A 72,089-nucleotide genomic window follows, 5' to 3' on the forward strand; every position below is an offset into this window, starting at 1 on the left:
AACTGTTACTTGGGGCCACAGAAACGTTAATCAGGGACACAAAATTGTTACTGAGGGCCACAGAACTGTTACTTAGGGCCACAGAATTGTTACTCGCACAGACACAATTGTTACTCAGGGACACAGAACTGTTACTGAGGGCCACAGAACTGTTACTTAGGGCCACAGAATTGTTACTCGCACAGACACAGAATTCTTACTCGCACAGACACAGAATTGTTACTGAGGGCCACAGAACTGTTACTTGGGGCCACAGAAACGTTAATCAGGGACACAGGATTGTTACTGAGGGCCACAGAACTGTTACTTAGGGCCACAGAATTGTTACTCGCACAGACACAGAATTGTTACTCGCACAGACACAGAATTGTTACTGAGGGCCACAGAACTGTTACTTGGGGCCACAGAAACGTTAATCAGGGACACAGAATTGTTACTGAGGGCCACAGAACTGTTAGGGCCACAGAATTGTTACTCGCACAGACACAGAATTGTTACTCGCACAGACACAGAATTGTTACTGAGGGCCACAGAACTGTTACTTGGGGCCACAGAAACGTTAATCAGGGACACAGAATTGTTACTGAGGGCCACAGAACTGTTACTTAGGGCCACAGAATTGTTACTCGCACAGACACAGAATTGTTACACAGGGACACAGAACTGTTACTGAGGGCCACAGAACCGTTACTTAGGGCCACAGAATTGTTACTCGCACAGACACAGAATTGTTACTCGCACAGACACAGAATTGTTACTCAGGGACACAGAACTGTTACTTAGGGCCACAGAATTGTTACTCGCACAGACACAGAATTGTTACTCGCACAGACACAGAATTGTTACTGAGGGCCACAGAACTGTTACTTGGGGCCACAGGAACATTAATCAGGGACACAGAATTGTTACTGAGGGCCACAGAATTGTTACTCGCACAGACACAGAATTGTTACTCGCACAGACACAGAATTGTTACTGAGGGCCACAGAACTGTTACTTGGGGCCACAGAAATGTTAATCAGGGACACAGAATTGTTACTGAGGGCCACAGAACTGTTACTTAGGGCCACAGAGTTGTTACTCGCACAGACACAGAATTGTTACTCAGGGACACAGAATTGTTACTCAGGGACACATAATCGTTTAATTAAAGAGTATGTCAGACAACATGCAGAGGAGTGGCAGAGGAGGCAATGTTTTAGGAGCGAGCAGACGTGGCAGCAGAGGAAGGGGTCGAGGCAGCACTATTCGCAGCCAGAGGCCAGTGCTCCCGGTGTCATCCAGCGGTCGTGTCTCCACCGACAACCCTGCCGTCATCGATTGGTTGGCTCGGTCGTCTTCCTCTTCCCAGGTCACCTCTGACACCTACAGCCAACGGTCGGTGGGTACGTCAGACACAACCGTTAGTTGGCATGGCCCGGGACCAAGCCCACTGAAATCACGTGTCCTCTACCTGCCCCTGTCCTTTGGTGTTCCCTCACCAAGCGAAGTATCGCATGCTGTGGGCTCAGCCCCACTGTACAGTGAGGAAGAGCTAACAGAGGGCGGTCAGGAACGGGGGGAGACATCCGCCTTTTCAGCAGCCAGGCGAAGAAGTAGTGGCGAGGAGAGTGGCCCGGTAGCCGGTCTAGAGACAGGTCTGTCTCCTGACCCAGACGCAGCCGAGGGGGCTAGTAGTGAGGCGGAGACCCTACTTGATGATGAGGAGGTTGATCGCACTTGGCAGCCTCGTCGTCATCAGGCAATTTCTTCCGAATCATCAGGAGAAGAGGGTGGCAGCTTGGCAGTGAGCGAAACAGTCGGTGGGTTGCCCAGGAGACAGCAGCAGGGTCGCAGCAGTGTCAGTGGAAGCAGTGTCAGTGGAGCCAAACGGCCACGGAGTAGAGCACCAGCTCCACTGCAGCCTACCACCACGGCCAGTAGTGGTGCCGGTGTGCACGGAGGAAGCAGCAGTCAGCCAGTGAGGAGTATCGGGGGCAAAGTTTCCTACTCGGCGGTGTGGCAATTTTTCGTCAAGCCGCCCGAGGAAGTAAACGTAGCCGTATGTCGACTATGTGGCCAGAAAGTCAAGCGTGGCCAGGGGGCCCATGTTGGGACTACAGCGTTGCGGCAGCATATGCATATGCCATTTGGTGGCCTGGGAAAACCGTGATAAAGATACGGCGGTTCTGCCCGCCCCAGCCCCCGCTCCATCACCCGCTCCGTTACTTGCTCCGTCACCCGACGTCAATCGCCCTCCATCAGCCAGTCAAGGCTCCAACACCTCTGCTGAGGGGAGTTGTCGCTCGTTGGCATCTTCCGCTCGTTCAGATGCTCCTTCTCCTGCTACTCCTCTTCACGGATTCCGTCAGCAGTCTTTCTTGGAATCCGTTTCCAAGAGACAACAGTTTGCGAGCACGCACCCGACGGTGCAAAAGCTGAACGTCCTCCTGTCCAAGTTGCTGGTGCTGCAGTCCCTCCCTTTCCAAGTGGTGGACTCAGCACCTTTCAGAGAAATGATGGCTTGTGCCGCGCCGCGGTGGAGAGTGCCAAGCCGTCATTTCTTCGCCAAAAAGGCAGTGCCAGCCCTGCATTCACATGTAGAAGAGATGGTGGGCCAGTCTTTGAGCATGTCGGTCTCTGCCAAAGTGCACGGCAGCGCCGACGTGTGGAGCTGTAACTACGGTCAGGGACAGTACATGTCATTTACGGCCCACTGGGTGAACGTGGTGCCGTCACAGCCGCACCAGCAACTTGGACAGGTCACGCCGCTTTTGCCTCCACGTTTGCACGTCCTTGGTCCGGCAAAGATGTCCGCCTCTACCACCTCTTCTTCCGCCGTGTCCTCAGCCGCCACCCCCGTGCCAAGTCCCATTACCCGACCGGCATATCACATGTGCAGGGCGCAACGGTGTCACGCTGTTCTGCACCTGGTATGCCTTGGCGAACGTAGTCACACAGGGGAGGAACTTCTGAGTGTAATGAACAGAGAAATCGACAGATGGCTGTCTCCGCGCAAACTGAAAATCGGAACCATGTTGACCGACAACGGAAAGAACATGGTGTCTGCTCTGCGTCAAGGAAGGTTGTGCCATGCGCCATGCATGGCTCACGTGTTCAATCTGGTTGTCAAGCGGTTCCTAAAATCCACCATCCCACTGCAAGACATCCTTAAAATGTCACGTAAACTTTGCATGCATTTCAGCCATTCCTACACCGCAAAGCACACCCTCCTTGAGCTGCAGCGGCAGAACGGAATTCCACATCATCGCCTGATCTGCGACGTTGCAACAAGGTGGAATTCAACCCTACACATGTTAGACCGCCTTTACGAGCAGCGAAAGGCCATCACAGATTTCCTGATGTTACAAGCGGATAAAGGTACTCCCCTGTGTAACTTCGATGTCAGCCATTGGCAGCTCATGCGTGACACCTGCCGCTTGCTCAGGCCCTTTGAGGAGGCCACGCTATTCGTGAGTCGGCAGGACTATGGGATGAATGACGTCATTCCTCTGTTGCACGTCCTTGAACAAATGCTGTTAACAATGGCTGGTCAGGGTGCGGTAGACGTGGCGCACAGATTTCAACGCCACATGACCCCTGTGGGGGCAGGACAGGAAGAAGAGGAGGAGGTAGAGGAGGACATTTGTGCTCAGGAATTATTGAGTGAAATGGGTGGTTTTTCCACTCAGCGGACAGGAGTGGAGGAGCAGGAGCATCTGGTAGAGGAGGAGGAGGAGGAGACAGAGGACCCAGACGCACCGTGACAGTATGCTGTGGAGATGGAGGCAGGGAGTCCCTCGCATTCCTTGGCACAAATGGCCCATAGCATGCTCGGTTGCTTGCGTAGCGACAGCCGAATAATAACCATCAGACAGAGGGATGACTTTTGGCTGTCCACCTTGTTGGACCCTCGCTACCGTTCAAAAATGGTGGCCTTTTTCACACCTGCTGAGAGGGAGGCCAAAATAACGTACTATAAAAACCACCTATGTAGTCAGTTGGTCTCTGCCTTTGTGCGCCAACGTCCATCCTCAGACACTGTGGGCCCTGTGCGCTCGCGTTCCGCTGCCATGGCAGCAGGGGAGGGGTGGGGTGGTAGGAGCAGTGGCAGCTCCACCAGCAGCGGCTGCCTCAGTCTGCAGTCGATGATGAGTAGCTTTCTTCACCAGCGCAGTGAGGAAACTACTAACCAGCCGCAGCAGCAGCAGCAGAAGCATCAGGTGGACCTGGAGCAGGACCTCAAACAACAGGCTTGGGCCTACTTGGACAGCACCCTGCCAACCGAGGTAGACAATCCCCTTGACTACTGGTCAACGAAACTTGACCTTTGGCCCCAACTAGCTGAATTTGCCCTTGAAAGGCTGTCATGCCCGGCCAGTAGCGTGGCATCGGAGCGCGTGTTTAGTGCGGCAGGAGGTATTGTAACTCCGCGGAGGACACGACTGTCCACCCAAAGTGTGGAGAGACTCACGTTTGTGAAAATGAATCAGGCGTGGATTAGTCTGGATTTCAAACCACCAGTTCCTGACACAACTGACTAAATCTGCCATGAATCATGCCTCAAACATGTGCCACTTTGAGGTCTCCTCACACACTGCTGGTGTGTTGAATTTTTTGACAAAGGGTGCTGGCAGATTACGGGCCTCTTATAGCTGCTGCCAGGCCCCTAATCTGCCATGGGCCCCTATATACCGCCTCCTCATGCTGCTGCCAAGTCCAGAGTCTCTCATGGGTCCCTGTACGGCCTCCCATTGCTGCTGTCTCCATCGCCACACTCTGCCATGTGCCACTTTCAGGTCTCCTCACACACTGCTGGTGTGTAGAATTTTTTGACATAGGGTGCTGGCAGATTACGGGACTCCTATAGCTGCTGCCAGGCCCCTAATCTGCCATGGGCCCCTATATACCGCCTCCTCATGCTGCTGCCAAGTCCAGAGTCTCTCATGGGTCCCTGTACGGCCTCCCATTGCTGCTGTCTCCATCGCCACACTCTGCCATGTGCCACTTTCAGGTCTCCTCACACACTGCTGGTGTGTAGAATTTTTTGACATAGGGTGCTGGCAGATTATGGGCCTCCCATTGCTGCTGCCAGGCCCCTAATCTGCCATAGGCCCCTATATACCGCCTCCTCATGCTGCTGCCAAGTCCAGAGTCTCTCATGGGTCCCTGTACGGCCTCCCATTGCTGCTGTCTCCATCGCCACACTCTGCCATGTGCCACTTTCAGGTCTCCTCACACACTGCTGGTGTGTAGAATTTTTTGACATAGGGTGCTGGCAGATTACGGGCCTCCCATTGCTGCTGCCAGGCCCCTAATCTGCCATAGGCCCCTATATACCGCCTCCCCATGCTGCTGCCAGGTCCAGAGTCTCTCATGGGTCCCTGTACGGCCTCCCATTGCTGCTGTCTCCATCGCCACACTCTGCCATGTGCCACTTTCAGGTCTCCTCACACACTGCTGGTGTGTAGAATTTTTTGACATAGGGTGCTGGCAGATTACGGGCCTCCCATAGCTGCTGCCAGGCCCCTAATCTGCCATAGGCCCCTATATACCGCCTCCTCATGCTGCTGCCAGGTCCAGAGTCTCTCATGGGTCCCTGTACGGCCTCCCATTGCTGCTGTCTCCATCGCCACACTCTGCCATGTGCCACTTTCAGGTCTCCTCACACACTGCTGGTGTGTAGAATTTTTTGACATAGGGTGCTGGCAGATTACGGGCCTCCCATTGCTGCTGCCAGGCCCCTAATCTGCCATGGGCCCCTATACCGCCTCCTCATGCTGCTGCCAAGTCCAGAGTCTCTCATGGGTCCCTGTATGGCCTCCCATTGCTGCTGTCTCCATCGCCACACTCTGCCATGTGCCACTTTCAGGTCTCCTCACACACTGCTGGTGTGTAGAATTTTTTGACATAGGGTGCTGGCAGATTACGGGCCTCCCATTGCTGCTGCCAGGCCCCTAATCTGCCATGGGCCCCTATACCGCCTCCTCATGCTGCTGCCAAGTCCAGGGTCTCTCATGGGTCCCTGTACGGCCTCCCATTGCTGCTGTCTCCATCGCCACACTCTGCCATGTGCCACTTTCAGGTCTCCTCACACACTGCTGGTGTGTAGAATTTTTTGACATAGGGTGCTGGCAGATTACGGGCCTCCCATTGCTGCTGCCAGGCCCCTAATCTGCCATAGGCCCCTATATACCGCCTCCTCATGCTGCTGCCAGGTCCAGAGTCTCTCATGGGTCCCTGTACGGACTCCCATTGCTGCTGTCTCCATCGCCACACTCTGCCATGTGCCACTTTCAGGTCTCCTCACACTGCTGGTGTGTAGAATTTTTTGACATAGGGTGCTGGCAGATTACGGGCCTCCTATAGCTGCTGCCAGGCCCCTAATCTGCCATAGGCCCCTATATACCGCCTCCTCATGCTGCTGCCAGGTCCAGAGTCTCTCATGGGTCCCTGTACGGCCTCCCATTGCTGCTGTCTCCATCGCCACACTCTGCCATGTGCCACTTTCAGGTCTCCTCACACACTGCTGGTGTGTAGAATTTTTTGACATAGGGTGCTGGCAGATTACGGGCCTCCCATTGCTGCTGCCAGGCCCCTAATCTGCCATGGGCCCCTATACCGCCTCCTCATGCTGCTGCCAAGTCCAGAGTCTCTCATGGGTCCCTGTACGGCCTCCCATTGCTGCTGTCTCCATCGCCACACTCTGCCATGTGCCACTTTCAGGTCTCCTCACACACTGCTGGTGTGTAGAATTTTTTGACATAGGGTGCTGGCAGATTACGGGCCTCCCATAGCTGCTGCCAGGCCCCTAATCTGCCATAGGCCCCTATATACCGCCTCCTCATGCTGCTGCCAGGTCCAGAGTCTCTCATGGGTCCCTGTACGGCCTCCCATTGCTGCTGTCTCCATCACCACACTCTGCCATGTGCCACTTTCAGGTCTCCTCACACACTGCTGGTGTGTAGAATTTTTTGACATAGGGTGCTGGCAGATTACGGGCCTCCCATTGCTGCTGCCAGGCCCCTAATCTGCCATGGGCCCCTATACCGCCTCCTCATGCTGCTGCCAAGTCCAGAGTCTCTCATGGGTCCCTGTACGGCCTCCCATTGCTGCTGTCTCCATCGCCACACTCTGCCATGTGCCACTTTCAGGTCTCCTCACACACTGCTGGTGTGTAGAATTTTTTGACATAGGGTGCTGGCAGATTACGGGCCTCCCATAGCTGCTGCCAGGCCCCTAATCTGCCATAGGCCCCTATATACCGCCTCCTCATGCTGCTGCCAGGTCCACAGTCTCTCATGGGTCCCTGTACGGCCTCCCATTGCTGCTGTCTCCATCGCCACACTCTGCCATGTGCCACTTTCAGGTCTCCTCACACACTGCTGGTGTGTAGAATTTTTTGACATAGGGTGCTGGCAGATTACGGGCCTCCCATTGCTGCTGCCAGGCCCCTAATCTGCCATGGGCCCCTATACCGCCTCCTCATGCTGCTGCCAAGTCCAGAGTCTCTCATGGGTCCCTGTACGGCCTCCCATTGCTGCTGTCTCCATCGCCACACTCTGCCATGTGCCACTTTCAGGTCTCCTCACACACTGCTGGTGTGTAGAATTTTTTGACATAGGGTGCTGGCAGATTACGGGCCTCCCATAGCTGCTGCCAGGCCCCTAATCTGCCATGGGCCCCTATATACCGCCTCCTCATGCTGCTGCCAGGTCCACAGTGTCTCATGCCATGTGCCACTTTCAGGTCACCTCACACTGCTGGTGTGTTGAATTTTTTGACATAGGGTGCTGGCAGATTATGGGCCTCCTATAGCTGCTGCCAGGCCCCTAATCTGCCATAGGCCCCTATATACCGCCTCCTCATGCTGCTGCCAGGTCCAGAGTCTCTCATGGTTCCCTGTACGGCCTCCCATTGCTGCTGTCTCCATCGCCACACTCTGCCATGTGCCACTTTCAGGTCTCCTCACACTGCTGGTGTGTAGAATTTTTTGACATAGGGTGCTGGCAGATTACGGGCCTCCTATAGCTGCTGCCAGGCCCCTAATCTGCCATAGGCCCCTATATACCGCCTCCTCATGCTGCTACCAGGTCCAGAGTCTCTCATGGGTCCCTGTACGGCCTCCCATTGCTGCTGTCTCCATCGCCACACTCTGCCATGTGCCACTTTCAGGTCTCCTCACACACTGCTGGTGTGTAGAATTTTTTGACATAGGGTGCTGGCAGATTACGGGCCTCCCATTGCTGCTGCCAGGCCCCTAATCTGCCATGGGCCCCTATACCGCCTCCTCATGCTGCTGCCAAGTCCAGAGTCTCTCATGGGTCCCTGTACGGCCTCCCATTGCTGCTGTCTCCATCGCCACACTCTGCCATGTGCCACTTTCAGGTCTCCTCACACACTGCTGGTGTGTAGAATTTTTTGACATAGGGTGCTGGCAGATTACGGGCCTCCCATAGCTGCTGCCAGGCCCCTAATCTGCCATGGGCCCCTATATACCGCCTCCTCATGCTGCTGCCAGGTCCACAGTGTCTCATGCCATGTGCCACTTTCAGGTCTCCTCACACTGCTGGTGTGTTGAATTTTTTGACATAGGGTGCTGGCAGATTATGGGCCTCCTATAGCTGCTGCCAGGCCCCTAATCTGCCATAGACCCCTATATACCGCCTCCTCATGCTGCTGCCAGGTCCAGAGTCTCTCATGGTTCCCTGTACGGCCTCCCATTGCTGCTGTCTCCATCGCCACACTCTGCCATGTGCCACTTTCAGGTCTCCTCACACTGCTGGTGTGTAGAATTTTTTGACATAGGGTGCTGGCAGATTAGGGGCCTCCCATTGCTGCTGCCAGGCCCCTAATCTGCCATGGGCCCCTATATACCGCCTCCTCATGCTGCTGCCAGGTCCACAGTGTCTCATGCCATGTGCCACTTTCAGGTCTCCTCACACTGCTGGTGTGTAGAATTTTTTGACATAGGGTGCTGGCAGATTATGGGCCTCCTATAGCTGCTGCCAGGCCCCTAATCTGCCATAGGCCCCTATATACCGCCTCCTCATGCTGCTGCCAGGTCCAGAGTCTCTCATGGGTCCCTGTACGGCCTCCCATTGCTGCTGTCTCCATCGCCACACTCTGCCATGTGCCACTTTCAGGTCTCCTCACACTGCTGGTGTGTAGAATTTTTTGACATAGGGTGCTGGCAGATTACGGGCCTCCCATTGCTGCTGCCAGGCCCCTAATCTGCCATGGGCCCCTATACCGCCTCCTCATGCTGCTGCCAAGTCCAGGGTCTCTCATGGGTCCCTGTACGGCCTCCCATTGCTGCTGTCTCCATCGCCACACTCTGCCATGTGCCACTTTCAGGTCTCCTCACACACTGCTGGTGTGTAGAATTTTTTGACATAGGGTGCTGGCAGATTACGGGCCTCCCATAGCTGCTGCCAGGCCCCTAATCTGCCATGGGCCCCTATATACCGCCTCCTCATGCTGCTGCCAGGTCCACAGTGTCTCATGCCATGTGCCACTTTCAGGTCTCCTCACACTGCTGGTGTGTAGAATTTTTTGACATAGGGTGCTGGCAGATTACGGGCCTCCTATAGCTGCTGCCAGGCCCCTAATCTGCCATAGGCCCCTATATACCGCCTCCTCATGCTGCTGCCAGGTCCAGAGTCTCTCATGGGTCCCTGTACGGCCTCCCATTGCTGCTGTCTCCATCGCCACACTCTGCCATGTGCCACTTTCAGGTCTCCTCACACACTGCTGGTGTGTAGAATTTTTTGACATAGGGTGCTGGCAGATTACGGCCTCCCATTGCTGCTGCCAGGCCCCTAATCTGCCATGGGCCCCTATACCGCCTCCTCATGCTGCTGCCAAGTCCAGAGTCTCTCATGGGTCCCTGTACGGCCTCCCATTGCTGCTGTCTCCATCGCCACACTCTGCCATGTGCCACTTTCAGGTCTCCTCACACACTGTTGGTGTGTAGAATTTTTTGACATAGGGTGCTGGCAGATTACGGGCCTCCCATAGCTGCTGCCAGGCCCCTAATCTGCCATAGGCCCCTATATACCGCCTCCTCAGGCTGCTGCCAGGTCCAGAGTCTCTCATGGGTCCCTGTACGGCCTCCCATTGCTGCTGTCTCCATCGCCACACTCTGCCATGTGCAACTTTCAGGTCTCCTCACACTGCTGGTGTGTAGAATTTTTTGACATAGGGTGCTGGCAGATTACGGGCCTCCTATAGCTGCTGCCAGGCCCCTAATCTGCCATAGGCCCCTATATACCGCCTCCTCATGCTGCTGCCAGGTCCAGAGTCTCTCATGGGTCCCTGTACGGCCTCCCATTGCTGCTGTCTCCATCGCCACACTCTGCCATGTGCCACTTTCAGGTCTCCTCACACACTGCTGGTGTGTAGAATTTTTTGACATAGGGTGCTGGCAGATTACGGGCCTCCCATTGCTGCTGCCAGGCCCCTAATCTGCCATGGGCCCCTATACCGCCTCCTCATGCTGCTGCCAAGTCCAGGGTCTCTCATGCGTCCCTGTACGGCCTCCCATTGCTGCTGTCTCCATCGCCACACTCTGCCATGTGCCACTTTCAGGTCTCCTCACACACTGCTGGTGTGTAGAATTTTTTGACATAGGGTGCTGGCAGATTACGGGCCTCCCATAGCTGCTGCCAGGCCCCTAATCTGCCATAGGCCCCTATATACCGCCTCCTCATGCTGCCGCCAGGTCCAGAGCCTCTCATGGGTCCCTGTACGGCCTCCCATTGCTGCTGTCTCCATCGCCACACTCTGCCATGTGCCACTTTCAGGTCTCCTCACACACTGCTGGTGTGTAGAATTTTTTGACATAGGGTGCTGGCATATTACGGGCCTCCCATTGCTGCTGCCAGGCCCCTAATCTGCCATGGGCCCCTATACCGCCTCCTCATGCTGCTGCCAAGTCCAGGGTCTCTCATGGGTCCCTGTACGGCCTCCCATTGCTGCTGTCTCCATCGCCACACTCTGCCATGTGCCACTTTCAGGTCTCCTCACACTGCTGGTGTGTAGAATTTTTTGACATAGGGTGCTGGCAGATTACGGGCCTCCTATAGCTGCTGCCAGGCCCCTAATCTGCCATAGGCCCCTATATACCGCCTCCTCATGCTGCTGCCAGGTCCAGAGTCTCTCATGGGTCCCTGTACGGCCTCCCATTGCTGCTGTCTCCATCGCCACACTCTGCCATGTGCCACTTTCAGGTCTCCTCACACACTGCTGGTGTGTAGAATTTTTTGACATAGGGTGCTGGCAGATTACGGGCCTCCCATTGCTGCTGCCAGGCCCCTAATCTGCCATGGGCCCCTATACCGCCTCCTCATGCTACTGCCAAGTCCAGAGTCTCTCATGGGTCCCTGTACGGCCTCCCATTGCTGCTGTCTCCATCGCCACACTCTGCCATGTGCCACTTTCAGGTCTCCTCACACACTGCTGGTGTGTAGAATTTTTTGACATAGGGTGCTGGCAGATTACGGGCCTCCCATAGCTGCTGCCAGGCCCCTAATCTGCCATGGGCCCCTATATACCGCCTCCTCATGCTGCTGCCAGGTCCACAGTGTCTCATGCCATGTGCCACTTTCAGGTCTCCTCACACTGCTGGTGTGTTGAATTTTTAGACATAGGGTGCTGGCAGATTATGGGCCTCCTATAGCTGCTGCCAGGCCCCTAATCTGCCATAGGCCCCTATATACCGCCTCCTCATGCTGCTGCCAGGTCCAGAGTCTCTCATGGGTCCCTGTACGGCCTCCCATTGCTGCTGTCTCCATCGCCACACTCTGCCATGTGCCACTTTCAGGTCTCCTCACACACTGCTGGTGTGTAGAATTTTTTGACATAGGGTGCTGGCAGATTACGGGCCTCCCATAGCTGCTGCCAGGCCCCTAATCTGCCATGGGCCCCTATATACCGCCTCCTCATGCTGCTGCCAGGTCCACAGTGTCTCATGCCATGTGCAACTTTCAGGTCTCCTCACACTGCTGGTGTGTTGAATTTTTTGACATAGGGTGCTGGCAGATTATGGGCCTCCTATAGCTGCTGCCAGGCCCCTAATCTGCCATAGGCCCCTATATACCGCCTCCTCATGCTGCTGCCAGGTCCAGAGTCTCTCATGGGTCCCTGTACGGCCTCCCATTGCTGCTGTCTCCATCGCCACACTCTGCCATGTGCCACTTTCAGGTCTCCTCACACTGCTGGTGTGTTGAATTTTTTGACATAGGGTGCTGGCAGATTACGGGCCTCCCATTGCTGCTGCCAGGCCCCTAATCTGCCATGGGCCCCTATACCGCCTCCTCATGCTGCTGCCAAGTCCAGGGTCTCTCATGGGTCCCTGTACGGCCTCCCATTGCTGCTGTCTCCATCGCCACACTCTGCCATGTGCCACTTTCAGGTCTCCTCACACACTGCTGGTGTGTAGAATTTTTTGACATAGGGTGCTGGCAGATTACGGGCCTCCCATAGCTGCTGCCAGGCCCCTAATCTGCCATGGGCCCCTATATACCGCCTCCTCATGCTGCTGCCAGGTCCACAGTGTCTCATGCCATGTGCCACTTTCAGGTCTCCTCACACTGCTGGTGTGTAGAATTTTTTGACATAGGGTGCTGGCAGATTACGGGCCTCCTATAGCTGCTGCCAGGCCCCAAATCTGCCATAGGCCCCTATATACCGCCTCCTCATGCTGCTGCCAGGTCCAGAGTCTCTCATGGGTCCCTGTACGGCCTCCCATTGCTGCTGTCTCCATCGCCACACTCTGCCATGTGCCACTTTCAGGTCTCCTCACACACTGCTGGTGTGTAGAATTTTTTGACATAGGGTGCTGGCAGATTACGGGCCTCCCATTGCTGCTGCCAGGCCCCTAATCTGCCATGGGCCCCTATACCGCCTCCTCATGCTGCTGCCAAGTCCAGGGTCTCTCATGGGTCCCTGTACGGCCTCCCATTGCTGCTGTCTCCATCGCCACACTCTGCCATGTGCCACTTTCAGGTCTCCTCACACACTGCTGGTGTGTAGAATTTTTTGACATAGGGTGCTGGCAGATTACGGACCTCCCATAGCTGCTGCCAGGCCCCTAATCTGCCATAGGCCCCTATATACCGCCTCCTCATGCTGCTGCCAGGTCCAGAGTCTCGCATGGGTCCCTGTACGGCCTCCCATTGCTGCTGTCTCCATCGCCACACTCTGCCATGTGCCACTTTCAGGTCTCCTCACACATTGCTGGTGTGTAGAATTTTTTGACATAGGGTGCTGGCAGATTACGGGCCTCCCATTGCTGCTGCCAGGCCCCTAATCTGCCATGGGCCCCTATACCGCCTCCTCATGCTGCTGCCAAGTCCAGGGTCTCTCATGGGTCCCTGTACGGCCTCCCATTGCTGCTGTCTCCATCGCCACACTCTGCCATGTGCCACTTTCAGGTCTCCTCACACACTGCTGGTGTGTAGAATTTTTTGACATAGGGTGCTGGCAGATTACGGGCCTCCCATAGCTGCTGCCAGGCCCCTAATCTGCCATAGGCCCCTATATACCGCCTCCTCATGCTGCTGCCAGGTCCAGAGTCTCTCATGGGTCCCTGTACGGCCTCCCATTGCTGCTGTCTCCATCGCCACACTCTGCCATGTGCCACTTTCAGGTCTCCTAACACTGCTGGTGTGTAGAATTTTTTGACATAGGGTGCTGGCAGATTACGGGCCTCCTATAGCTGCTGCCAGGCCCCTAATCTGCCATAGGCCCCTATATACCGCCTCCTCATGCTGCTGCCAGGTCCAGAGTCTCTCATGGGTCCCTGTACGGCCTCCCATTGCTGCTGTCTCCATCGCCACACTCTGCCATGTGCCACTTTCAGGTCTCCTCACACACTGCTGGTGTGTAGAATTTTTTGACATAGGGTGCTGGCAGATTACGGGCCTCCCATTGCTGCTGCCAGGCCCCTAATCTGCCATGGGCCCCTATACCACCTCCTCATGCTGCTGCCAAGTCCAGGGTCTCTCATGGGTCCCTGTACAGCCTCCCATTGCTGCTGTCTCCATCGCCACACTCTGCCATGTGCCACTTTCAGGTCTCCTCACACACTGCTGGTGTGTAGAATTTTTTGACATAGGGTGCTGGCAGATTACGGGCCTCCCATAGCTGCTGCCAGGCCCCTAATCTGCCATAGGCCCCTATATACCGCCTCCTCATGCTGCTGCCAGGTCCAGAGTCTCTCATGGGTCCCTGTACAGCCTCCCATTGCTGCTGTCTCCATCGCCACACTCTGCCATGTGCCACTTTCAGGTCTCCTCACACACTGCTGGTGTGTAGAATTTTTTGACATAGGGTGCTGGCAGATTACGGGCCTCCCATTGCTGCTGCCAGGCCCCTAATCTGCCATGGGCCCCTATACCGCCTCCTCATGCTGCTGCCAAGTCCAGGGTCTCTCATGGGTCCCTGTACGGCCTCCCATTGCTGCTGTCTCCATCGCCACACTCTGCCATGTGCCACTTTCAGGTCTCCTCACACACTGCTGGTGTGTAGAATTTTTTGACATAGGGTGCTGGCAGATTACGGGCCTCCCATTGCTGCTGCCAGGCCCCTAATCTGCCATGGGCCCCTATACCGCCTCCTCATGCTGCTGCCAAGTCCAGGGTCTCTCATGGGTCCCTGTACGGCCTCCCATTGCTGCTGTCTCCATCGCCACACTCTGCCATGTGCCACTTTCAGGTCTCCTCACACACTGCTGGTGTGTAGAATTTTTTGACATAGGGTGCTGGCAGATTACGGGCCTCCCATAGCCGCTGCCAGGCCCCTAATCTGCCATGGGCCCCTATATACCGCCTCCTCATGCTGCTGCCAGGTCCAGAGTCTCTCATGGGTCCCTGTACGGCCTCCCATTGCTGCTGTCTCCATCTCCACACTCTGCCATGTGCCACTTTCAGGTCTCCTCACACACTGCTGGTGTGTAGAATTTTTTGACATAGGGTGCTGGCAGATTACGGGCCTCCCATTGCTGCTGCCAGGCCCCTAATCTGCCATAGGCCCCTATATACCGCCTCCCCATGCTGCTGCCAGGTCCAGAGTCTCTCATGGGTCCCTGTACGGCCTCCCATTGCTGCTGTCTCCATCTCCACACTCTGCCATGTGCCACTTTCAGGTCTCCTCACACACTGCTGGTGTGTAGAATTTTTTGACATAGGGTGCTGGCAGATTACGGGCCTCCCATTGCTGCTGCCAGGCCCCTAATCTGCCATGGGCCCCTATACCGCCTCCTCATGCTGCTGCCAAGTCCAGAGTCTCTCATGGGTCCCTGTACGGCCTCCCATTGCTGCTGTCTCCATCGCCACACTCTGCCATGTGCCACTTTCAGGTCTCCTCACACACTGCTGGTGTGTAGAATTTTTTGACATAGGGTGCTGGCAGATTACGGGCCTCCCATAGCTGCTGCCAGGCCCCTAATCTGCCATGGGCCCCTATATACCGCCTCCTCATGCTGCTGCCAGGTCCACAGTGTCTCATGCCATGTGCCACTTTCAGGTCTCCTCACACTGCTGGTGTGTTGAATTTTTTGACATAGGGTGCTGGCAGATTATGGGCCTCCTATAGCTGCTGCCAGGCCCCTAATCTGCCATAGGCCCCTATATACCGCCTCCTCATGCTGCTGCCAGGTCCAGAGTCTCTCATGGTTCCCTGTACGGCCTCCCATTGCTGCTGTCTCCATCGCCACACTCTGCCATGTGCCACTTTCAGGTCTCCTCACACTGCTGGTGTGTAGAATTTTTTGACATAGGGTGCTGGCAGATTACGGGCCTCCTATAGCTGCTGCCAGGCCCATAATCTGCCATAGGCCCCTATATACCGCCTCCTCATGCTGCTGCCAGGTCCAGAGTCTCTCATGGGTCCCTGTATGGCCTCCCATTGCTGCTGTCTCCATCGCCACACTCTGCCATGTGCCACTTTCAGGTCTCCTCACACACTGCTGGTGTGTAGAATTTTTTGACATAGGGTGCTGGCAGATTACGGGCCTCCCATAGCTGCTGCCAGGCCCCTAATCTGCCATGGGCCCCTATATACCGCCTCCTCATGCTGCTGCCAGGTCCACAGTGTCTCATGCCATGTGCCACTTTCAGGTCTCCTCACACTGCTGGTGTGTTGAATTTTTTGACATAGGGTGCTGGCAGATTATGGGCCTCCTATAGCTGCTGCCAGGCCCCTAATCTGCCATAGGCCCTATATACCGCCTCCTCATGCTGCTGCCAGGTCCAGAGTCTCTCATGGTTCCCTGTACGGCCTCCCATTGCTGCTGTCTCCATCGCCACACTCTGCCATGTGCCACTTTCAGGTCTCCTCACACTGCTGGTGTGTAGAATTTTTTGACATAGGGTGCTGGCAGATTACGGGCCTCCTATAGCTGCTGCCAGGCCCCTAATCTGCCATAGGCCCCTATATACCGCCTCCTCATGCTGCTGCCAGGTCCAGAGTCTCTCATGGGTCCCTGTACGGCCTCCCATTGCTGCTGTCTCCATCGCCACACTCTGCCATGTGCCACTTTCAGATCTCCTCACACACTGCTGGTGTGTAGAATTTTTTGACATAGGGTGCTGGCAGATTACGGGCCTCCCATTGCTGCTGCCAGGCCCCTAATCTGCCATGGGCCCCTATACCGCCTCCTCATGCTGCTGCCAAGTCCAGGGTCTCTCATGGGTCCCTGTACGGCCTCCCATTGCTGCTGTCTCCATCGCGACACTCTGCCATGTGCCACTTTCAGGTCTCCTCACACACTGCTGGTGTGTAGAATTTTTTGACATAGGGTGCTGGCAGATTACGGGCCTCCCATAGCTGCTGCCAGGCCCCTAATCTGCCATAGGCCCCTATATACCGCCTCCTCATGCTGCTGCCAGGTCCAGAGTCTCTCATGGGTCCCTGTACGGCCTCCCATTGCTGCTGTCTCCATCTCCACACTCTGCCATGTGCCACTTTCAGGTCTCCTCACACTGCTGGTGTGTAGAATTTTTTGACATAGGGTGCTGGCAGATTACGGGCCTCCCATTGCTGCTGCCAGGCACGTAATCTGCCATGGGCCCCCGTACCAACTCCTCATGCTGTGACGTTGCAACAAGGTGGAATTCAACCCTACATATGTTAGTCCGCCTTTACGAACAGCGAAAGGCCATCACAGATTTCCTGATGTTAAAAGCGGATAAAGGTACTCCCTGTGTAACTTAGATGTCAGCCATTGGCAGCTCATGCGTGACACCTGCGCTTGCTCAGGCCCTTTGAGGAGGCCACGCTATTCGTGAGTCGGCAGGACTATGGGATGAACGACGTCATTCCTCTGTTGCACGTCCTGGAACAAATGCTGTTAACAATGGCTGGTCAGGGTGCGGTAGACGTGGCGCACAGATCTCAACGCCACATGACCCCTGTGGGGGCAGGACAGGAAGAAGAGGAGGAGGTAGAGGAGGACATTGGTGCTCAGGAATTATTGAGTGAAATGGGTGGTTTTTCCACTCAGCGGACAGGAGTGGAGGAGCAGGAGCATCTGGTAGAGGAGGAGGAGGAGACAGAGGACCCAGACGCACCGTGGCAGTATGCTGTGGAGATGGAGGCAGGGAGTCCCTCGCATTCCTTGGCACAAATGGCCCATAGCATGCTCGGTTGCTTGCGTAGCGACAGCCGAATAATAACCATCAGACAGAGGGATGACTTTTGGCTGTCCACCTTGTTGGACCCTCGCTACCGTTCAAAAATGGTGGCCTTTTTCACACCTCCTGAGAGGGAGGCCAAAATAACGTACTATAAAAACCACCTATGTAGTCAGCTGGTCTCTGCCTGTCTGCGCCAACGTCCATCCTCAGACACTGTGGGCCCTGTGCGCTCGCGTTCCGCTGCCATGGCAGCAGGGGAGGGGTGGGGTGGTAGGAGCAGTGGCAGCTCCACCAGCAGCGGCTGCCTCAGTCTGCAGTCGATGATGAGTAGCTTTCTTCACCAGCGCAGTGAGGAAACTACTAACCAGCCGCAGCAGCAGCAGCATCAGGTGGACCTGGAGCAGGACCTCAAACAACAGGCTTAGGCCTACTTGGACAGCACCCTGCCAACCGAGGTAGACAATCCCCTTGACTACTGGGCAACGAAACTTGACCTTTGGCCCCAACTAGCTGAATTTGCCCTTGAAAGTCTGTCATGCCCGGCCAGTAGCGTGGCATCGGAGCGCGTGTTTAGTGCGGCAGGAGGTATTGCAACTCCGCGGATGACACGACTGTCCACCCAAAGTGTGGAGAGACTGACGTTTGTGAAAATGAATCAGGCGTGGATTAGTCTGGATTTCAAACCACCAGTTCCTGACACAACTGACTAAATCCGCCATGAATCATGCCCCAAACATGTGCCACTTTCAGGTCTCCTCACACTGCTGGTGTGTTACATTTTTTGTCATAGGGTGCTGGCAGATTACGGGCCTCCCATAGCTGCTGCCAGGCCCCTAATCTGCCATGGGCCCCTATACCGCCTCCTCATGCTGCTGCCAAGTCCAGAGTCTCTCATGGGTCCCTGTACGGCCTCCCATTGCTGCTGTCTCCATCGCCACACTCTGCCATGTGCCACTTTCAGGTCTCCTCACACTGCTGGTGTATTCCATTTTTTGTCATAGGGTGCTGGCAGATTACGGGCCTCCCATAGCTGCTGCCAGGCCCCTAATCTGCCATGGGCCCCTATACCGCCTCCTCATGCTGCTGCCAGGTCCAGAGTCTCTCATGGGTCCCTGTACGGCCTCCCATTGCTGCTGTCTCCATCGCCACACTCTGCCATGTGCCACTTTCAGGTCTCCTCACACTGCTGGTGGGTTCCATTTTTTGTCATAGGGTGCTGGCAGATTACGGGCCTCCCATAGCTGCTGCCAGGTCCCTAATCTGCCATGGGCCCCCGTACCGACTCCTCATGCTGCTGCCAGGCCCGTAATCTGTCATGGGCCCCTGTTGTCGCTTGTTGGCATATTCCGCTCGTTCAGATGCTCCTTCTCCTGCTACTCCTCTTCACGGATTCCGTCAGCAGTCTTTCTTGGAATCCGTTTCCAAGAGACAACAGTTTGCGAGCACGCACCAGACGGTGCAGAAGCTGAACGTCCTCCTGTCCAAGTTGCTGCTGCCAGGCTCGTAATCTGTCATGCGCCCCTGTACCGCCTCCTCATGCTGCTGCCAGGTCCAGAGTGTGTCATGGGCCCCCGTACCGACTCCTCATGCTGCTGCCAGGCCCGTAATCTGTCATGGGCCCCTGTACCGCCTCCCCATGCTGCTGCCAGGTCCAGAGTGTGTCATGGGTCCCTGTACGGCCTCCCATTGCTGCTGCCAGGCCCGTAATCTGCCATGGGCCCCCGTACCGACTCCTCATGCTGCTGCCAGGCCCGTAATCTGCCATGGGCCCCTGTACCACCTCCTCATGCTGCTGCCAGGTCCAGAGTGTGTCATGGGTCACTGTACGGCCTCCCATTGCTGCTGTCTCTATCGCCACACTCTGCCATGTGCCACTTTCAGGTCTCCTCACACTGCTGGTGGTTTCCATTTTTGTCATAGGGTGCTGTATGGCCTCCCATTGCTGCTGCCTCCACCGCCACACTGTGGCTCCACACTCTGGTTTTGGCCCCGTGACTGCCCAAATGAGTGAAGTGTGCGGTGATTCTAAGATCGACGGCACTCATCTGCATGTCATACTGACTGACAGTATTATTTCTCTTCCCCAGCAGACTCCAAGGGCATTTAAATTAAAGGTACAGTGTTCAGCACTAATATTAAGTCTCTCTGAAGCCTAGAAACACCCTTTTTTAAGTTAAATTCACAGCGAATATATTCGACTCGAATCAAAATTTTTCCACGAATTCGCCGAATCAGTCGAATCGAATTTTTGAATACTTCGCTCATCTCTAATTGTAAGCTCCTTGAGAGCAGGGACTGATGTGAATGCACAATATATGTAAAGTGCTGTGTAAAGGAAGAAAAATTAACTACCAAGATGCTGATAGATTACTGAACCTTTGTGAGACTGTATAGGACTTGTGTACATAGATAAATGCAGATATATTTCACCTGTGTCTGAACCCCTTCTAAACTGCATAGTAAAATATAGGTATAGTGTTGATTTTGCATTTCCAATTACTTGTATGGGGAGAAAATCAGTATTTATACATACACATATGTACAGTAGGTACTTACAATGTTGCTGGCTGAGGTATGGAAATCCTATTCTTTCATTCCACTGATCACTGTTTAAGTTACACTATACATATACCTATATTTTACTATGCAAATTTGACCTGTAACCTCGAAAAAATTCTTCACTCAGAAAACACTATTATTTCACTTCATAGAACGTGCCATTATACCTTGTATTTAAACTTGAAGAATATGTAAACCCAACATTTCATATTCCTGATATGTGCCTGCTGTACCATGTACTGTGAAAATATTTCTTGTTCTCTTTGTATTGCTTCATTTGTGTGATATCCTTGGTGTTCCTGCCAGTCACTCTGATTTCCTATTAAAAACTGATCACACTAAGCAGGAGAACATACCGTGGTCAGTTCTCTGGCTGTGCTGGGAACTCAGTCTGTTCTCCTCGAATGATCACACTTGTCCTGGCACGCCCCCCCTCACAGCCTTTCAATGGGAAGATCAGTGTACTTCTGTTTCTTCACCTCCAGTTCTCTATGCAGCTGAGAACAGAGGGAATGTGATCACTTATAAAAAAAAAAAGACAAAAAGGCATTTATATATTTTTTTAATAACTACTCACAAATGTTTTGCCATTCATTTCTGAGCTTTTTTACAAAGTGAGACTTACAATAAATGTTACAAGAATGTTTTTAATAGGACATGTAGGTACTACATCTATTTGGCCATATTGGATACAGCTACAGTGTTTCATTAAAAACATATAAAAACCTCATATATAAGATTACAGGCTGGTTTATTACTCCATGTAACATTGTTTCATAAATTCCTTTGTAACACCATCAAGCAATATTGTGCACATCATACTGATTGCACATGGATCCAACTTCCTTGAGGTTAATTGATGACAGAGTTATTCTCCATTCAATTTGTAGTTAAGTCCACTTCATCAGGGAAACCAATCTATAAACATATGAGCAACAATTACACTCATGTTGTAGCACAAGTTATTCATTTTCTAAAAACATCATTTCACTTACTTTTACATTAACAATTTACACTATATTGCCAAAAGTATTGGGACGCCTGCCTTTACACGCACATGAACTTTAATGGCATCCCAATCTTAGTCCATAGGGTTCAATATTGAGTTGTCCCACCCTTTGCAGCTATAACAGCTTCAACTCTTCTGCGAAGGCTGTCCACAAGGTTTAGGAGTGTGTCTATGGGAATGTTTGACCATTTTTTCCAAAAGCACATTTGTGAGGTCAGAAGACCTGGCTCACAATCTCCACTCTAATTCATTCCAAAGGTGTTTTATTGGGTTGAGATCAGGACTCAGATCAATCGAGTTCCTCCACCCCAAACTTGCTCATCCATGTCTTTATGGACCTTGCTTTGTGCACTGGTGCACAGTCATGTTGGAACAGGAAGGGAACATCCCCAAACTGTTCCCACAAAGTTGGGAGCATGAAATTGTCCAAAAAATATTGGCATGCTGACGCCTTAAGAGTTTCCTTCAATGGTTTTAAGGGGCCATGCCCAACCCGTGAAAAACATCCCCACACTAAAATCCCCCCTCCACCAAACTTTACATTTGGCACAATGCAGTCAGACAGGTACTGTTCTCCTGGCAACTGTCAAACCCAGACACATCCATCAGATTGCCAGACAGAGTAGTGCGATTTGTCATTCCAGAGAACACGTCTGCACTGCTCTAGAGTCCAGTGGCGGCGAGTTTTACACCATTGCATCTGAAGCTTTGCATTTCATTTGGTGATGTAAGGCTTGGATACAGCTGCTTGGCCATGGAAACCCATTCCATGAAGCTCTATATGCACTGTTGTGTTAATATGAAGGTCACATGAAGTTTGGATATCTTTAGCTATTGAATATGCAGACAGGTGGAGACTTCTGCGCACTGTATGCTTCAGAATGCGCTGACCCCGCTCTGTCATTTTACGTGGCCTAACACTTCGTGGCTGAGTTGCTGTTGTTCCTAGTTGCTTTCAATTTGTTATAATACCACTAACAGTTGACCATGAAATATTTAGTAGCAAGGAAATTTCACAGATGGACTTGCACAGGTGGCAGCCTATCACGGTACCATACTTGAATTCAGTGAGCTCTTGAGAGCGACCCATTCTTTTACAAATGTTTGTAGAAGCAGTCTGCATGCCTAGGAGCTTGATGTTTTACACCTGAGGCCATGGAGGTGATTGGAACACCCAAATCCACTGATTTGGAAGGGTGCCCCAATACTTTTGACAATATAGTGTACATGTTTGCTGTTTGTTTCAACTGTTTGCTGTTCAAGCCATGCTTTACCTTTATTTTCCTATGTAAATTTGGCCTGTAACTTCCAAAAAAAAATTTCTAATCCAAAAAACAGTAAAAGGAAGAAACATAGTGGCAATGAATCCCCATAAGAACAGCTAACAAGGCCAGCAGCATATGAGGAGGAAAACATAGCACTAAGAGGGTTAACAAGAATGACCTTCTCCCTTATCAGAGCTGGAATATTCCCAACATCTAAAATTGAAATCTAAATTATATTCTTTTTCTTCATTAGAGAGAGAGACTTATAAATTACAACAATTAAATGCTCTATATTTAAATGGCAGCATAAACTCTATTAAAATCGATATAAATATATATAGAATAAACCTATATTATTATAGATATGAAACAGGTTATGATGAAAACAATAAACAAAACGTCTTTTTTTTAAGGCATACCCCATTTATGTTAGATTTTAAACATAAGACTGAAGTGCTTTTGAAGTTTTTCATCCTCATTATGTTTATATGTATGGATTGTCCTTGGGCTGTATTTTAGACTACAGCTTCCAAAAAGCATTTAAGCCTTTATTAACTGGGCAGACTATACATTTAAAATAAAATAAATGCTGCGCTGCCAATCCTGCTCCTTTTTGAAAACCCCAATTGAGTGTCCATGTGAATGTGCTACAAAACACCTCCCCTCATGCTGAGAACTCTGCCTACATGCAACTGCAATTCAAATACCCCAAAAATGTGTATGACTATGGTGGATATGCTACAGTTCACCTCCCCCACCTGTAAATATATATGTGCTAAGTGAACCAATTTATATGCCAAACAACACATCAACTAAATAATGAATAAATATATATAAATTATATCCATGATATGTTGCTACAATGCACCTCCCCCTGTTGCAATGTGTACAAATGTCCATACATCCAAAAACAATGTTCATTGTGTGACAATCGCGGCGTCAGACCCCAGCCCTTCTCACCAAACTCGTGACCGAAGGACTAGCCAATCTAAAACCGAGCTGTCACGTGCGTAACAATGTCAAGCCCAGCTGCACCCTGCACAAAGATTTTCCAGCTAATGGACCACAATCTGTGTATCTGCAGCCTGGGAGCGATTGTTACTGGATCAGGTTAATTTCGCAATTAACCCTTCACACTGCCACCACCTCCTTTTTGTACAGAGAAAGAGGAAACTCAGCAATATCAGCAATAACACTATGATGTTTGCATAAGCATCGGTATACCACTGTCACCGCAGGCAGAGATATACCAAAGTTTAAAAAACACAGTAGCGCTCTTCAGAGGCAGGGGTTCTTAGTTTGCATTAAAGAGCTTTAGAAACAGTTCAACGCTTTCAGAAAGTAAGATTTATTACTAAAAGGTCAAAAGGGTGCAATAAAAATATTTACAGAAAAAGATGTAGCCAATATATATATAAATATACAGAGAGCAATAACACAGCAAACAGATAACAGAAAGGAATTTAGAGAGATAAAGTACTTTCCAAAAGTCTTGGGTTAAGCAGCTTTCAAGTTTCAGAGCAAAAGGGCAGTCTCCCAGAGTTGGTTCCGATGTTACAAGGGAAAATCTTCAACTTAGCTCGACTCAGCTTAGCTTAGCTTTCTGCTCCAAGCATAACAGCTTTTCTAGAAACTCAGCAGGGTGTCTCCTTGAAGCAGAGAACAAATCGCCTCATTTGGGGAGGGAGTTGTAGGTGGGGAGCTCAGGCTCTGACCAAAGCCTTCACAAATTATACTATGGCCAATAACTTTTCCTAGGTACATGTAACATTCCATCCACTGGGAAGATTTATACGCAGAATCATCTGCTGAACGTCTAGATATGAAATATGACAAACCTGCTTGGATGGTTAAGGAGATATCGTTTTCTGCTCTCCTGGATATGCCAGCTGATTTGGGAGTAGAAAATGATACAAGATGGAGGCTTTTGCCAAAATGGAGGTTCGCATCCATCTTTGTGTGCACAATTGCTACACATTGGTTTAACCAGTTCATTCCTTGTTATTGAATAAGCAATGTCCCCATGCTACAAAACACCTTCCACATCCTTAAGGAAAATAGGTGAATTGGTGATATAAGTAGTGCCACAATATGTTGACCCCTGTATGTAGGTAGGTCAAGCGCGTGTGATCAGGTGAGATCTCCCTGCTCCTCAGCCTTCCACTGTGATTATGGATCATGCGCTGCAATGGGATCCTCCCACTGATATATGTCCACTTTCTCCTCCACCCAAGATGTGCAATGGAAATAATCAAAGGGAAGCTTCCATAGTGTTATACTGTTTACTGCGGTTAAAATACACATAAAATTGCGCTTACAGGTATACCATGTGTGGGGGCTTTAAAACCAGACTATAAATTTACACAACTTCCCTTCTTTTATTTTAATGTGAAGACTTAGGTGGCTAGACAAAACCAAGAAATATAAGTAGAGGAAATGTAAAGGAAAACAATATTCATCAAATAGATTTAATTATTTGTTTCTGTTATGCTGCAATTCTATTTTTATTGCTTGTTGTGTTAAAATGTATCTGTTATTATTTATTTAAAATCTGAATTGGTAATTGATTTTCTTTTGGTTTTGTCATGCGGGTTTGGGGATAGTGTTGCTGTTGTTGCTTGTTCTATACAACTGCAGAGCTGAAACAATATCGTAAAGATTTTCATCCCCTTATACAGAACGAGCAAGCATTACCTAGAAAATACTGTACATAATTCTATTCTTAAATAAAACTTGTCGTGGGAGACATAAATATATAGGGTGCCATTGCTAACTTCTCCTTCAAGAATATTCTAGTTCTAGTTTGATATCTTGTTTTTATACCATTGAGCCATTTATTGAACTCAGGCTAGTGTAAAAATTACTCTCAGTAGCACACCTCAGTAGGGATTGTTTTATTTGTTGTTTGTTTATTATAAAAAGATGCTGTCGATTTTTTAGTAACGAGGTATTTGATTTTGTACTGAAATGCTTCCTGGAAACACTAATATGTATTTTAGACTTGTATATGGCTACTGTGCCCTTTCTCATTATATGCTCTCCCATCTAAGAGTACCAGAACGCTATTATTTGTTCCTTCTCTCATGTCAAAGCTAGCATGCAATCCAAAGATAGTAAAGTACCATTTTCAAAGTCTCTGTGTTCAGTCTGTCTGGATACAGCATCATCCCCTCTACCAATTGGCTGGAATTATTTACTACTGGCTATTACTCAGCCAATAGAAAAAATAACTGCAGCCACTGAGGAAAGGAGTGAAATAGTAAGCGAAAAAAGTTTTTACACAGAGTTTTAACAGCTGATTCCTAGAGATTGTTTAAGAGATATAACATAAGAGAGGGACCAATAAAGAGCTCACACCAGCCTCAATGCAGTTATTAATAGAATAGCAAAAGGATTATCAAAAGTCCAAATAAGAATAGTCACTATCCACTTGCCCTCCAGAGGATTTACCCCCCTTCCTGACCAGGTCATTTTTTGCCTTACGGCGCTGCGTTATTTTAACTGACCATTGCGCGGTCATGCAATGTTTCACCGAAATGAAATTCACATTCTTTTTTTTCTCATGAATTGAGCTTTCTTTCAGTGGTATTTGATCACCTGTGCGCTATAAAAAAAAGACAATTTTAAGAAAAAAACAATATTTTTTTACTTTTTGCTATTAAACATGTCCTGTAAAAAAATGTAAAAAATCAAATTTCCTCATAAATTTAGGGCAAAATGTATTCTGCTACATGTCTTTGTTAAAAAAAATCCCAATATGTGTAAATTAATTGGTTTATGTGAAAGTTATAGCGTTTACAAATGACGGTATAGATACTGGAATTTTTTTTTGTTATATTTTATTTTTACTAGTAATGGCTGTGATCAGCAACTTACAGTGGGACTGTAGCAGGCATTCTGACACTGGGGGGAACTAACATGGTGTCACTGATATCCCCAGTGACACCAATATAGTGATCAGTGCTAAACAAAAAGCACTGACAGTGTACTAATGGCACTGGGCAGGAGGGGGTTAACATGAGGGGCAATCAAAGGGTTAACTGTGTGCTGGGTGTGTTTTACTATGGGGCTGTGTGTTAGTGCTTCACTGTAATCACACTGCTTTGCATGACTGTGCTGTGCACAGCTATCCAAAGCAGGGTGCCTGAGCTGACAGGGAGGAGAACTGTTTTGTTTACAAACAGTTCTCCTCCCCGTCGGTCGGAGATGATTGGCAATCACCGGATACAGGCGAGTAATCACTATCCGGGACCCGGTGATTGACAGCTGCGGTCGCAAAGGGCGGGCGGGTAGGGCGCGCGTGCCCCCTACCCAGAGATGGGATTTTGTGCACCTGTGCCAGCCTGTAGCAGTATATCTGCTATAGGGCAGCTAGGAAGTGGCTAAAGGGAACTTTGTTTCCCACTAGATGCTAACAAAATTGTAAACATATTCTATTATAGTTAACAATATTGAGGTTTTGTAAGGGTTCCTGAAGGAGGTTCCCATCTCTAATTACACATTAAAAAAACATAACTATGAGGGAATAGTAGAAGTATCTGATCACCTCAGAATGTCAGAATAAATAAGTGATTCCAGATTGCAATAAAATTTGCCTTCCATATCTATCAAATTTAGAATTTGATATCTTTTAAGAAGTGGTTTCATTTGAAAAATACATGATTTGGTGAAAGGAGACAGGAATGACTTGAGGGATTCAATTCCAGGATGCTGAGAATATTAGTTTAAAATCAACCCTGATATGAATTTTTCTACAATAAGGGTAGGTCTAAACTGAATCACCAAATTATCTTATAAACTGTAACATGTCATTTTAAAAGCTGTGTTCAATCTTTTTAAATCTTTAACTTTCAATAAAAGATTATGTGTTGATTCTATCATAGATACCTTTGTTTGGGCGTGTCCTATAATTGAGTGACCAATGTCTCCCAATTGGACAATAATAGCAGCAATGCTTAACTTATATTAATATTTACCTATATTTATTACAGGTACTTATATACAGTAGCACCATCAAATTACGCAGTGCTTTACAGATATTGTACATTCAAATCAGTCCTCAAGCCTCAAGGAGCATACAGTCTAAGGTCCCTAACTCACATTCATACTAGGGCCAATTTAGACAGGAGCCTATTAAACTATAAGCATGTGTTTGGAGTGTGGGTGGAAACCCACACAGGCACAGGGAGAACATGCAAACTCCATGCAGGTAGTGCTGTGGTCGGGTTTTAACCAACAACCCCAGTGCTGCCAGGTGGAAGTGCTAAACACTTAACCATTTGGCTGCCTGTATACCCACTTGTGTTTTTGGTTTATATTCCAGCTCCATTGTTTTCTAAGGAGACAGAAACTCACTGATGTATCTTTTTTTAAAGAGAAAACAAGAAAAGACCTATACTCTTACCCTTCCTTTCATTCAAAGGATATTCTGATTTCCCTACTCAGATGTATCTACATTCAGGCCTCTGGTAAAAGTAGCCTGACAAATCCACAATGGCAAAGATGTAGTTGGAGAGAGCTCAGACAGAATTGTAAAATATGTGTGAATTGACAGTAATAGCACAAAAGAGCAGTGACAATCCAGATTGCATTATCTACTCTAAATGTAGAAATATCATACTGTATCTGGATTCCAGCAAAATACACCTGAGACGTAACAGTCGTGGACTCAATAGAATATTTATAGCTGGAGAATATTATCTGCTAAAGCATCATATCTGAATTCAGTTTGGAGGAAAGATGAGAAAAGATATTTTTGTGCACAAGCACAGCAGTATAGTAATGGGATTTTCTGCTTTTACCAACAAAATCAAAATAGGAAATCTCATTGTGGGATGACTTATGCTCTTTTGTGTGCCTGTTTGCTGATGAGCAGTCTGAGGGACACTAAGGAATGGCACTAAGGGCGCTGGATTTTTCCTGCAATATGCTGCTCTGGCCCCGGAAACCTATCAAAATCAATTGATGTCTGAGGACTATGTTGTACCATGCCAAAAAAAAAAAACTTTTAGGTTGCTCTAAAGTTCCCTGTAAATGACTTTAAATCAGTGGAAGTCCATGCTTATGTAGGCACCGGTATGCAAGCAACAGCAAATTAAAACAAGCCATTTAAACCTAGACAAACTGAGATACCTGATGGCTTTTTCAGAGTCAGTCACACTTATTGTTTGAACTCCAGCTCATCAAACATAATTCCTGGTCCATCATGGGCTGACTGAGAGCAGCAACCTCACAGATCGGATATATGTAATGTATAGACTTGGGGCTGAGAAGAAAGCAAGCTGCAATGTAGTACAAGCAGTCAACATTGGTTGCAATTACTTTTTTTCACTCAGTTTGGCCTCAAAATAAACTTTGGAATGTAAGTGGATTGTTTGACTATGTAGTCCATCCTTTCTCAACCAGGGTGCCCAGGCACCCTGGGGTGCCTTCAGGCTTTTTCAGGAGTGCCTTGGCAAAATGCCCAAAAATTGTATACAAGCCAGGAGGTGGATCAATCCTGCCTTTTTAGTACAAAAAGTTACAGGTTTTTATTGCACACTTTTATGACCTTCTAGCTGCCAGCATTCTAAGAACCAATGACATCAATTGATAAGAAGGACGTCGGGTGCATGCACATCATCCTTGTTTGAGCCTCCCATTAGCCTGCAGTTTCTTGTTTGTGTTCTTACCTCCTTGCTGCAGTCCTGTTCCTGATCCCTTCTCATGTGTTTGTCTGTGCTCATCTATGGGCATCGTCTGCTGTCCGCTGGGTTTTATTTCCTTCCCTTCCATAACTTCCTGGCCCGCTTCCTTGTTTGCCTGTCTATATAAGACATGCTCAGAATAGGCCACTTTGCCTGAGCAACTTCCTAGTTGTTGGAGCTCCTGTGTGTTGCTACTGCCTGAATCCCACATTGACTACTTGTGTATCGACTCCGGCTTTGTTCTCTGACCTTGCTTGTTTTCCACCTGTCCTGACCTCGGCTAGCCTATTGGATTCTGTTTGTCTCCTCCCATTATACTCTGCTCCCGAGAGCGGTCTCTTCAACCTCAGCTGGGCATACCCGGGGGCCGTGACTTGGTCCCAGCTTGCTGCAAGTCCATCCCCACCATCAGGGGCTCTGGTGAAGAAGCAGGCTGGGGCTTAGAATCCGCGCCCTGGGGAACCCCAAGTTGAGTATCAACCAGAGATCACTATCACAGGTGCTGACAACCAAGCAAAAATCGCAGGTTTAGGCCTCATTCACACTGGCACTCATACATTTAGTATTTCTAAATGCATAAAAAGTCTGTGAAATAATCAGTTTTCATACTTTCCAAATCACTATTTCCCACATTAAGATGTCCCTATATTAACCACTTAGCGCCCTCCAGCAGTGTATGACATTTCCTACTTCCAGGTGTTGGCACCCGCTGTGACTGTACACAGTGGGCCCCTGTTAGCAAGTCTCAGCTAATGATTCACAGCTGGGACCTAGTGATCTGCTGTCTACAATCACAGTGCAGACCTCTGTGTTGACATTCAACACAGAGCTCTGTACAGAGGGAATTATCTTTGTGTTTCTCATCCCTTCAAAACAGGGATTAGAAACTTAGAGATATATTAGTAAAAGCAGCATACTTTATACACATTACACATACACTTTATTGGCAAAAGTATTGAGACACCCCTCTAAATCATTGGATTTTGGTGTTCCAATCACCTCCATGGCCACTGGTGTATAAAATCAAGCACCTAGGCATGCAGACTGCTTCTACAAACATTTGTAAAAGAATGGGTCGCTCTCAGGAGCTCAGTGAATTCAAGCATGGTACTGTGATAGGTTGCCACCTGTGCAATAAGTCCATCCGTCAAATGTCCTTGCTACTAAATATTGCACAATCAACTGTTAGTGGGATTATATCAAAGTGGAAGCAGCTGGGAACAACAGCAACTCAGAGGTAGGCCACATAAAGTGACAGAGCGGGGTCAGCACATGCTGAAGCGCACAGTGTGCAGAAGTTGCCAACTGTCTGCAGAGTCAATAGCTAAAGACCTCCATACTTCATGTGGCCTTCAGATTAGCACAACATCAGTGTGTAGAGAGATTCATGGAATGGGTTTCCATGGCCGAGCAGCTGCATCCAAGCCTTACATCACCAAGTGCAATGCAAAGCATAGGATGCAGTGGTCTAAAGTACTGGAATCTAGAGCAGTGAAGACATGTTTTCTGGAGTGATGAATCACGGTTCTCTAACTGGCAGTCCGATGGATGTGTCTGGGTTTGGTGGTTGCCAGGAGAACGGTACTTGCCTGACTGCATTGTGCCAAGTGTAAAGTTTGGTGGAGGGGGATTATGGTGTAGGGTTGTTCTTCAGGGGTTGGGCTTTACCCCTTAGTTCCAGTCAAGGGAATTCTTAAGGTGTCAGCATACCAAGACATTTTGGAAAATTTCATGCTCCCAACTTTGTAGGAACAGTTTGGTGATGTCCCCTTCCTGTTCCAACATGACTGTGCACCAGTGCACAAAGCAATGTCTATAGATACATGAATGAGCAAGTTTGGGGTGGAGGAACTTGAGTCCTGACCTGATAGAAGACTTTTGGGTTGAGTTAGAGCGGAGACTGCCAGCCAGACCTTCGTGTCCGAGATCAGTGCCTGACCTCACAAATGCACTTCTGGAAGAATGGTCAAACATTCCCATAGACACACTCCTAAACCTTGTGGACAGCATTCCCAGAAGAGGTGAAGCTGTTATAGCTGCAAAGGGTTGGCCAACTCAATATTGATCCCTATGGACTAAGACTGGGATGGGTTTAAAGTTCATGTGCGTGGAAAGTCAGGCGTCCCAATACTTTTGGCAATATAGTGCAGTTAGGCATTCATTTAACCTATTATTGCCATAGATGTGAACCCCTTCCCCATTCATGTCATTACTACAGTATAGTGACAGTGTATTTTATTAACAATAACCACTGTATGAATGTAACTGGGGATGTCAGTGGAAGTTAGTCAGTTCCCCCAGCGTCATTTAGTGTCAGACGCCTGCCCCTTCGCAGTCCCGTGGCTGATCACTGCCATTGGTAGTACAAACACTTTTTAAAAATTAAAACTCCAGTATATATTCCATAATTGGAAGGTGGTATACAGTAACTTTCAATAACCAATCAATATACACTTTTTTTTATCAAAGACATGTAGCAGAATACATTTTGGCCAAAATTTATAAAGAAATTAGATTTTTTTTATTGGATATGTTTTATAGCAGAAAGTAAAAAATATTGTTTTTTTTTCATTCATATCACAAAAAATAAAAAACCAAGTGGTGATCAAATACCACCAAAAAAGGTCAATTTGTGTGAAAAAAAATTATAGAAATTTTGTTTGGGTATAACGCTGCATGAACACGCAATTACCAGGTAGTATTCCCGAGTGTAGCTCGGGGTAAAGTTTCAGCACCACAAGCAGTAACCCCGAGCTACACTCGGGCTTACCATGCGGCGCTGCTCCGGGATCTGTTCTTATCTTACCTTGTCCTGCGCTCCCGTGATGTCCCTCCTGCAGTGTCCCCTGTAATGTCCTCCGGCAGATGCCGGCATCTGTCTTCTGAGTTCCGTCCCCTGCGACGTCGGAACGTATGGGGACAGAACGGTGGGAAATTTGAAAATGACAAACAGTGACATTCACTAAATTCACTAAAATAACATAGTAAAACATTACTGTATCAAACCATTTCACATACATTTTGTCCCTAGTGCTCTGTCCTGTGCCCTGCCTGCATTTTTACTGTTCTTTCTGCCTGGAAACTGGGAAACGTCCATGTCATCCAAAAAGCGTCGCTTTAGGTCAAAATCAGTTTTAGACCAGCTAGAGAACAGCGATAGTAAATTAGAACCACTTGCAGAATTGAGTGATAATGATTCGTGGGGAAATTCATCATCAGACACTGAAAACGATTTTGCGACTTTGCTCAGTGATATGCGAACTTGGCGCTATATTTAAAATTTCAGTGTTTTTGGTTTGATTACTGTATTTTTCGCTCCATAAGATGCACCTGACCATAAGAGGCGTCTAGGTTTTAGAGGAGAAAAACAAGAAAAAAAATATTCTGAACCAATGGACTGCAGACGTAGTACATGAAGTGATCAGACACTGTGGACACAGTACAGGAGATGACCAGAGACTGCGGACAGTACAAGAGATGACCAAAGACTGCGGACACAGTACAGGAGATGACAAGAGACTGCGGACACAGTACAGGAGATGACCAGAGACTGCGGACACAGTACAGGAGATGACAAGAGACTGCGGACACAGTACAGGAGATGACCAGAGACTGTGGACATAGTACAGGAGATGACCAGAGACTCGGACACAGTACAGGAGATGGATCAGAGGCTGCGGACATAGTACAGGAGTTGACCAGAGACTGCGGACATAGTACAGGAGATGACCAGAGACTGCGGACATAGTACAGGAGATGGACCAGAGACTGTGGACACAGTACAAGAGAAAGACCAGAGACTGCGGACATAGTACAGGAGATGGACCAGAGACTGCGGACACAGTACAGGAGATGACCAGAGACTGCGGACACACTACATGAGATGACCAGAGACTGCGGACACAGTACAGGAGATGACCAGAGACTGCAGACAGTACAGGGGATGACCAGAGACTGCGGACAGTACAGGAGATGACCAGAGACTGTGGACAGTACAGGGAATGACCAGAGACTGCGGACAGTACAGGGGATGACCAGAGACTGCGGACACAGTCAAGGAGATGACCAGAGATTGCAGACAGTACAGGGGATGACCAGAGACTGCAGACAGTGCAGGGGATGACCAGAGACTGCAGACCTTTAGGGAGGGAGGGGGAGTGGGTACCTGAATTTGACAAGTACCCGCTCCCACTTCCGCGGAGTTCTCCTTCCTATACTGTGGGCACCCACTGTGCATGCGCAAGAAGCGCTGCGCTTTGTGAATGGCCCGGCGTCTTTTGGGACCTGTCATGTGTCCCAGAAGACACCAGACATTAGATGTACTAGCAGATTTAGATACACTAACAAACTGAAGCTGAACTCCAGCTCACACTTTACAGTATAAGCAGTTACAACCAACGTTTTTTCCTTTTGAGATAAAGGATTTACATGAATAAATAAAAGTTGATCATTGTAAGCACCCTTGCTAATGTTAAATGTTTAGTCTCATATTTGTAACTGAAACATTCTACTGGAGAGCTTGTTCATTTCAAAAACAACAAACTTACTGGCTGGATCACCAGGTGAAAGTAGAATATAGGAGGTTTAAAAAGCTAATGCAGCCATTACATCTAAAAAAACATGGTAAACTGCAATATAATACATTCCTGCTTTTTGGTTTAATACCACTTTAAGCATAGATCTGATTTTGAGAAGCTTCTCAATAATAATTGTGATTATATTCCAACTTGTCATAAAGCACACTGCATTTAAAAATGCCCTTATTTTTCTTTCAGTCACCACTAGGGTTGATTAATTAAAACTGTAGAGTGCAAAATCTGGTGCTGCACTGCATAGAAACCAATCAGCTTCCAGTTTTTTTTGGCAAAGCTTAACTGCTTCTGCGCCGCCTTATAGCAGAAATACCGCTACAGGCTGGCATAAGTGCGTATATATATATATATATATATATGTGATTTCGCAGTTCCGGGTAGGGGGTGCGCACCATTTGCGGCCTCGGCTGTCAATCACTGGGTCCCAGCCGGTGATTACTCGCCAATACCTGGTGATCGCCGAATATTGCCAACAGGGGAGAGACCTGTATTTAAACAGTACAGATCTCTCCCTTGTCAGCCCCTGCATGCTGCTTTGTATGGCTTTGCATAGCAGAGCCATACAAAGCATTGTGCTTACAGTGAAGCACACACACAGCACATAATGTGAAACAGCATACAGTTAACCCTTTGATTGCCCCAGATGTTAACCCCTTCCTGCCCAGTGCCATTAATACAGTGTCAGTGCTTTTTATAAGCACTGATCCCTGTATTGGTATCACTGGGGATGTCAGTGACACCAAGTTAGTTCCCCCCCAGTGTCAGAATGCCCGCCGAAGTCCCACAGTCCCACTATAAGTGGATGATCGCCTCCATTACTAGTATAAAAAAAAATTCCAGTATATATATACCTCCATTTGTAGACACTATAACTTTCACGTAAACCAATCAATTTACATGTATATTTTTTTTAGCAAAGACATGTAGCAGAATACATTTTGGCCTAAATTTATGACAAAATTAGATTTTTTCTCAAAATTGTCCATTTTTTTTATTTATAGCGCAAAAAATAAAAACCGCAGAGACGATCAAATACCTTTAAAAGAAATCTCTATTTGCCTGGAGTTTGCATGTTCTCCCTGTGACTGTGTGGGTTTCCTACGGGTACTCCGGTTTCCTCCCACACTCCAAAGACATGCTGGTAGGTGAATTGGCTCCTGTCTAAATTGGCCCTAGTATGTGTATGTATGAATGCGAGTTAGGGACCTTAGACTGTACACCCCTTGAGGGTTAGGGACAGATGTGAAAGTACAATATATATGTAAAGCACTGCGTAAATTGACAGCGCTATATAAGTACCTGAAATAAATAAATAAATATTTGTGGGGAAAAAGGACATAAACTTCATTTGAGTGCAGCGTTGCATGACTGTGGAATTGTCAGTTAAAGTAACTCAGTGCAGTATCGCAAAAAATGGCCTGGTCAGGAAGGGGGGTAAATCCTCCGGAGGGCAAGTGGTTAATTGAAGTTAGAAGCCGATTGGCTGCCATACACAACTGCACTAGGTTTTTCACTCTCCTGTTTATTAAATCAACCCCTATGCGTGTTTAGTAAGCCAGAGCAAAGAAGTGGAAGAGGTGCAATTTCCATTGGTTACTATGCACTGTGCATATCATAATCAACGTGTCCTTTCCCCAAGTCTCGGCTGGCCGTATCACAAAGCACAATACAGAAAACACAGGGACTTTCACTTCTGCCTTTTACTGCAGCTCTATAATCAGTATGGTCACCTAGTAGCTGTCACATATGTCAAATGTAATTGTGGCCTACAGCATTGCACATAGCTATATAAAATTAATATATCCATCAGTTATTCCATCAGTTTCCAAATCTTAGTTTACCTGACAGCTTATACTCATTAAACTTATTTTGTAACTGCTTCACATTCGCAGGCCCCGAAGCGTTCAAGTGACCTCTGCATGCACCTGAAGCTATCGCACCCACCACCTATTTACTCTCTATAGGTTTCTTGGACATTTAGACCATTGTTCTCCATTACCTTGGCTAATGTTTTCTATCTTTAATTCCTGAAACAGAGCTTGTCATATACCTAAAATATCCACCTTACTATATTGTTCTGTGCTGCATTACTGTAGCTGTTACAATTTTGTGATGCTGAAATTTGTTAAAATAAATCTCCATTCTATGTGCACACTGTTATTGGTCTGTAGCTGTGTGAAGCAACTAGAAATCAAGTTGAAGTGCTTCTAAAGACTGAAGTTTTTTGCCTTCATGCATTCTGTAGATAAAGGTAAACATCCTTCAGGATGCAAGTCTCCCGGCAGCCCCTTTTAATGCATACCCAAGCCAGATCACGATCCAGCACTGTGCACGAGAGCAGCTGCTCTTCCAGGTCTCTCCCTCCTCATTGGCTCACAAAGTAGGGGGAACCATTGGCTCCTGCTGCTGTCAATCACATCCAGTGAGGAGGGAGCAGAGAACAAGGACAAGCCCCATTGTGTATCCTATGGACAAACAGAGCAAGGCCCAGGAGTGAGCACACATGAGTGCCCCCAGAGCAAGTGGCTTGTTCTGGGGACATTCAGAAGGGGGGGAGGGGCCAGGAAGAGGACCCTAGAAGAGGAGGATCAAGGCTTCTTTGTGCAAAACCATTGAACACAGGTAAATATGACATGTTTGTTATTTTTTTTTAATGTTCACCTTTAATATCACCTAATATCTATGGCAAAATGTAAAATCATATATTTACTTCCCCATTAAATTTCAGTTTTTTATTAGCCTATGCCTATTAATCTGTCATTGCAAACATACTTTGTGAAGATCCCCACACATTTACTTCCATGAATTCTCTGACACATATTCACTATGTCCTCTCAGTAGCCACTGCTGTGACACACATTTCACAGAGCCTGCCTTCTGAACTGCAGAGGTGTTAAGAGAAGGAGTTTCAGGAGGCGGAGTCAGTACAAGAGTCAATGCTTGCAGACTGCAAGGTACCATGAGATATGTAGTCCTTAGACATTGAAAGTGAACAGCAGAGGAGCTGCAAAAGCATGCAGGGAATCCAGGAAGTGGTGCAAAGAGATGGCCAGCGGACAGGCAAAACTCACAACATGAAAAGAGATTTAAAGCGCAGATATACCCACAACAGTTTGATAACAATTCATGTTCTTTAACAAAAGAACATACATTTCACATAAATATTTATGCTACCAAAATTAGTGTGTGCTGGACATTGCCTCAAGCACTGCTTATGTTTCTTCTTGCTGTTGTCCTCCATTTTGTTGAAGTCCAGAACAGTCACTACATTATTGGAAACACTCCCCTTCTCCTTGGTGTCAAAAACTATAATTCACTTTCTTCAATTAGCCACTTCAAGTCCGGACACTTTTACCCCCTTCCTGTCCAGGCCAATTTTCAGCTTTCAGTGCTATCACACTTTGAATGACAATTGCACGGTCATGCAACACTGTACCCATATGAGTTTTTTTAGCATTGTTTTGAGACATATAAAGCTTTATTTTGGTGGTATTTATTTTTTTTTATGTAAATGAAAATGTCCACAAATTTTGAAAAAAAGTGTTTTTCTTATAAAATTTTGCAAATAAATAATATTTCATCATAAATCTTGGCCAAAATGTATTCCGTTATCTTTTTAGTAAAAAAATAATAACCCAAATTAGTTTATAACTAAAAATTATAATTATAAAAAAATAAAAATGTAAACATTTTTTTTTTATGTTTTTTTTTTTTTTACATACTGTCACCCTAGCAGTACAGTGGTTCTTGCAGCCATTGAGAACTACTGTGTGAGCTGTGATTGGTCACAGCTTGTCACATGGTACAAGGCTGTTGTGAATAGCCTTGTACCATGTGACCTCTGTGATCATTCACAGATTTCACACGTAGTAAGCAATGATGTCACAAGTGACATCTTGCTTACTACTCTGCATGTGATCACTGATTGGCCAATCAGTGATCACATGATTGGGACCTCGCACAGAGGTCCCGTCCGATGATCGGTGTTCTCCGGACACAGTGGGCACCGGATCTCGGTGCTGCGTGATCCCAGGGAGCGCACACAAGCAGGGGGTGGGGAGGCAGTTTATAAATGGCCACCCGCCCCTGCACTGCCACCATTCAGCCATTTATATACAACGGCCGGACAAGACGTGGTAAAAATATAGTATGTACATTTCCAGCCTTGATTGTATGTCTTGGCTCAGATAGAGAGGAAGACTGACAAAAGCTTTACAGTGCTAAAGTTCACAGGCTGCTGATGAGGAAGAAAGAGATAAAATCAGGGCAAGAAGATTAGACACTCTTCTTGTAAGTTTAACTGTTTTGTGTCTCCCTGGCAGCAGAGTTTGTCCTGTCACCTCTCCTGCTTTTCTTTTCTCCCTTCCTAACCTATGTTCCCTTCACACAGTCTGTGTCATTCATGTTGCTTTGTTCCTCCTGCAGCAACAGTAAATCTTAAAGCTGTCAGCTGATAAGTCTCTAGGGGCTCTGCCAAGAATAGAGAGAAACTTAGCAAGTGCAGACCAGGGTGAGACAGTGTGTTAGTGAAATTTAACAGTAAAGGCCCTTATTTTTAATGTTTTACATTGCTATACTTGCAAAAGGGGCCAATCTGAAGCGATCTAGCAAGACTTAATTTTCTGACTGAAGTTCCACTTTAATCAATTTATATTGGATTGTAAAAGAACTTGTATTGCTATTACAATTCTGATGTTATAAAACAAGAGTATATTTACAGGGTGTAAAAAGAGAACACACAGACTAAAAGAATAAATTATTGCTTACAAATATCCATGGGAACAGAAAATGGCTGTTTTTTCTGTACGCCATAGAGGAAAAAAGCTTGAAGTTGTATAATATTGTGAACGTTGCATATGAAAATGTCAATTAACTACTCTGAAATGTGTCTTAGAAGAATGAGAATTCCATTCAATTCTAGAGAAAAGAGAGTGTGTTTGAGAAATGTCAGCTGTGGGCTCATGCAATGTTAGACACTAGAAGTATAGCCACACTAGACTAAGGCAGAAAACTAATGTCGATCAGCCTTACTCAATAATTCATTGATAATCATTCAACTCCAATGTGAGTTTCAGTACTTAGAAAAGACACTGGAGTGATTTAGTTAGGGAATAGATGCTGTTCACTTTAGCAAATTGAATGTTCACATTACAAAGTAAATACTTGTTAATAAGGTGAATCTTTGTTCAGTTTTGATACCCAATCACATGCAAGGGAAATTGCAAAACAGGATTTTTGCTAAAACATGATGGAAATAATTTACTAAAGGCAAATAGATTGTTCACTTTGTAAGGGAAGTTGTACTTTGTAAGGGACTTTTCCCCAGAGCTTAGTCAATGTAATGAAATGTTGTTTTGCAAAGAATAACCAATTACATACAAGAAAAATAAAAAACAGGAATTTTGCTCGCAAATGATTGAATAGTGAAATCAACAGAGCTTTACCTCATTCACTAAGCTCTGGGGAAAATTCCCTTGCAATGCGCAATTGCCCTTGCAAAAGTGAACAGTCTATTCGACTTAATAGACTCCAATACATTGATTGAAGTGAACATAGTTTTTTTTATTATTTAGCAAGGTCAGTGAATATTCACATTTCAAACTGAAATTTGATTGTGCTGAGTAACCAGCCCTCTATTCATTTAGTACAGTGGTCTCCACACTATGGCCCAGGGGCCAGATGTGGCCCTTTCCTTGCCTATATCCGGCCCTCTAGACACTTTCCTCCAACTGATGCCAGTGATGGGGTACAATTTCTTTTAATCCATCCATGGGGCATTATTCTTCCCACTCATTTTATACTTCCACTGGCCACAGTCTGGCCCTCCTAAAGCCTGAAGGACAGTAAACTGGATCTTTGTTTAGAAAGTTTGGAGAACCCTGATTTAGTAAATGAACCCCTCTGAGAAGACTCTTGTGAAGAACAGTGTTGAAATTCAGCCAAAAAAATATTTTCTAAACACATGAACCATGTGTTTTCTTACTTGAATCATAGGGATCTATTTATTAAAAATTTAATGGTAACATTGCTAACTTCTTCTATTGTCCAGCATTATTATGTTGTATTTCTTGTTACAAAGATGTATTTATTTCCTATATTCCTCAGCTCCATCTAGTGGCCATAATTTGGTATTTCATCCACTGCCCATAATAAAAGAACATTAGTTCAGAAAAGAAAACAGCCTAATAACATACATTTTTGCTTAATTCACACAAAATTAATGTACAGGCAGATTTGCTGGATGAATGGCTATGAATTGTTTTATAGACCCTAGACCCCTTAGTGTCCTTTGTGTATTTCTTCTAGACCAGCACAGTAATTCAGCATGAAACTGGGTCTGGGGTGTGGTGGTACATGGTGGACCAAAGAATCCTGAGGAGTTGACTGGGGGTTTCTGGTAAAGAAAAGAGAGTGAGGCGGAAGAACCCTTTTAGTGTAGTAGATTCAGAAACAAGGATAAAATGTTTCCACAATAAAATGGAAAAAGGTCAAACTAGACTTACAATTGTAGAGGCTGTGGTCACCCAGCAAGAGGGGAACATGTGGCCTTCCTTGTGCACAGGTTTCTCCACACAGGGTCAGTATGGTCTCTCACTATGCCTTGGGCATTCCCATCCTGGGTGCTCTGTGGAGTTCTCAGGTGGGTGAACGAATTTACTAAACAGTGTTTAGTAAAACATCCAATTGTATAATGAAGACTGGTCAGTGCTGCTCTTGTCTTGTATCTCTGTAGTTTTCTCTGTAGTGAATGGATCTGTTGGGTCCCACCCACAGCTCTGCTCTCTAGTTAGGCAATTGAATTTCAACTTTTTTCCATTCGTAGCATCCTTGAAAAGTATTTTCAGTCCTGATGCACCCCAGTCTAAGGCTTGTTCACATTACTGTGAATCACGGAATGCACGCAAAATCATGTGCGTTTCTGACAAATGCAGTGCTCTTCAGCAGACATGTAGGGGTGTCAGTAATTCTTAGTGGTAGCCCCATGCTGAGTTTCAGCGTGATTTAAAAAGAAAGGGTCACGGAATTCTTTCCCTGTGTTTATGCAGGGCAGCCCATTGAAATTTATGTGCTGCCCTATACGCAGCATGCTGCTGCACAGATGTAAACCTGGGGCTTGTTCTCATATGAGGTTGGAGAGTGGTAAAACCACATGCTGCATTTTTACCATCCCCAACTGCTCCCCCATTGTGAGGTAGCAGCTGAGAGTGTACACATGTTGTGGATGCGACTGGACATATACCCCCAGGTGAATGGGGCTGTGCTGCAACCACCCTACAGCCTTATACCTTGCTGGTATTATATACAAGCCCTAAAAAGTCAGTTCTGATCCTACAGGAACAACAGTATACATAATGTACATACATGTGCATATAAACCCGCATGCACCTACATACATACACACATATAAAAACACGCATGCATTTACCACTGCTCTGACCTCCTCTTCCACCCCACCCTACATTCCTCATACTGAAGCTCCCCCCACACTCCGCACCTTTGACCTTACTACCATCGAGGAAGTCTCCAAGATCCTCTCTGATGCCCGCCTCACCACCTGCCCCCTCGACCCTATCCCCTCACAACTCCTACGACCTTCCTCCTCCTCCATCCTACGCTCCCTCACCCACATCTTCAATCTCTCCCTCTCCTCAGGCACTTTCCCCTCCCCTCTGAAACATGCACACATCACCCCCATACTTAAAAAGCCCTCCCTGGACCCCAATGACCCGAACAACCTCAGACCCATCTCCCTGCTCCCATTTACATCTAAACTCCTCGAGCGCCTAGTCTACACCCGCCTATGCTCTCACCTCAACGACAACAACCTCCTCGATCCCCTACAGTCCGGCTTCCGTCCCCTACACTCCACCGAAACTGCCTTACTCAAACTCTCCAACGACCTGCTAACCGCCAAAGCTAATGGCCACTATTCAGTGCTCCTACTCCTTGACCTCTCTGCGGCCTTCGACACAGTCGACCACCCCCTCCTCCTCAAAAAACTACACTCCCTCGGCCTCAGAGATTCTGCTCTCTCCTGGCTCTCATCCTACCTGTCACAACGCTCCTTCAGCGTTACCTATAATGCTACCACCTCCCCCTCACTCCCCCTCTCTGTTGGGGTCCCTCAAGGCTCTGTCCTCGGGCCCCTTCTCTTCTCCATCTACACCTCCTCCCTTGGCCAATTCATACACTCTCACGGCTTCAACTACCACCTCTATGCCGACGACACACAAATCTATCTCTCAACCCCCCACCTCACCCCCTTGGTCTCAGCCCGAATCACACACCTACTGAGCGACATATCAGACTGGATGTCGCTCCACTTCCTTAAATTGAACCTCTCCAAAACCGAGTTTCTTGTCTTCCCCCCAGCCCGGGCACCACCCCCCATTGATTTCTCCATCACGTCCAACAACGCTACCATCAAACCCGCCCTGCAGGCCAGAGTACTGGGTGTCATTCTGGACTCCAACCTATCCTTTCAGCCCCAAGTCCAATCTTTAACAAACTCATGCAGACTCCACCTCCGCAACATCGCCAAAATCCGCACGTTCCTAACCCCAGAAACCACTAAACAGCTCATCCACTCCCTCATCATATCACGACTCGACTACTGCAACTCCCTCATCACTGGCCTGCCTCGCCGCTGGCTATCCCCGCTTCAGTTGATCCTGAATACGGCTGCCAGACTCATTCACCTTTCCAACCGCTCTGCCTCCGCCACCCCCCTCTGCCAATCCCTCCACTGGCTTCCGATTGCGCAACGGATCAAATTCAAAATCCTAACATTGACGTACAAAGCTGTCCACCATACTGCCCCGAACTACATCACTGACCTAATATCCAAGTACCGCCCAGCACGCACACTCCGCTCCTCACATGACCTCCTTCTCTCTAGTTCCCTGGTCTCCTCCTCCCATGCCCGCCTCCAGGACTTCTCCAGGGTGTCACCCATCCTCTGGAACTCCCTGCCCCAACCCATCAGATTATCACCTACTCTCCTCTCCTTTAGGCGCACCCTGAAAACCCATCTCTTCAGGGAAGCCTACCACCCCCTGCCAACTTGCCGACCTCCTCCACTCTTCCTACCACTCCATCCCCCACAGCTATCTCCTCCTGTGCCACCACCCCCTCCCTCCTAGATTGTAAGCTCAAAAGAGCAGGGCCCTCGATCCCCTCATGTTTTGCATTGTATTGGTATTGTTCTGTCACATGTTCTGTCCCCCTTTGTAATGTACAGCGCTGAGCGAACTATTGGCACTTTATAAATACTGTATAATAATAATAATAATAATAATAATAAACACACGCATACAGTTCATACAGACACACATATAAATACACACTTGCAGTACACACACACACACACACATTTATATATATATATATAAACACACACATACAGTACATACACACACACATGCAGTACATACACACACACATATAAACACACACATGCAGTACATACACACACACATATAAACATACACATATAGTACATACACACACATTTATATATATATAAACACACATATACAGTACATACACACACATACACACACATACAGTACATACACACATACATACAGTACATGCACACATACCTACAGAACATACACACACATACAGAACATACACACACATACAGTGCATACACATACAGTACATACACACACACACACACGAACAAAAACACATATAGCCTTTTAAAAATCAGCAGTATTGTACCTTTCTTCTTCCTGCTCGGTACTGCACTGTAGGGGAAGGCAGAGAACAGAGCACACACTCATAACACAGCTCTCTCTTGCTTTCACGTTCCAACATGTAATTGCAGTCAGTGCTCATTTACAGTTCGGATGAGGATCGGGGAGCTCGATCTCATATGACAGCCGCGGCACCCCTGGCGACCTCTGGAGGCACCCCAGGGTGCCGCGGCACCAGAGTTAAAACAGGCTGGGTTAGGCTATGTGCAGCACAGCGATAATATCGCTACCACTTTTACAAGGACATATCTGGGCTTGCAAAGCCATTTGGTGCACATAGTGGATTTATATCTTCTGGTTTAATTTTAGTAATACAATTACATTAAAAATGTTGCACCCTGAGTTCAGTTTTAACAACTTCCCAGCTTTCACATCGAATTTCGTCATGTGATTTCCTCCCATAACGCTCACTGTGCACAACCGTAAGGCCACACTGCAGGCGCGATCTGTCACCGGCTGTGTCCACCAGACACAGCTAATGACAGATTATTGTACTGGCCCGCTGCCAGTACCATTTGATCTTTAATGAATGGCTTCAAGTCATGCCTTTCACTGTGTACAATTGTGTTCTAGTTGTGATTGGCCACAGTGATCACATGGTACAGACAGGGCCAATTACAGCCCATCTGTGGCTAATCACAGCTAATAACAACAATACATACTGAAATAATCCATTTCATTTAGTAAAAATGCTTGCTTATAGCAATGAAATTCATTGCTATAAGCAATCATAATGTATGAAAACAAAAATTCCTGATCACTTCCCCAGAGTAGTACAATTTTACTATGGTAGCATTATATTGCTCTGGTCACAGTGCAAAAATGTAATAAAAAAGAAAAATTGCATGATGGTGATGATTATTATTATTAATAACTTAAGTTAAAATTATTAATTTTATTTTTTGTGTTGTCACTAATCAGTGTCCCTGATCACTGCCACATCAGTTATGTGATACTGCATTGGTGACAGTATGCAAAAAAAAATATATTTTTTTTTACTTTTTTCATTTTCCAAAAAAATTATGACACAAAATTACAACATAAAATGTCATGCCTCTTACAAAATACCTTGGACCACCTACTTTCCAAAAAAGGGTCATTTGAGGGATATTTGTACTGTCTTGACATGAAATGAGATAGGCCATCAGTACAACAGAATTGATCGATTTTCAAATATATACCTTAGTTTGTGGACTCTATAACTTTCCTACAGACAAAAATAATAAACACTAATTTGGGTTTTTCACCAAAGAAATGTAGCAGAATACATTTTGGTCTAAATTTATGAATAACAATTCTTTTATTGAAAATTTCTTTAACAGAAACAAAGATAAATGAATTTTTTAAAAACTTTCGGTCTTTTTTCATTTATTTAGCAAAAAATAAAAAAAAACAGTGGTGATTAAATACCACCAAAAGAAAGCACTATTTGTGTGAACAAAATGATGAAAAAAAGTTTGGGTACGTGTTGCATGACTGCGCAGTTGTCCTTTAAAGTGCGACAGAGCTGAAAGTTGAAAATTGGCCTGGGCAGGAAGGGAGTAAAAGTGCCCGGTATGGAAATAGTTAAATATAACCATTCACCTTTAGGGATTTGGCAGACAGCATAGATGCCCAAGGGTGGTCAGATTATATGTGCACGGCCTATTGTCCTCTGACCTGTAGTGTATTAAAAAAAGAAAAAATCAAAGAAAAATCACGATAAAAAACTTTTCATTTATGTATGCTTTGAAAAATACATGAGATAAAGAACCAGCTATATGACGCTTGGTATGAAGATTTCCCTACTGGAAAGGGAGCTGTTCAATTTCACCTAGACACTGCAGCAGAGGTTATTCACTAATAACTTCATTAAAGGAGTAATTCAATGTCTGCTTCTGTGAAAATTGAAATCACTACACAGTGTCATATGGTGGTACTAGGTTGATTGCTAAAGGATGTAAAAGATTATGAATGATGGTAAAAGGCGAGAAAGCAAACCAACTATTTTCTATTACAGTTAGAAAAACTACACAAATATTGGAAAGCAGAGCTGCAACTCTGACATACACATCCATTTCAGAAAGGAAAAAAAATCAAGTAAAAATCATGGGAGACAAAATAACATCACAAAGGACATCTGCAATGAGAGAAATACATATGTGGGCAATGTAAACAATGCTAGTTTTCTGGCGTGTAAATGCCTAGTCTCTGTCAGCAATACTTCTGAGTCACTGAAGAAATATTCAGCAAGTAGTGTTGCTATGATAGCAGATCTTCTGATCTGCATAAGCACTGAAGCCTGTGGATCATCATGACAGTCGCACAGCTAGTTCTTTCCGAAGTTTAACAATGGCAGGTCCTAGATTTCTTCTACTAAAAAAGACTTGGTAAAGCAATAAAGACCCAAACTCAACAAAGCTCTAAATTTCTAAAAGTCAATCTAACAGCTGAGAAAACTGTGTGTTAAAACTTTGGAAAAAAATACACCAAATTGTAAACTTGTCTGCTCTCTATACAAGCATAATTGTCCAAGAAAGATTTTTATATTATGGCCAGAAAGACAAAAGATATACTGTACATGCAGATAGCATAGGCAGTTTTCATTGGTGTAAAACCTTTTTACAAAAAGACAGAAAATTATTATTTCTCTCTCAACTACAATAGCAAAAATGTAAAATTTAAAAAAAAACAACATTATTAAAGCCAATGTCTTTTCAAGAAAATGTGTTTACTCTTTGCAACACAAGGAATTTTTACCACTTACAAGATGAATAGAAAACATCTACTGAATCCCCCAACTCTGTCCATGTAATTTAAAAATGTGCTTCCAAAACTTGACCTTCAGTCACTAACAGGCACTCCAACAGACCTTGCCTGATACACACTTGCTTGTGGCCATGGGACAGTGTGAAAACAATCCTAGGTCTACTTTCTGCAGGTTCAGAACAATATGTGAGGAATGAGAATCACTGTTGTATTATCATGCTGTGAGAAAGGGTGAGCGGAGGCAAAGAAAGAAAGAAGATGGGACACAAGCTAAAAATTCACACTGACATATCAGTATTGCTTGTAATAAGCCCTGATGCAGGTAATAAAGTTGACTTACCTCTTTCTCTGCCCTTTCCCACTCTTTCTCACAATCTGGTGATACAATTGTGCCAATGAGGCCCAGTGATTCTCATTCCTCACACAGTGTGCTGAACCTTGTCCCAAGTACGTGAAGTATTGAAGATAAGGATGGTTCCAAGCAGCCTTGCTTTGCTTTGCAAAAGAGGCTTAACTAGAACCTCCAGGGCCTCAGTGCAAGAAACCATGAAGGGCCCCCCTGACCTCTGGTCCCAGTCCCTTCCCACCAATGCCAGAGCCCTTTACTCCCATCGCAGGGCCCTGCAGCTGGACCCTTTCACATGTCCTGCATCAGGTCCCCTTCCTGCCAATTTGGGTAGGGTTGCCACCTTTTCTTTAAGCCAAACCCAAACAATTTAGAAGCACACGGCACTTCTCCTTTATATCTGAATCTGATGTAAAGGAGAACTCTGGGGACTCTGATGTAAGGGACATCTCTAGGGATTCGGATGTAAAGGACATCTCTGGGGACTCTGATGTAGGGGACAACTCTGGGGACTTTGATTTAAGAAGGAACACTGAGAACTCTGATGTAAGGAAGAGAATATGATGTAAGGCAGAACACTGCAGGAACAGAGCACCCCTTACATCAGAGGTTCCCTTTACACCAAAATCCACAGCATTCCATCTTACATCAGAACCCCCCCCCAAAAAAAAAAATCAGAGTTCCCAGAGTCCCCTTTGTGTCAGAGTCTGCATAATTTCACTGTAAGGGGGAGTTCTGTGGACTCTAATGTAAAGGGGAACTCTAAGCTGTGATCTGGGAACCCTGATTTAAGGGGGGGGCTTTGATGTAAGGTAAACTATGTGGACTCTGGTGTAAAGGGGAACTCTAATGTAAGGGGGTGTCTACTCACCAAAGCCCCCACTTACAGCACAGTCCACTGAGCACTCCTTACATATGAGTATTGCTAACATTATTGTATTCAGAGACAGGAGAGAGAAAGGAGGAGGGAAACTTCAGGGGTCTCCACTCTGTATAGTTCCTCCACAATGTACAGTAGTTGCAGGCTGCTGGGCTTTCCCACCCACTCATCCCATTTCTGAGCACAGTGCTGCCGGGATTGGAGAGTGGGCGGGACTGCAGACACACATAGAAGGAGAGAGGCGGGAGGAGGAGGAGAAAGTCCAGCTTTGCCTATCTCCTCTCCAGTCTATGCAAGGAGGGGCAGACTGTCAGTGCTGGGTCTGGGCATTGTGAGAGACACATTGTAATAGACACTCTCTGCTTACAACTGTAGCTAGCAACCCTGTCATGGAGCCACAGTCCAGGCTTTTGGGGTCCCCCACGGTGGCAGAACTCCAGGGCCTGGACGCAAGTGCGACCTTTGCAATCACCATTGGTAGTTCCACCACTGGATCAGTGGAAATGGTGGTGGTGAGGGGATGTGACTAGTGGCACTGGTGGTAGGGGGGATGGGACCAGTAGCAGCGGTGGTGGTGATCATGAGAGGATGGGATCAGTGGCAGTGGTGGTAGATGGGATCAATTGCAGCAGTGGTGGGGGGGATGGAATCAGTGGCAGTGGTGATGGGGTGGATGGGATCAGTGACAGGGGTGGTAGTGGTAGGGGGGATGGGATCAGTGACAGCGGTGGTGGTGATCATGAGAGGAAGGGATCAGTGGCAGTGGTGGTAGATGGGATCAATGGCAGCAGTGGTGGGGGGGATGGAATCAGTGGCAGTGGTGATGGGGTGGATGGGATCAGTGACAGGGGTGGTAGTGGTAGGGGGGATGGGATCAGTGACAGCGGTGGTGGTAGGGGGGAGCTGAAATTTTAACTCCAGTTATCTCCTGAATCTGGTGGATTATTCCCTCCCAATACTCCTGAATTTTAGGACATCCCCACCAAATATGTGCCATTGTGCCTATTTCACCATATCCACACCAACAAAAAGGTGAATTATCTCCATATTGGTTGTGTGCTACACTAGGTGTAATATACCACCTTGCTAAACATTTAAAATTAATTTCCACCACCTTCAAATTTACAGTCCCATGTGCTAATTTATAAATCTTACTTTTTTTTTTTTTAATCTAATAATATTCCCAATTCCTTTTCCCATTTCTCCATGTATAAAGGGGCAGCACCTTCTATCATTCTCTTGAGAATTTTATAAATTCGGGAAGTCCCATGCTTCCCGTCCCTACGTGTACTCAGTAACTGTTCAAATGAGTTCCACTCAGCTTTTGTCCTTAGGGGCCTAGGGAGCTTTCCCATGAAATATTTTAATTGAAAATACCTCCACTCATCAAATCTAAAAAACAACTCATTCTTATTTTTCAATTCCTGAAAGGAACAAATCTCCTCCCCATTTATTATATCCTTTAATTGTGCATCTCCCTTTCTTATTCAATTCCACGCAATGCTTTCATTCCCAGGTGGAAAAAAGTCTGTATCCACTATAGGCATCAGCATAGAGTTAAATTCCCACCCCATTTGTTTGTGAACTATATCCCAAATTTTTAATACATTACATGTACAAGTGCTTGTGCTTTCTGCCAACCTACGATATTGCGGTAACAACCACACCATCCTATCCAATTGTGTCTCACTTAGTGTATTTTCTATATGTATCCAACTTTTCCCACTTGCGTTGTGTTTCCAATCAAAAATACGTGATAGTACTACTGAAAAATTGTATCTCTTAAAATTTGGCACCTCCAATCCCCCATTTTCTTTATCTCTACTTAGAACTTCATAGCTTATTCTAGGTTTTTTTCCCGCAGATATACCTTGTTATCATTTTTTTTATTATTTTAAAATACATTTCTGGGAGCTGTATGGGCAGCATGTTGAATTTATGCTAAATTTTTGGAACAATTACCATTTTTATCACATTTATTCGTCCTATCCAAGATAAAGCTCCTGATATTAGTTTCCTTAAAGCGGAATTCCACCCAAAAGGGGAAGTTTCACTTTAAAGATTGGCCCCCTGCTCCCCATTAAGGATTGGCACCTTTAGAGAGCGGGGGGTACAGGTACCCGCTCCCACTTCTGCTGCGATCACCTAGGAGATTGGAAACGGAAGTTGACCTCCTACCCTCCCTCCCCGAAGTCTTGTGGGACCTGTGACAGGTCCCATAAAATGACAGGGCCATTCAGAAAGAGCAGCGCTACTCGCGCATGAGCAGTGGGCACCCTGTCTGTGAAGCCGCAAGCTGTCACAACCGGGTGCCCACACTGAAGATGAAAGGGGCTGCTGCGGGGGCAACGCGGAATCGTGGGACAGGTGAGTGGCTGTTTTTTAAAAGTCAGCAGCTACAGTTTTTATAGCTGCTGGCTTTTATTTTTTTACAGAGTGAGTGGAACTCCGCTTTAACTAGTCCTTGATCTCATTTCTTAGTGGGATATAGTTTACTTTGTTTAGATTTTTTGAGGATGCAGTTAAATTTATTCCCACATATTTTAATTCCCTTTCCTTCCATGAAAAGGGAAATTCTCTTTGTAAGATTTTCTTCTCACTGTTAGGGAGATTAATGTTTAAAATCTCAGTTTTAGTTGGATTCATTTTTAAATTTGACAACTCATCATACTCTTTCATTATTTTCATTAGATTAGGCAATGTTATCCTGGGGTTAACCACATAGAACAACATGTCATCAGCACATGCTGCCACCTTTTGCTCCACCTCTCCTATCCAGATCCCTTTTATGTCTTATTGTTGCTAGGAGAGATTCCAGAGATAATACAAACAGCAAAGGTGACAATGGGCATCCCTGCCTTGTCCCATTATAAAACCTAAAAAATTCTGATAACTCTCCATTAACCTTTATTGCAGCTATATAGCTTCCTTATCCATTCTCTCATTCTAGGACCTATCCCCATGACTTCCAATGTATCTAGCATATACCCCCAGTCAAGCCTATCAAATGACTTCTCTGCATCCACAAACAATAGCAGGGCCGGAACTTTTTCTCGCTTGCTTCTTTGAATAAAAAGCAATGATTTTAATCCGTTGTCCCTACCCTCCCTCCCCGGGACAAACTCCACCTGATCCATATGAATCCATTCCGGCATTAGGGCTTTCAACCTATTTGCCAATACTTTTGCATATAGTTTAGTGTGTGTTTAAAAGGGATATAGGTCTATAACTAGAACACTGGGTTCCATATTTTCTTTTCTTTCTTTCTGTATGATTGTAATATGTGCTTGCAAGGACTCCTCCCTCTTTCCATCCCTTCTCCCAGTGCATTCATATATAGCCTCAACTTAGGAATGAATTGATCTTTACATTTTTTATAGTATCTCACCTTATACCCATCCGGTTCTGGGCTTTTCCCTGCTGTTGTACTCTTTAATGCTACCTGAATTTTCTCCTCCGTTATCAATTTTTCAAGGGATATTAACTGTTCTTCTTTTAACCTTGGTAATCCTGTATCTTTTAAATATATCTGTCTTTTTTTAATTCTTTCTTCCTCTTCTCTTATGGGCCTTTGAGAGGTAATATTATATAATTTACTATAGTATTTTTTAAATACCTCAGCGATAACCTTAGTTGAATACACAAGTTCTCCATTATTGTCTCTAATTCTCTCTATATAGTTCCTATATTTCTTTTTCCTTTGAGCTCTCATTAAACATTTCCCTGGTCTATCTCCCCAAGGATATCTCTCGCTTGCCATCCTAATAAAAGCTCTCCTCATTTCTTCCTCTAGTAGATTACTTAATTTCTCTCGCTTGTCTATCAAATTCTGCTGAGCCTCTTTTGTTATTCTCTTTTTATGAAATTGTTCTAATTCACATAGATCCCTGAGAAGCGTGTTTATTTTCTCTTTTCTTTCCTTTTTTTTCCTTGCCCCAAATCTATTAAGACTCCTCTAATAAAGGCTTTATGGATTTCCCACACTGTTGTCACTAAAACTCCTTCGGTCTCATTCCTTTCGAAGTATTGCTCTATTTCTTTTTTTAACCTCTATTCCAAACCATGATCCTGAAGGAGTGTCTCATTTAATTTCCACATATTTAACTTATTTTGCTCTCTTCCCCATAATAACTTCATTGTGACAGGTGCGTGGTCTAATAATGTTATAACTTCTATATTTACTTTAAAGCAGAGTTTCACCCAAAAGTGGAAGTTCCGCTTTAAAGATTGATCCCCGCTCCCCATTAAGGATTGGCACCTTTTGACAGGTACCAGCTCCCACTTCCGCTGCGATCGCCTAGGTGATCAGAAACAGAAGTTGTCCTCCTACCCTCCCTCCCCGAAGTCTTGTGGGACACGTGACAGGTCCCAGAAGATGACGGGGCATTCAGGAAGTGCAGCACTGGTTTGGAAGCCTCAAGCTGTCACAGCTAGGTGCCCACACTGAAGATGCCGGCGCCCGTAATACAGGATGGCCGGTAAAATGGGCTGCGGCAGGGGCAATGCGGGATCGTGGGACAGGTGAGTGGCTGTTTTTTAAAAGTTATCAGCTCCAGTTTTTGTAGCTGCTGACTTTTATTTTTTTACAGAGTGAGTGGAACTCCACTTTAACCAGAGACTCCACGAGTCTATGGTCCAATATTATATAATCTAACCTCGAATACATCTCGTGTGCATGAGAGTAGAATGTATAATCCCTGTCTCTCGGATATTTAATTTCCTAAGCATCCACTAGTTGACATTGATGCACAATTAGTTTGCCTTTTTTAAAATCCAAGAGCTTTCTCGGGATATTTTTAAAATAAACCTCAGGTTTTCTATTTGGACAATAAATGTTTGCCAATGTACATTCTATTTCCTGTAGTTTCCCCCTTAAGAACAGGAAACACCCCTCAGGGTCCTTCATCTTTTCTTCCATCATAAGCCTTACATTTTTAGTTATACCAATTGCCACTCCTTTAGCTTGCTTGGTTGGTGAATCTGCATAAAACCAGGTTCGATAATACCTGGAGAACAGCTTAACATTTGTTTCCTGCAATAAGTTGGTTTCTTTTATAAATGCCACAGCAATAAATTGTTGTTGTAATTCTCTAAAGATCTTATCCCTTTTACCCAGACTGTTTAACCCCTTAACGTTGTAGGTTGCAAAATTAAGCTCCTCCATTTATAATACATTTTTCCACTTCCTCCCCAGGAGTCTTCCTTGCTGGAGTACCATTATCTTTCTCACCGAACGCAGAGCTTACCCCTACCCCCCTACCCATATACCTCATTTGCCAAAGTCCACAGCTCTTCAGGGTCTTATCCTTCTTAAATTTTTCTCCTTCTAAGATGCCCTAGTGGAACCCCCTCCTCAGGTTTAAAAGACAGTTCAATACAGCATTCAAATGCACAAAATCGCAATACTCCTGCCGCTCTCACTCACCCTCTTGGCTCCTTCTTCTTCCACCCCAGGTGAGGCAGCGTCAAGTACTTTCTCCTGGGGGTTGCTGGCTTCAATAGTCCCTCTGAGTAATCAAAATTATTGGGGGGTGGCACGCAGAGCAAGTTCTCCAAAGCTCTGGCTTCAGCAGTCCCGGACAGTTGAGGAGAGAGCTTGGATCCCGTTCTCACAAGCCATCCGGCCAACCGGCCAGCTTCTCCGTCTCCCTGTGCTCCTTTGCGGTGGACCACGTGACCGCCCAATGTCCAGTGAGCTCCGGCTAGGTCCACCTCTCCTCTTCGGCTGACAGGAATCCCGCTCTCCTCCTCCATTTTGGCTCCAGACCTCACAAAACAGGGCCCACGGGGCGCACACTCCTCCAGGGGGACCGCAACAACGCTCAGGTAGGTCTCAGTAACGACCTCCTAGGCATTTTCCTCCTTTCTAGCCGGACTATGGGGGCACCTGGTAACAGGGAGCTCTCAAATTGAGCTCCTGCTCAGCATCATGCTCAGGCTCCTTCCCACCTTGCTCAGCTCACTGACGAGCTTGAAGTTGGAAGCTATTTGGCTACCACACACCACTCTGCTCACCTTCATTCTGCTCCTCATTCACAACTTATATGATGCCTGCACCAGACATATTTTCAGAATATATACACATGAACCAGATATGACCGCTGATGACTTCTTTTCAGTTTTCTTGTTAGTTTCCAAGCACATCCTGGGATATTTCATCCACATCAGTGCAATTTTGCCTCTGCCTGCTGCTTGTACTGATCCTGGCCGATTAATACTGTATGTCTCTGCCTGCCACCAGAGCTAACTCATCTGCATGTCTGACTGACTATGTTCCTGCGAGACACTCAGTCTTAGCCATCCCCTGCGGAGAACTGCACTTCTTGAACCACATCAACTATTTTGTTTTTACCTTCTTCAGCCTCCTGTACTTCCTGGTATTCATGGCATTCCTGGGGGCTGATACTTACCAGTAGGCTAGGTTTGCTTGGCTTAGAAAAATAGGGACTGCTACAGGTGGTGCTACACTAAGCTATATTCGCTGACCATTCGTACACAGATGACCATTACAGTATAATGGTTTTGACACAACTGGTTGATTTGTGTGATACAAAAGAGACAATGTCCAGTAATTAATCAGACCAAACTATCAATAAAGTCTCACACATGTGTTATCTCCATACCCAGGTAAAGTAGAAAAATGTGTTTTGTGTTGTAAATCTAAGTATGCCTATGCTGTGTGTGAGAAATATCTTATTAAATTGACAACTTTGGAAAAATTTTATTTAATTTTTATTTTCATTCCGCATTTTTCAAAAACTTCTGACAAAGGAATGAAGTCTTAAAAAGACTCACCATGCCTCTTATAAAATACCTTGAAGTGTTTTCTTTCCAAAATGTGGTCATTTTGTGGGTGTTTCCACTGTCCTGGTGCTCCATGCCATCCAAAAATTTAATAGGTTGTCAGAAAATTAGGGGGGCATGTCCAAGGTGGCCACCTATGCAGACTCTTGATCCGGAGCTCCGCTGACATACTCTGCAATCCGCGGCCATCCACCATCCAGGAGAAAGAGGGAGCCAGCCGGAGGCCCCGCCAACCCTGCGGGCACATAGTGGGGGGGGGCAGGTGGATCTGGGCCTAATCTGTGACGGCAACACATCGCGGCCTAGCACAGCCCCGCGTGGCCTTATGCTCCAGCATAAGCACATCCAGCGCAGCCATTGCCTCCTCTATACAGGCGGGTGAGTGAGGTTTGCGGTGGGAGGGGGTGTCAGTGGAGTAGAACCCCCCCCACCCTGACCATTGGGCTACACTCTCCGGTCTATTGGGCCCCCCCACCCGGACCCAGATGATCATGGCCTGTGATAAAGGCCTTGCAGGTCCCACATCAAATAATAGGCAGCTGCAGTACAAATCCCACAGTGCCTATCCTCCACAGTAAGCTGCCACTTGGGAGATACAAAGGTGCTCATTGCACTCCTCCCTACAGATATTGGGAACTAGCACCCCAGGGAGCTGATGCTTCTCCAGCCTCTGTATTGATCTGCCTTCCCACGTGGTCTGTGGCCTACATTTGTTTCTCAACCTACCTGGAGGTCTTCCTTGCGAGTTTATAATCATTGGTGGGCTCGGCATGAGCCCAAAGACCATGACAGCTTAAACTTTTGGTGTCCTGACACACGGAGGTGGGAACATTCGCTCAGAAATAGGAGAGACACTATTGAAATGGGGAAAACGGATAGGAGATCCACCTCCCCAAGGTCCAGATCCCCCCGCAGGCCTAACGGTCCTGGCAGTCGCAGTATCCCGGAACTATTCCGATCCCAAACCCCAGACAACACAGAAACATCCTCTGCTGCTTCTTCTCCCCACTCGCATCACAGAACACCTCACTCGGAAAACAAGAGCCTAACCGCAACGCCAGCAGCTTGCAATTCTGAAGCATCTCCCCTCACGATAGGGGATCTAAAAGCAGTAGCATCAGATATTAAAGAAACCCTCTCTGCAGCAATAGCTGAGTTACATATCGACACAGGCAGTGGCTCAAAGGCTTGAAGCAGTGGAGGATAAAGTTATTGTACAAGACCTCGCCATCCATGACATACGCAAGCTGGTAGATACGCATACTATGCACTTACGAGAGCTTGATCGTCACATCGAAGACCTAGACAACAGGGGAAGACGACAAAATTTAAGGGTACGCGGTGTCCCTGAATCGGTCGAACCAGGCCAACTCACTCAAACGCTATTAACCATTTTCAATGATCTGTTGGAAAGACCACAGGAATCCCCTATTGAGATGGAATGCCTTCATAGGGCTCTCCATGCCAGAGGCAGAGACACTGACCCCCCAAGAGATGTAGTTTGCTGCTTCCGACTCAAGGAAGAAATACTACGCAGAGCACGAGATCGAAACCGTGTGATATACAATGGGGCAGAAATTAAATTATTTCAAGATCTCTCCCATCTCACCCTGCAGCGTAGAAAGGACTTACGCCCTTTATTGGATCTACTTCGCTCCAGGGACATCGCTTACTACTAGAGATTACCATTTGGGCTCTCAGCAACTCACATGGGGCGGTCGGCTCTCTTGAGGTTCCCAGAAAAGGTTGCACCCTTTTGCGAAGCCCTGGATATCCCACTAGTGGATATACCCAACTGGTCTGGCGACCCCCAACGCCCATCACAGACAGATGAAGACTTAATGGAGGCCCAAGCTTCGGATCATCCTGGTGGAGAAAGACGACGCAGACCATCACACCGCACCTCATCCCCCCTGTACGGCGGAGGCTCACCACTGGGGACAGTCTACCCGCCTCACCAGCCCATCGTAAGGCACGTCCTGAATGACATGTCCCTCTTTCCCCGATCATCTACATCTTTCCATCATCTTTATCATAAGCAGAAGCTTATTTCCTCCGTGACCTACTGGAGCATGATTCCCCTTTTAACTCTGGGTTCCATTCCGCCTCTACTGGAAATCCGCTTGTCCACCCTGGCATATGATGTTGGATATGTGTATCACATCAGATGGTCCTAGCTCTTATGTGCATTTTCCGTTTGTTTTGCACTTACATAGATTCTGACTGTAGCTACTGCAATAATATTGGCCACTACTTTATTGGTTACATGGTAATGGGCCTTTCAGAGCCGCAATTCACAATTTTGCTGCCTTGTATTTTATTGATCGAGTCAATATTGCCCTAATGTATTATACCGATCATTTTGACGGAGACCAGGAAATATAGTTGTGTGGGAACCAGTGATACAGTCCACTCATTAGCTTTGACGCACACCTGACTTACTGAATATCAACGCGCTTGGAAATTGCCGCATCTAAACAAAAAACGTTAATGCGACTGCGACCTGGTTCTCACACTACTATGGCCTATTACGGTTGTATTGAATTGCCAATTTGAGCCATATTTCACAGTCCATGAGTTCCTCCACAACTAGCACCCATTTTATTTAGCTGACTGTAGCTAATTCAACAATCTAAGCCTCTACCTTATTAGCTGCATGGTATTGAGCCTCACAGAACCGCAATTTACTATCATGCGGGCCTTGCACTGTGTGCATTGCGCCAATACTGGCCTACTGTACTATGTCGATCGCCTTGATTGAGATCAGGAAGCATTTTTGTTTGAGATCCACTGATACAGTCTACTCATTAACATTGACACACACCTGAAGCATTGAATATCACCGCACTGGGAAACTGATGCCTCTAATCAGGGTATCTTTTATGCGACTGAGCTCACAGTACTAAGGTGTATTAAGGCCATTTTGCTTTGCCAGTTTGAACCATATTTCATGGCACATGGGTTACCCCACAAATAGTCACTCCATCTTCCTTTAATATTTAAATTGCGGTTATGTGACGCTGTTACTGTGTAGCAAAACTTTACCCTGATATACGCTTAATCCATACTGTTTCGACCTGAGCTTCTGACCTATATATGAGCCCATAGGGACCTCTTCCAAATTATCATTCTCCTTCTCACGCTTCTTCTCATGTCCTGGGCTTTATATGAATGCGTGGTTCTTTTGCACATTGTACACATAGTTCCCACTTCCCCCCTCGCTATGCTTGGCATCATATATACACCGTTCTTCATATCTTGGATGCTCTACCTTTTCCCCTAATCTAATGTGTGTGATTACCTCAGACATGCAGGTTTCAAATAGCCCTCAAATGCAAGTCCACTAGATGGCCTTGGATATGGTATCCAGCTATGTCTCTGACATAAACATTACCCACCTATTTTATATACCTCTAGTTTGCTCTGGGGTTGCACCAATGTATGATAAATGTATTTAGTTGATTTAGACTACGCTCTTGGCGGGTTGCAATTACACGAGGCCTCCTAGCACTGTTTCATTTTCTTAAGTGCCTTGGTTTTCCCTCCCAATGTGGTGGCCCGTGGTACAGCTTAGAGTGCCCTGGTTAGGGCCTACACGTACCCTATTCCCAGTTTCTGGCATGTCCAGATGGTTGGTTCGGTTTACATTTCTAAATACTTTTGAGTTATATTATTTCGGTTTCAGGGCTAGGTTTCATATAAAGTTGGTCTGAACTGACACAGTATATGGAAAACAAAACTATATTTTTTGTACTGTCTTACTAGATTGCACTGTATGATTCATGAACAACTGCAGAATGAACCTAACCGCTATTATGTACTGCTTATATGTATAATAATGCCACGGCCAGCGGTATTACACCACATTAGTGCCCTTCCAAGACATTAGTATGTACAACCAGACATATAAGGAACCCTTACTGGGGGACATAATACCGCCACACTTCTCCATAAACACCTTTAGGCATGAACAGTCTCAGCTATGCGTCTGAAGAGCCTCACTACTACAGCCACAGCGACCCTACATATACCAGCTCTTTCCTATACCCTCCCCAAAGCTGAATAAAACATCATTCCATATAAAAAAAAAAAAAATTGGCTGACACCCACCTACCTCCGTGTGTCATGATGACCTCCTATTGGGTCCCATATTCTACACACTTCTCGCTTGCGAGATACGACCTTCTTGGTATTCTTTCACAATCTTTCATCACAGCAACCGTCTCTGGGTCCGATAGATTTCCGAATTCCACTGAACATTCGTGCACAACATATTGAATCTTTCACCTACATACAAGATTCTTAACAAAGGACAGCATAGCTGGTCTACTCTGCCCCCGTAATTTACTCCATAAGAGAAGTTTTAGGAAACATGTTTGTATGACTTGATAACAATACATACCTAACACTTCTTGTCCTCAATACCTTCTGACTTGCTGACTTTTCTTCTCTATTTTTCCTATCTCTTTTTCTAAGTACCCTCCCACCCTACCCCCCCTTTTTTTTTCTTCTTCTTCTTTCTCGTGCGGCAGTAATAGAGTCCGAGCACTACTTTCTCTCACGAACTACACAATAGCCTCTAGACACATTTCTATACAAACCCATCATACGCTCTAGGTGGCATCTCTGAATGCACGAGGCTTAAATATCCCTGAGAAACGCTCCCAACTTCTGACTTACATGAAAAGCCTCCGAGCAGATGTGATCTTCGTACAGGAAACTCATTTTCGTGCTGATCAAATTCCAAAATTTGCTAATGCTAACTTCCCAAAAGCCTTTCACTCCGTCAACATGGAGGTAAAAACAAAAGGGGTGTCTATTCTAATCTCCAAAACACTCCTGCTCACAATCACTGAATCTCTTGAGGTACCCTTTACAACAAACCACTTACTCTAGCAAACATCTAAAGCCCCAATACAGCTCAAGTAAGTTTCTTCCGTAAAATCTCCAAAATACTGGTTACTTTCCAATTGGGCATCTTGTTTCATGGGGGCGATTTTAATGTAGCGTTGAACCCATTAGAAGACACGTCAACAGGTTTCTCATTAAAACTCTTCAGAGCACTTAAACAAATCAAAACAGAAACGAACAATCTTCTTCTCCATGATGCATGGCGTACCCTTCACCCCTCTGACAAAGACTACACTTTTTTCTCTGCACCCCATAAACGCCACTCCAGAATTGACTATCTTTTTCTATCACATAAAGACCTACACACCTTAAAATCGGCCTCTATTGAGCCAATGATCCTATCTGACCATCATCCGATTATGATGACCTTAAATCTTCCAGACGCCCCATTCCCATCTAAAACTTGGAGACTGGACCCCTTTCTCCTTACTAATTCTTCCGTTATTCGCCAAATTCGTGAAACTTTGACCAACTATTTTAAGGAAAATTCATCCTTGGATATGACTCCTCTAATACAATGGGAAGCACACAAATGTGTGATACATGGGCTGCTGTTATCCATCAATGCCTCACGAAATCGTCTAGCACAGGCATCTCTTTACTTCAAAAAATACGCGAACGTGAAGCCTCACATAAACACTCCGCGGCCACACACACTACGACCGAACTTGAACAGGCACGTAAACAACTCAGAGATATGGTGGAAAAGAAAAACAAACGCAATTTTATCTTATCTCAAAAACGTTTTTATGAGCACGGAAATAAGAGCGGTAAGTTTTTAGCCAGAGCCTTGCAATCCAAAAAAGCGGCGCATACCATTCATCAACTTAATTCCAAACAGGGTCACTTGCTCAGAACTTCTGCGGACATCGCTGAAGAATTTGAGAGGTACTTTTCTACTCTTTACAATCTGCCCCGACCACTAAAACCGACAGGGGACTCAAGACCATGTCAGACCATTATCCAGACTTTTCTCACCCAATACCTCCTTAAACCCATACCCCAATCACAAGCTAAAGAATTAGATGGAGCTTTAACATTGACGAAACTAAGACAGGCCATTTTACAATTGAAACCAGGCAAAATCCTGAGCCCAGATGGTCTTATAACCACATATTACAAATCCTTCCTTGATGTTCTAGCACATCCATTCCTAAAAGCCTTTAATTCGCTAGATACCCCAGCTAGATACCCTAAGCTCATATCACGCTTATACCGAAAGAAAACAAAGATCTGACATCTCCAGCAAATTACCTTCCGATCTTGTTACTGAATGTTGATCTAAAGATCTTTGCGAAAATTTTGGCCAATCGTCTATTACGCATTATAGACCCCGTTATCTCCACTGACCAAGTGGGGTTCGTACCTGGTAGAGAGTCCAGAAACAATACAATCAGGGCCATAAATATACATCATTGGTTGACACAAAAAAAGAAACCTGGCTTCTTCTTATCCTTAGACGCGGAGAAGGCCTTCGACAGACTGGCCTGGGACTACATGGAGGCTGTCTCTTGACATTTATTATGTCTTTGTATGCAATGCCAATGGCCAGAGTGAGAGTAAATGGCCTCCTTTCAGATGCTTTCTCGATCAGCAATGGGACCAGACAGGGTTGTCCATTATCCCCCCTACTATTCATTCTCACATTGGAACCTTTTTTGAACTGCATTAAACAGAATGACAGTATTAAAGGGATTTTGATCAATGATAAAGTTCACAAAGTAGCAGCCTTTGCTGACGACATCTTGCTTTTGTTGACAGAACTACATATTACGCTACCTAATCTACTACACATTTTCAAATTATTTCAATACTTGGCCAACTTTAAAATAAAGTTCACTAAATCCCAGGCCCTAAATGTTTCCCTGAAACAGGAAGCGATCAAACAAGCAACAACTAATTTTCCCTTTGTATGGCAATCCGAGGCCATCTCTTACTTAGGAATTCAATTGCCGACCCACCTTACAGCGCTCTATACTAAAAACTTCTTACCCCTACTACGTAACATCACCAAAGATCTTCAGACATGGGACAAACCATTTTTCTCTTGGTTTGGTAGAGCTGCTATCCTTAAGATGAATGTACTCCCTAGACTACTATACCTAATGCAAACGATCCCAATTAAATTACCCAATTCCTTTTTTAAGTCTTACAAAACACTATGTACCTCATTTCTTTGGGGTATCAAACGCCCCAGAATTAGTTTCAACCAACTCACTATGCCTAAGAAGAGCGGAGGTATTGGACTACCTGACATCACATGATACTACAAAGCTTGTCACCTGGCAAGAATAGTTGATTGGTCGACAAATGGCAACCATAAGGTTTGGGTTACCTTAGAAGCGGCCTTTTCGGAGATCCCGCTAGTAGCAGCTCCTTGGCTGAAAAACACCCACACCTCACCTGAGTTCAGGGAGCATCTTCTCATAGGCCCAACTTTATCATGTTACTATCAGATGACTCGGAAAAACGGTTTCTCTTCCACCCCTGGCCCACTCACTCCGATTAAAATGAACCCAGACTTTCCACCGGGTATGTCCAGTGCCTTCCTAGCCAGATTTAGCTCCACAGACAATTTGAGGGTACAGCACCTTTTTAAAGATAAGACACTCTTATCCAGAGACCTCATTCTAAACAAATAGCCATCTCTGACCCTGACGCCGTGGATGTACAGACAACTTCACCACTTTATACATAGCTCGTCACATCTAAAAGACTACACCAGACCACTTACCCCATTTGAAAAACTATGCGTTACAGATTCTCCCCAGAGGCATGTTGTATCCCAGCTATACACATGCCTCGAAAACACGATTGATCTCCAGTCCCGGAAAGCTTGCAGGGCCTGGAGCTCCGACCTGCAACTCCAACTATCACTAGAAGACTGGGATCACATTTATGAACATATACACAAAGGTTCCATCTGCGTCTCCACACAGGAAAACAACTTTAAACTGTACTCCAGATGGTACAGAGTACCTTCCCTGCTTCACAAATTTGATCCTAATGTCTCGGACTTGTGTTGGAGATGTCACCAGGAGATAGGGATACTCTTACATGTATGGTTGGACTGCTCTTTGCTACAACCCTTCTGGAGAAAAGTTCAAACCATAATCACACAAGTGACTACGTATGCTCTAGACCTCTCTCCCACATAATTTTTACTCTACCACCCCTCACTCCCTTTTAAGATGTACCGTAAATCTTTGGCCCTGTATATAGTGAACGCAGCAAAGCAGTGTATCCCAGTTCATTGGCGCTCCACATATGTCCCTACTATTCGAGAATGGTTTACCAGGATCAACAAAATTGAGGAAATGGAGGAACTGATTTCTGTGGTGCAGGAACGCCCCGAGAGATTCAGGAAAACATGGGGATGTTGGAGTCACTTCAAAACTACCACTACCTACCACACAACACTACATGACCAATCTAGACCCCCAGACTGAATGGTTATACATAATGATGTTTCAGAGAATGCCCAGTTCATTAAGGATATTTTAGATTTACAATTAGATGGGTTGAAAACTTGTTGCATAACGGGCGTCTGAGTTTTTGACCCATATCTTGCCCTATTGATTGTCCATATTCATATTATCTGCTAAACTAAATGATGACTTTACCGGCTCGGCTCCTACATAAGAATATGATCCATTTAACTGCAGTTATCTGTCCTTCCATTGCTTCTTCTCCTTCCCCCAAATTCATATTTGGAGGAGGGAAGGGGAGAAGGGAAAGGGGAGGAAAGATGAAAGAGAAGTAAAGGAATAATTTTTTTTTTTTTTGCCCCCTCCACCCCCCCTCCAATTACACCACTTCACATTCCTTTCTCTACCTGTTCTATCCTCTCAGACTTATCTTTATTCTTCCTTTAGTAAATACTCACATCATCCACATTGCCTCAGCAGAATATAGCAGTTACTTCCTTACAGACGCAAATACTTCTAGGTAACACACATTTTCTAATCCGGATACACAACACAGAACATACAACCTCTTCACAGCTACCCTTACCCAACACTTCGTACCCCCTCATCATAAAAGCTCATTATTACATGGGTCAGTTCCCTTTACTATCTACATTACCTCGTCTAGTATACTCTTCATATCTGCAGATATGTAATATACACCTGTCTTACTGCATTGTTACGCTGTGATTGCATTGTAATCTACATGTCTGACCCGTCTGCGATACGGGACACCGTTTATTGTGTCTAATCTCGGACTGCGATCCGTAGTTGTATTTGCTTTGTTCTTTAACAAAATATTTTTGGAGAAATAAATAAAGAAAATTAGATGCGTAATTCATGCCCCAGTTACGCATGAAGGGGCTCCTTGGATTTTGGGCCCCTGCATGTGTCTAGGCTATGAAAAAGTTTCATGTACAGTATGTGGTATCACCATACTTGGGAGGGGTAGCAGAATGTGTTTTAGGGTGTAATTCTAAACATGCTTATGATGTGTGTTAAAAATATCTTATTAATTGACACCATGTAAAAATAATAATTTGAATTTTCTTTCCTGCATTTACAAAAATATGTGACAAAAAAAATTGCATTTTCAAAAGACTCACTATGCCTTCTAGAGATAACCTTGGAGTGTTTGCTTTCCAAAATGTTGTCATTTTGTGGGTGTTTCTTCTCGTTGCACTTCAGGGACTCAAGAAATATGATAGGTAGTCGGGAATTTAGACATGTAATTTATGCTCTTTGAAAGCCCAAAGATGCTCCTTGAATTTTGGTCTCCTCTATGCATCTAAGCTGTGAAAAATTCTCATACATGTGGTATCCCCATAATCAGGAGGTATAGAAGAATGTAGTTTAGGGTGTAATTGTAAGTATGTTTATCCTTTAGATTGTATACTCCACGAGCAGGGCCCTCATATTCCTTCTGAACTGAAATGTATTGTAATTGTAGTGTACCTTATATTGTAAAGTGCTGCACAAACTGTTGGTGCTATATAAATCCTGTATAATAATAATGTTGTGTTTGAGAAATAACTTGTTAAATTAACAAGTTTGTGAAAACAATAAACTTTATTTATTTTCTTGATTTAAAATAAAATTTTAACTAAAAATTACAACTTTTGCCTCTTACAAAATACCTTGGACTGTCTACATTGCAAAAATCGGAAGTTATTTGTACTTCTGGCATTTTAAAGCCTCAAGAAATGAGGATTGATCATTGTACAAATATACTACATACAGTATATAAGTATATATATATATATACAGTATATGTATACCAAAGTTTGTCAATTATATCACTTTCACACATTCTAAGTGATATACTAAATGATATACACTGATTTGGGTTATTTTTATGAAAGACATGTAGCAGCATACATTTTGGCGTATATTTATGAAGAAAGATTACTTATTTGAAAAAAACTATGAAAAAACTTTTTTTCCTTCATACAGCAAAAATATAAAACCCACTGGTGGTTAAATACCACCGAAAGAAAGCTTTATCTGTCTCAAAAAACGTAAAAATTGAATTGTCATTCAAAGTGTTACAGCACTGAAAACTGAAAAATGTCCTTAGCAGGAAGGGGGGGGGGCAGGTTTTCTTTTTTAAAAAAATGTTTATTTAGAGATGTGCAACAGAAACAATGTGAAGAGAAACATTAAATATGTAGAAATCTAACAGTCACTCATAGTCACTCACTAGGAGCCTTCCAGAGTAGAATTTCAGGGACTAATACAGGTCAAAAAAGAGAAAAAGGGAAACATTTCTCTGAATGAGGTTCAGGTTTTTAAGTGGCAGGACATTGCATTCATTGTATCTGGTCTTCCACAGTACACAGAACATGGAAATGCAAATATTTTAGCAAATATAAACTGCTAAATACCTTTTCTCATCAAAAGTATATAGCAGTCTTGTGACTTCTATCAGTGTCCAGCAGAACACATGTTAAAGCTTGTAGGAGGAGTTTTGATTCTGCTCTAGAAGGAAGCAGAACCACAGACCTGTGTCTGGACAGTGCTGATTGGACCTGTGCTAATCACATGCACTCTCCCAAGAAAAAAAAAAACCTCTCTAGCAATACACATTAAACTGAGCATGTGCAGAGTGACTCCACACAATATCAGGAGATAAGAGGAGGACACTGGAAGAAGGGAAGGATCAGAGACGTCAGGATCAAACAGCCTATTTACAGAATTCAGAGGATTAAGCCCCTAAGTTCCACAGTGAGTATAACAAGCATAAGTTCCACAGTGAGTATAACAAGCATGCTTTACTGCATATACAGATTGATTTTACGGTTGTGGGTTTAGTAACACTTTAATTGATGACATTTAGTTTACTAAATCCCTGTGGGTAATAAACAATTTTCATTACTTTTTTCTTAAATAAAATACATATTTTCACACTATTTTCATTCTTTTTGTATTTTAGTGCAGCTGATCTCCTGCAGCCACTTCCCATCGAAATGTTGCTGTCCAGCCATGGCTTTATATCACTTCTCTGTGCAGGTTTCCTGATGGTCACAACAGTGGACCATGCCTGTGTATTGTGTGCTGAAATAGCTATTTGCAGTGTCACAAGAAGCCCATGTGATTAGACAGGGACAGAATATTGTTACCCTAAAACATGAACTGCCTGAAAAAGGTATTATTTTAATGAAAGCTTCAGATTTAAATATATATATAGTATTTTAAATTACTTTTAAAACTACATTAAAGTGGCCCTGTCTATAAGTGAAGAAAGTTACACTATGCTCAGCCTGTAAAAGAAGGGAAACTTATTTCCAGTAAACTGTACCTTAAATCTCTGCCATGTTGCTCTAGCCACTGATCGCTGGCAGCTGCATGTATCTGACACTTCCAGGTGTGTCAAATACTTGCTCTCCCACCCCATACTGTGGTTCCTCCCACTGGTTCCTGCATCCAGTAGGGGAAGGGGAGCAATTGGCACACTTGGAAGTGTCAAATAATTGAAGGCCACAGATACGGCAGAATTTTAAGACATGCGCTGTCAGAATGGTAAGTATGTACTATTTTCCTATAGAGACTATGCTGAGTTTAATTGTCTACTGACAGGGTTACTTTAAAGCTTATATGAGATTGTAGCTATTAGGTTTATATATACTTTAAGCATGCCTATTCATTTTAAAACACTTTACTGACCATAATGTATATAAATGTACTATATTATGGTGGATATCAAGTTTTGTGGCTGTGAATGCAATCCATAGTAATTTTAATGTATAGGACTAGCATAAAATGTATAAGTCTGATATGGACGTGACATGAATTTAAACATCAAGGTATAACAGGATTTTGCTCACAGTCCAGAGATAACACTCTCTTGTATTACACTTCATTATACAGACATCATTGTAGAATTCCTTATCAAGTGTTCTAGTGGCTAGCTCCCCTGAGCTTAGACAGAAGCAATTTGTTATATGGAGAACGGTAACCCCATCTTCAGCAGCACACAGTCAGTCTTTTATCATTTCACCTGCCACAATGTTTCCACTCTACTTGTGTGCTTTCTCTAGCATGCTGAAGGATGCTTCCACAATTACTTGCCATTTTGCAAAGTGATTTTTTTGTTCTTGAATTTCTCATTTTTTCGTCATCGATAGTACCATTTTATTGTTTTTGTATTTATTGCAGAGGGAAAAAAGAGGAGCTTTGTAGTTCTGTGATATATCTATAAACCTATAGTATAGTGCTGAATCAATAATTAGCTGTAATTTTATATATAATATAGATTGAACATGTATATTATTTATTCAGGAGAATGTTCATGTACATTGTTTTAAAAACAGAAGAATTACATGCAAAGCTGAAAATATATATACAATTATAAAGTTGCACAGGCACCCAAGAACAGAATAATCATTTAATGCAAGTGTCAAATACCTTTGCAAAATCCAGATAAATTACATTTACTACCCTACATCTATCTAAGCTACTGCTCATTTCCTAATAGAAAGTGAACAGTTCAGACTGACAAGAATGGCCTTTCATAAATCCATGTAGCTTCTCAGTTACAGTAAAATACTGACAAAAATTATATATATAAGCTAAAAATATATAGCCTATATCACCGCACCAAAGATTTGAAATAATTTATATCAAATATAACTCAAACTGTGACTGGAGCTGCTATTTTAAATAAATAAATAAAAAACATAAATAAGTAAAAAATACATAAATAAGTAAAAAATAAGTTAAATATTTGTGCTGTTTATGGTATTTTTTACTTATGTTTTTTTAACAGTAAAATACTGTCTTCTCTGACAAATTCTTTAAATGTGTCCCTTAGAATTCCCTCAAACACCTTTCATATTATTAGCATTAGGCTGACTAGTCTGCATTTTCCTGGTCTGTAGTCTTGTATTTTCCCATAGCTCCACTGTAAGGGTTAATTGGTGGTATTATTTAGCAGTTAGTGGGTTAATGTTAGGGTTAGCATTGGAGGAAGGGGTACTTCACTTTTAGGGTAATGACAAGGTAGTATTTGGGGAGTAAGGATGCCTAGAGGGAAACGCACATTTGGTTTTGTCACCAAAAGCCCTGCCTGATTACATACGCACATTTACACTCAAACAGTTTGCTGTATTTGGCTATTATAAATAATTACAATAAGATCAATTCACCACAAGCAAGATCATATTTTCAAATAGAATTTCTAATTCATATTTGCTGTGGATGGGATTACCTAGTAACAGCTTCACTTAAAAATAAACATATTTTACATATCATAGACTTAACTAAAAGCCATAGGGCCTCCTTGTATCTCAAAAATTACTGAGGTTCATGTTCAGCCACCGCCGGCTCTACGGCTCTATTTTTTCTTATAAAATGGTATATTTTCTTCTTTGATTTGTAAGCCTAACAAACCTAGGTTTAAATAGCAAATAAAATAAAGGATAAAAATGAATGCTGTTTTATTCTGCATAGACTGTGTGCACACATTGTCTCTGCCCCTTCAACACCACCTAGGTCTTGGGCAGTTGCCTCCCCCTATAGTTCAAGTGGAACTAAACCAGGGGTGCTCAACCCTATGAAGAGCAAGGCCAGTTGAAGTGATTTGGTAACCGATTGTGGGTCACAATGAAAAGAAATGTTTCAGAATTTAAATTTTTTTTATTTTTATTTTGAATAGCATAATGAACATTTTTCTCCTGCAGCCACTGGATGCCAGCGGAAGGGAAAAAAGGAGAATCCGGCTTTCAGTAGCTGCAAGAGGAAAATAGGAGAGGATCGTTCCTGGATATACTGCCCCCACAGCCCCTTCTGTTCAAGTGTAAAACAGAATGTGACAGGAGGCTGCATGGGCCCCCTGGAGCATGGGGCACTTTCACCATTGCAACACCTGATGCTACAACAGTGGTTGGGGGTGTGGTGGTAAAAATCATCTCAACTATAGTGAACCACTTTCACTGCCAGCTATACCTGTGAAGACATTTAGGTCTTACGCACATGGGCTTGTGATTTTATGTAAAATAATAAGATCTTGACCATACACTTTACACATGTAATATTTGTGCAAAAGTAACATGAGTGCAGCACAAATGTAACCAATTTGCCAGAACACAGGCAGCTCCTGCCATCTAGTATACTAAGTATGTAGGAAGTAGCTGGCTCCTACCACGTAGCATCCTTGGCTGTTAGGATGCAGCTGGCGTCCTAGGCTGCTATGACACAGGCAGCATCCTGATTGCTGGGATTAAATGAGTATTCTGGGCCAAATATCATACATTTACACTACATATTGTATGCATGTAAACACTTGCACAAATATTTATATGGTGTTAAATATCATCCACACACAGGACTGTGGATACAGATTTTTCCTTTTTTGTTTCTTTTTTTTTTAAGCTGAGTCAAGATTATGGAGCTGTGTGCAGCTTATTGTAAGGACCCAAAGCATATTATACAGCTGTGTTGCGATCCATAAAAAGTGCATATTATGTACACTGAACACAGCCTATTTTGTGCCCGTGTGCCTGAGCAATTAACGTGCTTAACTGGCCTCATAAATCAACACAAGAAACCTCTATAGATGAAGTCTTCAGTGCAGGGGCGGATTGACAATTCATGGGGTCCCTGGGCAATAGGGGATCATGGGGCCTCTGTGTCCTTGCCCACACTCAAAGCACACCCAAAAAAGCCTATAAAAAGGTACTGGGGCAATTCATGGGGCCCCCTACTGACCCCGGGCCCTCGGGCAGTGCCCGAGTGCTCGAATGGTCAGTCCGCCCCTGCTTCAGTGAATGAGCTGTTAAGAAAGTCAAGGGCTTGCCCATTCCCACTTGGCTATTGTAACTCCCTATTGGACATTGAGGTTTATGACTTAAAGGCTAAGTTCACTTTTAGGAGCATGTTACACCCGATTTAAGGTGTAATATGTAACATGTTCTTAAGCACGTGGGCCAGCTCGCTTAAGGGATCACACCGATCTATAGATTTATAGAGTTAGGACCACAGAAATTCAGGTTGCCGTGATGTGGCTCTGTGGCTTACTGGTGGAGGAGTACTGTGGATGTTCTGGAGGAGTTTTCACAAGCGATTGATTTGGAGGTGTTTTCACATATGGGGTCCGTTACCAGTGGATAGAGGTATCAAGATCATACAGATGGCAAACTTACTGCAGGAGAGTGCTGCAACATCCAATGCGCTATTTGACCTACCATTCAAGGTGGTCAGTTATTTGTGGTTTGCTGATATCTATGTGGCAGAGGCTTGGATTGAAGAGTGTACAGCACCATTGGGGGATCCTGTGAGGAGTCTATTCCTATGAGGATCTGTTTGATCCCTTAAGCGAGCTGGCCCTTTGAGGTCAAAGCAAGGAGGTGAGGGGGCATTTTGGCCACTGAAGGATTGACACTAATTCTGTGACCATCTACACATCATCACTTGCATGCGATTGCAGTTGGAGCACGAATTTATATATGATTAATTTTGGACTTTATTATTATTCCGTTTAGGGGTTTATCAGTTTATTGTTATTTGTGTTTTGTTAAGTGTGGTGTGTGACACTTAGCACTGTTTGTACCATCTACGTCCCCATAGAGGGGATTCACGTGTTGCACTTATGTTTTGGATATTGGATCCCTTGAGTGTGGATTAATATAGGGGGGATTGAGTGTTGTGCACCTATATATGTATATAAGATTTTTCACTATTATTAGTATATTTCACTGTTTATATTGGGAAGTATTCATCATATTAGTTTGATTATAAGCACTGCACTGTGTATATTATTTCTCTCCAGTCACTGTCACTTTTAAAATCAATATGGCTGTGTGGGACTCCAGCCATGTCATTCATTCACAGAGATCTGTGAATAAATAAACTACGAGTCCCATCTGCCAATGTGGCAGACAGATTTATAGGTCTCAATGGACTACAAGTGTAGTCATCTCATACTCATAGTCCATTAACACTTCCTCCAGCTTTCTAACTGAAAGTCCATACAGAGGTTTTAGCAGAAAGCTGGAGGAAGACTGTGCCTGACATCACACCATCATCCAATGATCATGGTTGTAATGCTGTGCAGGCTTCTGCGGAAAAAAAATAATAAATGCACATTTTTTTTACTGCAAAATTATGTGCATATATTTTTTTTTCTTTAACCGCTTGCACTCCTGAGAATTTACCCCCATTCCCAACCAGGCTATTTTTTGCGATACGGTGCTGCATTACTTTAACTGACAATTGCGTGGTCATGCAACTTTGCACCCAAATTAAATTTATGTCCTTTTTTCCCCACAAATGGAGCTTTCTTTTGGTGGTATTTGCTCACCAACAATTTTGAAAAAAACTAAATAATTTTTGGCTATGAAACATCCATAAAAAATTTTTGTATCAAATTTCGTCATAAATTTAGGACAAAATATATTCTACTACATGTCTTTACTAAAAAAAATCCCAATACGTGTAAATTAATTAGTTTACGTGAAAGTTATAGTGTCTACAAATGGCAGAATAGATACTGGAATATTTTATGTACTAGTAATGGCGGTGATCCGCAACTTATAGTGGGACTGTGGGACTGCGGCAGGCATTCTGACACTGGGGGGAACTGACTAATTGACACTGACATCCCCAGTAACACTAATACAGTGATCAGTGCTAATAAAAAGTACTGACACTGTACTAATGACAGTAGGCAGGAAGAGTTTAACATCTGGGGAGATCAAAGGGTTAACTGTGTGCTGTGTGTGTTTTACTGTGTGCTGTGTGTGCTTTACTATGTAAGCATGCTGCTTTGTAGTGTAGAGAATCAATGTGTAGTGAGCACAAAGATATAAATGAGCAGCTAGCACAGAGTGGCAAACCCTCCTCTTCCACTACATAAACACATAAATAAAGGTGCAGCGCTATAGCACTGCACCTTTATTTATATGCTGCTTTGTTGCGCTATGCAGAGCAATACAAAGCAGCATGCTCGTGCTGACAGGGGAGAGATCTGTATTGTTTAAATACAGATCTCTCCCCTGTCAGTGTTCCTCAGTAATCGCCAGGTGCCAGCGGGGAATCTCCGACCGGAACCTGGTGATCAACAGCTGTAGCTGCCAATGGAGACATGGGTAGCAGGGCTGCTGTTAGAAAGCACGGGGCCCCATAAAGCCAACCTGACAGGGCCCCCCAAAGAAAACACAATTTACTATGATTCATTTATGAATGAACACAGTGAGTGATTGGTACCATTCACTCAGTGTGTTCATTCAGGAAAGGGGCTGGGAAATGTGACATATTCACCAGACCCTTACCCCACTCTCCATCCTGAGGGATCCTATTGTGTGGTTGCAGCTGCTGGTGAGAAGGAGAGGAGGGAAGGGGGCACACAGGGGGGCAAGGGCATCAAGGGTAAACATATGGTGCAGAGGGAGGGTGAAGGGTGAATCGGGGAGGCAATTACTGGAAACAATCCCTTGAAAGTCTCT

General features: G+C 45.3%; 1 long non-coding RNA gene across 1 annotated transcript; it reads right to left on the bottom strand.

Annotated features, from left to right (window-relative positions):
* Window positions 1–20,722: 20,722 nt before the first annotated feature.
* LOC149469425 (uncharacterized) lies at window positions 20,723–29,258 on the bottom strand. The gene is made up of 2 exons (XR_016311585.1): window positions 29,123–29,258; window positions 20,723–21,095 (listed from the first exon to the last, which is right to left on the bottom strand). It is a non-coding gene; the product is annotated as an uncharacterized LOC149469425 (long non-coding RNA).
* Window positions 29,259–72,089: the final 42,831 nt, after the last annotated feature.

Source organism: Staurois parvus, unplaced genomic scaffold (assembly GCF_062004578.1).
Source record: "Staurois parvus isolate SC_StPar_1 unplaced genomic scaffold, SC_StPar_1.0 ptg000071l, whole genome shotgun sequence".
In the NCBI taxonomy this organism is placed as follows: domain Eukaryota; kingdom Metazoa; phylum Chordata; class Amphibia; order Anura; family Ranidae; genus Staurois; species Staurois parvus.